This window comes from Gadus chalcogrammus, chromosome 8, assembly GCF_026213295.1.
Source record: "Gadus chalcogrammus isolate NIFS_2021 chromosome 8, NIFS_Gcha_1.0, whole genome shotgun sequence".
In the NCBI taxonomy this organism is placed as follows: Eukaryota; Metazoa; Chordata; class Actinopteri; order Gadiformes; family Gadidae; genus Gadus; species Gadus chalcogrammus.
This window is the reverse complement of record NC_079419.1, coordinates 23,931,093-24,003,181: the sequence shown is the minus strand read 5'-3', so window position 1 is coordinate 24,003,181 and position 72,089 is coordinate 23,931,093. Positions and strand designations below refer to the sequence as shown.

Here is a 72,089-nt window from a genome sequence, read left to right as displayed (position 1 = left end):
CCGTCCTAATTACTGGAGGAGTGAACAACGTTTCCGTTGCATGAGAACCCAACGGGCGTGTAATGGTGGTTCCGGGTATTAGTCAGACCCTCAGGCGTAACCAGGCAAACAAATGTATGTTTTGTGGAAAACTTTATATTCGGATTGTAAAACGCATGAAAATATAAATTAATGGTCTTAATTTGGTCACCGTTGGTAAGTGACCGTGGTATAAGCGGGATAATGCCCTTCGAGGTGTCCATTATCAGGAATTAATGGACTTCGCGGAGGCAACCGTCCTCCGCTTCGCGTCGGACGGTTCACGCCTCCACGTCGTCCATTAATTCCTGATAATGGACACCTCGTCGGGCATTATCCCTTACATATATATATATATTATAATTGGGAGGGTGTAAAATTGGACTTCCGCCACGGTAGGGGGCAGTGTGGTAAGGGAAGCTCAGGATCATGGCATCAGGGAATAGCCCAGGGGGTGTTGATGAAAACAGCTGTTTTGTAAATATCTATAGGTTGTGCACAAGGTGTGGGTATGTATGTATAAGGTGATTGTTTATTTAGTGTCATGTTTATTTTGTATTCACACAATGTACTTTCTGTTCAGTTATGTAGGATTGGTAGCTTTAGGTACAGAATATTCCCCCAACTAATGGCCTTGATTGGTCCACTTCATTTCCCTATTTAAGGGCTGCCTCATTTGGTGTTTGGGGGCTGAAGGTGGTGCTGGCTTGAAGGGAGGCCAGTACAAGAGACGTATGTTTTGGTTAGGCTATGCTATGTTATGCTATCTAAGGTTATGCTTGCTGACTGATGCAGTCATTTTCTTTTCTTTTGGAACGTTGCTTAATTTTTTTGTGAATGTTTTGGGGAAAATAAAACGTCACTTTTCTTTGTCCTGAGACAATTGCCCTAATTTTAGCCCAAAGTCTCAGAATCTGGTTGGCCGTGTCCCAGATACGTGGGGCGACCACGCCGGTCCCTCACAATCCCATTCAGCTCCTAACCCTCCTGGGCCTCGTTTCCCGAAAGCGTTGTTAGCCTAAGTGGATCGTGAAGTGCGTCGTAAGGGCATCGTAGAGTTTTCACCGCGTTTCCCGAAAGCATCGTTGGTAACGAACGTCGTGAAAACGCTCGTAACTAACGAGTACTCTTGGGGTACTCGTAGGTACTCGTAGGACGCTAAGAGCATCGTCACCATCGGACATTCCGTGTATTGGATGCGTTTTATTAAAACGCATTGCGCCTTTATGTTCTTAGTTTGGTGATTAATAAAGATTATTAATTAATTTATTAATAAAGATGTTAAAATGGCCAAAATAAAACGGGACAGTCCAGAAAATGTTTGCGCAGGCAGGGCACTAAAAATGTGTGAGAGAAAGTGGGGGGATTTGTGAAGACTGACATAGGCTACTCATAAAACATGGCCTAAAATAACCCAAAAAATTAAACAAAATAATGAATGAAAGAAATGAAAAAAAAATTAAAGGCAAAAGGCTGGGATATGGTGGTGATTGGTCACGTTGACGGGGATGTTTAGTGCCATGGGGGGGGGGGGGGGTTAAAAAAAAGCTGCGATCACTCTTCGGCGTGATTCCAAACCAGCAGCGTAATCCGGGAGGCCGTCCCGAAACAGATCTTCCTCGTCCTCATCCGGTTCACCCAACGCCACCCCAGCCTTGGCTGCAATGTTGTGCAACATTGCTGTCACGCAGATCACAGCGCACGACTTGGCTGGCGCAAACTGGAGCCCTCCGCCAGACTTGTGGAGGCATCGGAGGCGCAACTTCCACCTGCCGATCGTGCGCTCGACAATGCACCGGGCCAGACGGTGGGCTTCATTGTACTGTTCCTCGTGGACGTCTACCGGGTTAGCCACTGGGGTGAACAGGTGAGGCATAAGCGGATAGCCACTGTCTCCGAGGAGCCGCCACTCTCCCCTGGAGGCTGCAGCCAGCCGTCCGATGGAGGACTCGCGGAACACAAAGGAGTCGTGAGTGCTTCCAGGCCATCTCGCTACGACATCCAGGATGATGCCCTGATGGTCGCACACCACCTGGCATTTGACAGCGGCATATCCCTTCCGACAGATGTAGACGTGGCCATCAACGTGGGCCGTGAGAATTGGAATCAAAGTTCCATCCACGACTCTGGCCACTTGTGGGATGCGGAACGACCGAAAAAAGTTCTCTTGGGTCGCATCCATCTCGTCTCTGCTGTGGAAACGGACGTGTCGCGGTACGAGACGAAGGAGGCTGTATGTCACTGCCTGGACCGATCTGCACACTGACGCCTTGCACAGGCCCTGGTTCCGCATATAGGCCTATATAGTGCAAGGGACAATGCAGTACGTCAGTGCTGCATTGTCAACAAGTGAACCGGACGAGGACGAGGAAGATCTGGAGCGCTAGAGCTCTGGAGCGCTAGCTCGCGCTGCCTCCCAGCCATTATTTGCACTGACGTACTGCATTGTCCCTTGCACTATATAGGCCTATGTTCAGAGACTAATTAATCAAACCTGTCAACGATTGTTAATTTGATGCGTACAACAATCAAGGAAACTTTATGCGGAATCAGATTAAGTCGGCTCTCTTTGCTGCGCAAAGCATGTTTCAGAAATCAGCCCATTAAGATAAATGTAGTTGTCACACAAGATATTTTTAATTTTTTGTCATGGAATTATTTCAGGGGGGAAAATGCCGTGAAACGCACAGTGCATTCAGGATTAGGACTGATATATGTCGGCTTAAGCCTAATCAATTGTGTTTTAATGTCTTTAGCATTCATATAATTGCAGTCTATTTTTTTCGTAGGCTACTCTGCTGTTGTCCTTGATGGGGAGATATTTTAACCCTTTTTAACACAATTTTCCTGCGTCTCCCCCTCCTACGGAGCCCATTTCAGCACAGTGTCAGTAGACAGTTACAATCCTACGACGTCGTTAGCGCAGTGCACGCGCGTTCATTTCAAGAGGAGTTTCTAGAAACGCGACAAAGAAAAACACGATGGATCACAAGATCCATCGTGAGAATGATCGCACGACCAAAGATCCGTCGTTATCGGGAAACGGGGCACTGGATCTTAGGGGACACCAGCTTTCAATTTTAAATAGGCTAATTTAAATTGTAAATATTTTAATTACTGATAAGTAGTAGAAGCAAAATGTGCTGTCTTTGTAAATGATGAAAAGGCATACAAACAAAACAACATGACGCAAATAACTTCAGTCATAGCTTGTGCGCTCACTAGTGCGCTCACTCATGCGCTTTTCATTAATGATCGGGCTATAAAAAGACCACGTTGACTATGTTATCGCGGACAAAAGGGGACATTTCATAGTGGATTGTGAAAACCGGGACATTTTAGCGTCCCAACTTAACTTTAACGTCCCAGGCTTTTGCTCGGACTCGGGACACGCAACTCAAAATCGTGACTGTCCCGGTAAAATCGTGACTGTCCCGGTAAAACCGGGACGTCTGGTCACCCTAGGTTAAACGCGGAAACATGAAAGATAATTTCAAATTCTTACGAATTACCTTTTTCTCTGTGTGCCTGATGTTCATCCGCCAAAGCCCTGCTGTGCTTGATAACGTGGTGCACATTCTCTCATGACTTGAGCTGCACCTGGCAGTGGCAAGCTGCTACGCTGGTGGGATGGGAACAGCGATGCTAGCTGACTTTCCTTGTCCACACATGGCATTACAACATTCGGTTGCTGACCGATTGTTGTGGCATGAAACCATTCAAATAGTCTATAAGAGCTTTTCAGTTTGAGTGAAGGTGTTTCAGTTGTGTATGTAAAAGCTTTTACTTGTGTATGTGTGAGGTTTTCACTTTAGTATGTTAATGGTTTCATATGTGTGTGAGAGGACATTTTTTCAGCTGTGTATATGAGAACATTTTACTAGTATGTGTGAAAGCATTTCAGTAGTCCATGTAAAAGGTTTCACTAGGTTTTATGCAAGCTTTTCAGTTGTGTATGTGAGAGTATAATTTTTCAGTTGTCTATGTGAGTTCTTCAGTTGTGTATGTAAAAGCTTTTCACTTGTATGTGTGCGAGGTTTCAGTATAGTACGTGAATGAGTTTGGTTTCATATGTGTATGCGCTTGCTTATTCTGAATAATGTCCCATACGGCCCCTCATAGCATGCAGCTCACACACACGCACACAGTGCCCCTGAACGCATACATACACCGTACGCACGCACACACGCGCATGAACACGCACTCGCTTGCTGACGCAGACGTTTCAAGACAAAAGCAGCGCAGGACACCGCATACAAACACACCACAAATTATGTCTATAGAATCCACCACAAGACAAAATGTTGGTGCTAAAATGGAATATTACTCTCCTCCTTGAGCCTCCCGAAATGTCTTTACATTTTGTTGCTCAAACTTAACAATACTTACCGTTACCCCCTCCCACCCAGCTAAGGCACCAACATAATGGCACCCTCACTTTCACCACCGTCATGTAACCCCCCCCTTCCCCTCACCACTGGACACCGCTCTCAACCCCCCTCTTATGATCCCTCCTCAAACACCCAAGTGGACCCTCCTCCCTGCATTATTACTGCTGACCAGGTCAGAGGAAAACTGAGGAAGCTTCGCCCAAAGAAAGCAGCGGGCCCAGATAAGGTGTGCCGACGCCTATTGAAGACCTGCGCTGCTGAACTTCGGGAGCCGCTTCAGCACGTCTTCAACCTCAGCCTACAACTAGGGAGAGTGCCCACCCTCTGGAAGACATCTTGCATAGTTCCGGTTCCAAAGAAAACCCGACCTAGCGAGCTGAAGGACTTCAGAAATGCTACGGAATGATAGCGCTGCGGCACGGCGAGCCGCTCCTGGGACGCTGCTGAGGCGTTCCGTAGCCGCGCCCGGTGGTAATGGTGTCATTGATTAGAGTGGAACCTATCTGCTGCGGTGACCGCGGCCAAGCCGTGCCGCAGCCGTAATGCGTCCGGTGGAATCAGGCCTTGACTGTGCCCGCCCCCTTGCCCCTTGATGTGAGTGCCACCGGTCGGTGGCACTCACATCACATCTGATGAAGACCCTGGAGTGGCTCCTTCTCAGACACCTCAGGCCTAAGGTGCAGCACGCTCAGGACCCACTTCAGTTTGCCTACCGGACAGGGGTTGGTGTGGAGGATGCCATCCTGTATCTCCTACATCGGGCCCACTCACATCTGGACAAGGGGGCGGGCACAGTCGAGGCCTGATTCCACCGGAAGCATTACGGCTGCGGCACGGCTTGGCCACGGTCACCGCAGCAGATAGGTTCCACTCTAATCAATGAGACCATTTCCCCCGGGCGCGGCTGCGGAACGCCTCAGCAGCGTCCCAGGAGCGGCTCACCGTGCCGCAGCGCTATGTGGCATCCCGCCCCTGAAGCCTCGGCCTGAACGGGCCCGCGGAACCGTGAAGGACGGGGTGTACCACCCCCACCCACCAGCCGGCGACGGAGAGCACCGGGTCCTTCCCCCCAATCAGCGGGATGGGGGACACCTGGCGGCGGGGAGGAGAAAGGCCCGGAGCCACTACAAGAGAGGCAGAGACAAGCATGGACGGCAGAGGCAGAGAGACGCATGGACTGCAGAGGCTTGAGGCTCACGGAGACCCAAGCGCACCCTTATCCTCTTTGCTATTGAAATAAACGCCGAAAGTCGGCTTAAACCATCCGTTGCCACGTGTTTCACTTAATCCCGGCGCATTCCTCATCCCCGGATACCACATATGGTGGAGAATGCAGGCATCTTGAGCGTTCCCACTACTACTACCCCACCATGCAGAACCCGGACGGAGCCGCGGCGCTGGCTGCCCAGCAACACCAGCGGGAGACCACCGAGAGCCTCGCCCTGCTCCGCAAAGCTGTTCTGCGGCTGACTCAGCACGCCGTCCGTGCTGCGCCGACCGCCGCCCCGACCAGCCGCCTCACGAAGCTGGGACCGGAAGACGACGTGGAGGCTTACCTCGAGGTCTTCGAGCGGACCGCACAGAGGGAAGGCTGGCCAGAGGAGCAGTGGGCGCACATTGTGGCGCCGTTCCTCACCGGACCCGCCCAGCAGGCGAGCCAGGACCTGCCGGCGGACGTCGCCCGCCAGTACCCGGCGCTCAAACAGGCCATACTGGCCTACTACGGCCACAACCTCGCGGCGCGCGCGCAACGCGCGCAGGATTGGCGGTTTGACGCGCAGGGAGCTGTGCGCACCCAGATCGCCCAGCACAGCCGGCTGGTGAAGCGGTGGCTGACAGCGGGAGAGGGCCCCAGCCCGATCGACCGGGTGATCATTGACCACACCCTGCGGCGACTCCCGCCGGACGCCCGCCGCGTGCTGGCCCACCATCACCCTGCCACCGTGGACGACCTGGTCCTCCAGCTGGAGAACTGGCAGGTGGCCCAGCTCCTGAACGCCGGGTCCGCCCCAGCCCCACGGCGCGCCGTGACCGGCCAAGCCCCGAGGGGACCCCCCAGCGGCAACCCGGCTCCCGGCGTCACCCCCCTGAGCGGAGTACCGGAGAACCGGGAGGTGCGGCGCTGCTTCGGGTGCGGCCAGTACGGCCACATCGCTCGCTACTGCCCGAGGGGACGTGATGTGTCGATGCCGTCGGCGTACGCGGACCCGGGGGCGGACCCCACGTGCATGTTGGCGACCTGCTGGACGCAGGGAACCTCTGGGAGTCCGACCATCCCGGCGCGGGTAATGAACCAGGACACGCAGGCCCTCTTGGACACCGGCAGTGCGGTTACCCTCCTTCGCCCCGACCTGGCGGGCGGGAAGGCCGGGGATCCGATGGAGGTGGCCTGCGTCCACGGGGACACCCGGACATACCCCACATGCCACGTGGTAGTCCGCACCACCCATGGGGTATTCACGATCCGGGCGGGGATTGTCCCCCACCTTCCGGTCCCCGTGTTAATCGGAAGGGACTGCCCGATTTTCCACCGGCTGTGGGACCCGACGCGGGAGCTACGGAGCTGGAGAGGCCCTCCCCGCAGAGGGGCGCGGGGGGTTCGGCAGGCCTACGGGGCCACCCGGCGCCCATCGTCCCCGGGGGAGCTGACGGCGGAGGACGAGGGATCGGAGGGGAACGGACCTTCCCCACCGGGGACCCCGGCGCGCACGGCGAGAGGACCCGTCCGGAGCGAGACACCGGAACCTACCCCCGACACCCCGGAGACCCTCACAGCCTCCGAGCAACCAGACCCACCGGAAGACCCGGAGAGCTCCCCCCTTACTGAGTTCTCGGACTTCTTACCAGAGGGGGGGGGAGGCTCGTCCCGACCCGGCCAGTTCGCCACCGCACAGCTCCAGGATGAGGCCCTCAAGCACGCCTGGAGCCACGTCCTGGTTCATGACGGGCAGGCCCGAGACTCGGTGAGTCACACACCACACCCGCACTTCAGCACCAGGGGGGGTCTGTTATATCGGGTAGCCTCCGGGGAGGGGGGAGTGAGGGAACAGTTGGTGGTGCCCCGTTCCTACGTCAGTAAAGTGCTTTTTATGGCCCACACCCACCTCCTGGGGGCCCACCTGGGCATGGACAAGACCCGGGAGCGGGTCCTAGCCAGGTTCTATTGGCCGGGGGTTAAGCGGGATGTTGAGCGCCACTGCCAGGGATGCCCCGAGTGCCAGCGGGTAGCCCCCCGGGCCATCGCTAGACACCCCCTCATTCCCATGCCCATCATCGAGACCCCCTTCGAGCGTTTGGCCTTAGACATCGTGGGCCCCCTTCCCAAGACCAGCCGGGGCCACCGCTATATCCTGGTGCTAGTGGACTACGCCACCCGGTACCCCGAGGCCCTTCCCCTGCGCGCCGCCACCACCAAGGCGGTCGCCCGTGAACTTATGCTCCTCTTCAGCCGGGTGGGGATAGCAAAGGAGGTGCTCACCGATCAGGGGTCGTGCTTCATGTCACGGGTGATGAAGGAGGTCCTCAGGCTCCTGCAGGTGAAGCAGCTCCGGACCTCGGTGTACCACCCCCAGACGGACGGCCTGGTCGAGCGGTTCAACAAGACCCTTAAGCAGATGCTTAAGAAGACCATGCAGGCCGACGGGAAGAATTGGGACCAACTACTACCCCACGTACTGTTCGCGGTACGGGAGGTCCCCCAGGCGTCCACCGGGTTCTCCCCCTTCGAGCTGCTGTACGGGCGGAGGCCCCGCGGGATCCTGGACATCGCCAAGGAGGCCTGGGAGAGCCAGCCGTCCCCCCACCGCACCACCGTGGACCACGTGGAGCAGGTGCGTGACCGCATGGCCCGGGTGTGGCCCATCGTCCGGAGGCACCTCCAGCAAGCGCAGCAGGCCCAGGCGAGGGTCTATAATCGAGGAGCCCAGCTGAGGACCTTTCAGCCAGGGGAACTGGTCCTGGTCCTGGTCCCCACGGCGGAGTGCCGGTTCCTGGCAAAGTGGCAGGGACCCTACGAGGTGGTGGAACGCGTGGGCGAGGTGAACTACCGGGTCCGCCAGCCAGGGAGGCGGAAGCCGACGCAGCTATATCACATCAATCTCCTGAAGCAGTGGAGGGGGGGGGAGCCGACACCCGCCGACCCCGCTCCCTTGTCCCTGGCGGCCCGGCAGGAGATCCCGGAGGTCCCGGTGGGGGAGGACCTCAGCCCGGCCCAGAGACACGACCTGGACGAGATCGTCCTCCAGCACCGGGACGTGTTCTCCGACCTGCCGGGGAGGACTGCCGCCACCCACCACGACATCCGGACGGCACCAGGCATAAGGGTAAGGGTTCCGCCCTACAGGATCCCAGAGGCCCGGAGGGAGGCCATACGGGCCGAGGTGCGCCGAATGCTGCAGCTCGGCGTGATAGAGGAGTCACGCAGCGCCTGGTGCAGCCCGGTGGTCCTGGTGCCCAAGCCGGATGGAACCTTCAGGTTCTGTAATGACTTCAGGCGGCTGAACGAGGCGTCGGAGTTCGACGCCTACCCCATGCCCCGGGTCGACGAACTTATCGAGCGCCTGGGCCCGGCACGGTACCTGTCGACCCTGGACCTGACCAAGGGGTACTGGCAGGTGCCGTTGACCCGGGCGGCCCGGGAAAAGACGGCGTTCTCCACCCCGGGGGGACTGTACCAGTACACCGTCCTCCCCTTCGGGGTACACGGCGCCCCAGCCACATTCCAGCGGATGATGGACCAGCTCCTGAGGCCCCACCAGGATTACGCGGCGGCATACATCGATGACATCATCATCTACAGCCCCAGCTGGGATATCCACGTCCGCCAGCTAAGGGCCGTGCTGGGAGAGCTGCGGAGGGCGGGCCTCACCGCTAACCCGGCCAAATGTCGCCTCGGGAGAGAGGAGACGACGTACCTGGGGTACCGGGTCGGGAGAGGGACAGTGCGGCCGCAGGAAGGCAAGGTAGCCGCCATACGGGCCTGGCCGCAACCCAGGACCAAGAAGCAGGTGAAGGCGTTCTTGGGGCTGGTGGGCTACTACCAGCGCTTCATTCCCGGGTACGCCACGCTGGCCAGCCCCATGAACGACCTAACCCGTAAGGCCTTACCAGACCGGGTTACCTGGTCAGAGGCGGCGGACCGGGCGTTCAAGACGCTCCGGGAGGCTCTGTGCTCAGAACCGGTACTAATCACACCTGACTTTAACCTCCCTGTGATTGTTCACACAGACGCCTCGGAGGTGGGACTTGGGGGGGTCTTGTCCCAGGTCCGGGCCGGAGAGGAGCACCCGATAACCTACGTCAGCCGGAAGCTCCTCCCCAACGAGCGCAATTACTCCACCGTGGAGAAGGAGGCCCTGGCCATTAAATGGTGCCTGGAAAAGTTGCGATACTACCTCCTGGGGAGGGAGTTCACCTTGGTCACCGACCACGCCCCCCTGAAGTGGATGGCGGGGGCCAAGAACACCAACGCCCGGGTGACACGGTGGTTCCTGGCTCTCCAGGATTTCCGGTTCCGGGTGGACCACCGACCGGGCCGGGAGCATGCCAACGCCGACGCCCTGTCACGTCGGGATGCCTGTCTGGGCGGGTTCCCCGGAGACCAGGGGCTTGAGCAAACGGGGGGGGAGTGTGGCATCCCGCCCCTGAAGCCTCGGCCTGAACGGGCCCGCGGAACCGTGAAGGACGGGGTGTACCACCCCCACCCACCAGCCGGCGACGGAGAGCACCGGGTCCTTCCCCCCAATCAGCGGGATGGGGGACACCTGGCGGCGGGGAGGAGAAAGGCCCGGAGCCACTACAAGAGAGGCAGAGACAAGCATGGACGGCAGAGGCAGAGAGACGCATGGACTGCAGAGGCTTGAGGCTCACGGAGACCCAAGCGCACCCTTATCCTCTTTGCTATTGAAATAAACGCCGAAAGTCGGCTTAAACCATCCGTTGCCACGTGTTTCACTTAATCCCGGCGCATTCCTCATCCCCGGATACCACAGCTATCATTCCGTAGCATTTCTATTTTTGCCGCAAGCCGTTGCTGAACCGCATCAATTTCAACAGAGCAGATCGAGCAGGGCAGGAAGTGAAAAAGTAAAAGCCATAGAGCATCCGGTCAATTTCAAAATAAATCACAATACTCAGCTCATGTAGCACAACTTCACATCAACATTATTACGTCATGACCGGTGGTACCAGGTCAGCAGTCAATCAATCAAAGGGACTCAAATCATCCTTTTTATAAGGACAGTCAGAAAGGACAAAGCCTGGCAAATTGCAGTAGTTATGGGAGTGGAAGGTGAGTACATTAGGTTTAGGATTATTGCGTGATCTCGCGTGAATACGGCTGGCTCGCAAGGCAGCGCTGTGCTGCCGTAACGTGCCCGGTGGAAATGCAAGCAGGGCAGAGTCGCAGCCGTTCCGTGCCGCTGCCGTAACGCGTCCGGTGAAATCCCCACGTCAGGATTCTTTTCCTAGACTTCCCTAGTGCCTTCAACACAATCCAGCCCCTCATACTACAAAACAAACTGTCAGCTATGCAAGTGGACCCCCACCAGATAACTTGGATCACCAACTACCTCACAGACAGACCACAGATTTTTCGATTAAAGGACACCACATCGGACATCTTAATCAGCAGCACTGGGGCGCCTCAGGGGACTGCTGGCCTCTCTTCTCTTCACCTTATACACCTCAGACTTCAGCCATAACTCTGAATCGTGCCACATTCAGAAGTTTGCTGACGACACAGCCATCATGGGGTGTATAAGGGGGGACCAAGAGGAGGAGTACCGGACTCTAGTGAGAGACTTTGTCACCTGGAGCCATGCAAACAGCCTGCAGCTCAACAGATCAAAAACCAAAGAGCTGGGAAGTCAAGGCCACGCCCCAAAGCAGTGGACATCGATGGGGTAGAGGTGGAAACCGTGGGCAGCTACAAGTACCTGGGAGTGTGGCTTGACAAAAAACTGGACTGGGCAATCAATACCGACCACCTCTACAAGAAAGGCGAAAGCAGGCTGCAGTCTTTTAATATCTGTAGTAAACTTCTGTCAATCTTCTATCAGTCGGTGGTCGCCAGCATCTTTTTTTGCACTGTGGTGTGTTGGGGAGGCAGCACAACCAAGAGGGACTCCTCCAGGCTTGACAAGCTCATCAGGCGGGCCGGCTCTGTGGTCAGCTTCAAGCTGGATTGTTGTGATGACAGTGGCAGAGAAGAGAACCACAAAGAAGCTTCTAGCCATCTTGGATGACACCAGCCACCCTCTGCACACTGTCATCAGCAACCAAAGAATCTCCTTCAGCGACAGGCTGCTCCTCCCATGATGCCGCACCAACAGACTAAAAGGCTGTTTCTCAATTCCTAGCACGCGTACTACGGACTCGATGACTTGCAAGTACGTACTTGGCAAGTCCGTACTTCATGCACAGACTTGCGAGTACGTACCTGCAATTGGAACAGCAGCGGACTCGATGACGTCACCACCTCTGCTACGGCCTCATTTAGGCATTTACTACTGAACAATATAAACAAATGATATAAAACAAAATCCCAGCCTCTTTCATTTTCAAATAGTATGTAAATATTCTGAATGAATAAAAATTGAAAAGATATGCGTGTCCTGTCATGTGTATAAGCTATACACACACAACTTTATATATATATATATATATTTATATATTATCTTATATTATTATTATATTATATATTATATAAATTCATATATAAGTTAAGAGTAACTTAAGCTACAGTTGTGCGTCTTCTCCATATTGTCCGCCATCGTACTGCGGGACTCTCTAAATCGACGCCACTTCGACCTGGGCGGGACTTTACGTCCTACGTCACTCGCTATGGGTTTGCATGTGTGCGCGTAGCCGTTTGTCTCAGGGATTTGTGCACGAACTCCCTTGCACTACAGATTACGAGCGTCAGTGTCGTACGCGATGGAGGGTTAACATGACGAAACAACACGAACTAAGCTAACATTAGACTATAGCCATACCAGATAACGCCATACCAGCTTACCCTAACTATTTATATTAAACTCTGAACCATTTTGCAACAGGCAACTGTGTGTTGGTGCGTCTTAATGCTTCCCACGTCTGCGTCTGCATCTTTCCCACTCCTGGCTAATAGTTTCAGCTTTTGTACTGTATATCAGAAATGATCACCCTGTACCACACTGCTGACTTGTTGATGTTTTGTGAGCACTCACGCATTTCTCTAGGTATCATAAGTTTCCTACTGGAGTCATCAAAACTTTGGACTTTGTTATTGTAAGAAATATTGTGTTGCAAAAACACTTTGTGTCTTACCCTTAGCGTTACCCTAACCTTAACCCCAGTAACATTTCTTCATCATAAACTACAAGTTACGCAAAATGGCATACAAACATCCAGTCCAATATGAAAGAAAAAAGCTAGCTTCATTAAGGAATCGAACCCCTTATCCCCGCGTTAATGAGTTGTTCTCTGACCACTAACCCATCAGGTCTTAGTACATGAGATTCAAGAGTTAACCACTTGACAATCTTTCAACTTCGGTTGCCTAGAAATTGTAAAGACAGTGATGTGTGTACATTGTGCGAGTATCCGTCACTCGCGATGTGTGTGCAGTCCAAAATGAAAGAAAAAACCTTGCATCACTAGGGAATCGAACCCCCAATCATCAGTTGGTCGTTGCTAACTGTAAACAAAGAGATCGCATTTTGTTTAACTTCTAACTAACAAACGGGTTTATGCGTTCACTGAACAAAGATTATGGAAATAAGACCATTTACCTTTTCCATCAGAAAAATCATCAGAACCGTTATTACCAACCCATAGACACTAAAGCCAAAACCTTTCTCACATGCACACCCATCGCGAGTGACGGCTATGCGCACACATGCACACCCATAGCGAGTGACGTAGGACGTAAAGTCCCGCCCAGGTCGAAGTGGCGTCGATTTAGAGGCCGTTTCTCAATTCGCGTACTTGTGCGTGCTCGTGTGCTTGTGGACTCGTGAAACATCATCAGTCGTTGCCCGAGCACTGTTCCAATTCGAAGCACGCATCAAGCGAGTACTGTCGTAAAACCTGGAAGTGTTCTTGATGCGTGCTCGATCTCGTCGTTTCACCAAGCATGCATCGGAGGTGGCTCGTGTGTGCTTGCAATCGCTATAAATCCCAGGATGCATTTCGCACTCGCAGCAGTACGATGGCGGACAATATGGAGAAGACGCACAACTGTAGCTTAAGGCCCAATCTCAATACTTCCCCTTACCCCTTATCTTCCCCCTTACCCTTGAAGTTGCGCGTTCATGTGAGAGCTAGTGGTGTCTCAATACCCAATTTGATCAAGATTAAGGGATAAGATTGAGTGCTATGTACCCCTTATTTTTAAGATGATTTGAGAGCTCACTTGCTCCTCCAAGGGCTATCCCAGAGCACATAGCGAAACCGGGAATTTTCAAAAAAACATGGCTGCTTGAAGCGAGGAATATTTTACAGCTATCTACACAACTTTTTATATGTTTATAATGACTCGGTTTGATCTGAAATGTGCTACACGAATGATGCATAGTATTGTAGGTCTTAACTGAAGCTTTCAAACGGTAGTTTTAGGATACAATTAGCGCGTATACCACCACTCCATTGGCATATGGTAGCTTGCCAGCTAGATGCTACAGGCCTGCAGCGGATTCGAATTGTATCCGAATCCGTTCGGTTCGTTTACCACAGTTCGGAGCATTCTGGAGATCCGCGGATTTCGGTTTCATGAAGGCATTGCCTTATGTAGCGTATTTTGCCTACTGTAGCCTACGTCCGATACAAAAGGGTGTTTAGGACCCAGCGGAATGCATTCTCTCCAGTGCTGCCCGAGCCAATGAGACTTTTCCCGCCCCTCCCTTCAGCCTGTCAGCGTTCAAAACAAACTGGGCTTTAAACTTCGTTGCGCTCGTCGCCAGAGTTCTAAGCCTCGTCGGCCGTTATCCCTTACATGTTACACTCAGTGCACCATGTTTTCAAATGCATTTAGGGGAACATTTATTGCACAAAAAAGCCTTGCAAGTTGTCTGATTGCAGTCAATTAACACATTGCAAATAGCCTGTGGGTCTCATTCATTTTTGTGTTTCTCCCCCAAACCCTCCGTCAAAAAAAAGTCCGCCTTTTTACTATCACGGACATGATCCTAATCCGAACCGTATCCGAAACCGAGGCCCAAAACGGTTATCTGAACCGAACCGTGGACACACTGATCCGTTTCACCACACACACCCTCAACTCTTCAACGATGGCGGCAGCATCTAAGATATATATATCGCTCTTCTTCTCTGGCTTTTATTGGCGTTTCGGCGCTCTGGTGACGGGGCAGCCAGCTGGCGACGATGAATGATGACGTACCCGAAACCGAGTGGCGTCTCATTTCATAGGGGAAAGATCTCAGCCCTTGGCCCTTACACTTGCAAGTGCTAGGGTTAAGACAAAGACAAAGACAAAGCAAAAGGGGCAAGGGGAAGAATCGAGATTCGGCCTAAGTTACTCTTAACTTATATATATATTTATATAATATAATAATAATAATAATAATATAAGATAATATATAAATATATATAAAGTCGTGTGTATAGCTTATACACATGACAGGACACGCATATCTTTTCAATTTTTATTCATTCAGAATATTTACATACTATTTGAAAATGAAAGAGGCTGGGATTTTGTTTTATATCATTTGTTTATATTGTTCAGTAGTATATGCCTGAATGAGGCCGTAGCAGAGGTGGTGACGTCATCGAGTCGCAAGTATGTGCTTGAAGTACAGACTTGCCAAGTACGTGCTTGCAAGTCGTCGAGTCCGTAGTACGCGTGCTAGGAATTGAGAAACGGCCAGAGAGTCCCATCGTACTGCTGCGAGTGCGAAATGCATCCTGGGATTTATAGCGATTGCAAGCACATACGAGCCACCTCCGATGCATGCTCGGTGAAACGGGACTCTCTAAATCGACGCCACTTCGACCTGGGCGGGACTTTACGTCCTACGTCACTCGCTATGGGTGTGCATGTGTGCGCATAGCCGTCACTCGCGATGGGTGTGCATGTGAGAAAGGTTTTGGCTTTAGTGTCTATGGGTTGGTAATAACGGTTCTGATGATTTTTCTGATGGAAAAGTGGTCTTTTATTTCCATAATCTTAGTTCAGTGAACGCATAAACCCGTTTGTTAGTTAGCAGTTAAACAAAATGCGATCTCTTTGTTTACAGTTACCAACGACCAACTGATGATTGGGGGTTCGATTCCCTAGTGATGCAAGGTCTTTTCTTTCATTTTGGACTGCACACACATCGCGAGTGACGGATACTCGCACAATGTACACACATCACTGTCTTTACAATTTCTAGGCAACCGAAGTTTAAAGATTGTCAAGAGGTTAACTCTTGAATCGCATGTACTAAGACCTGATGGGTTAGTGGTCAGAGAACAACTCATTAATGCAGGGATAAGGGGTTCGATTCCTTAATGAAGCTAGCTTTTTTCTTTCATATTGGACTGGATGTTTGTATGCCATTTTGCGTAACTTGTAGTTTATGATGAAGAAATGTTACTGGGGTTAATGTTAGGGTAACGGGTAAGACACAAAGTGTTTTTGCAACACAATATTTCTTACAATAACAAAGTCCAAAGTTTTGATGACTCCAGTAGGAAACTTAAGATACCTAGAGAAATGCGTGAGTGCTCACAAAACATCAACAAGTCAGCAGTGTGGTACAGGGTGATCATTTCTGATATACAGTACAAAAGCTGAAACTATTAGCCAGGAGTGGGAAAGACGCAGACGCAGACGTGGGAAGCAATAAGACGCACCAACTCACAGTTGCCTGTTGCAAAATGGTTCAGAGTTTAATATAAATAGTTAGGGTTAGCTGGTATGGCGTTATCTGGTATGGCTATAGTCTAATGTTAGCTTAGTTTGTGTTGTTTCGTCATGTTAATCGCTAGTAATATTAAGTAATTTGTGGAAATATAGCCTATCATCACAGACTGTAGGAATGTCACCCACCCTCCATCGCGTACGACACTGACGCTTGTAATCTGTAGTGCAAGGGAGTTCGTGCACAGATCCCTGAGACAAACGGCTACGCGCACACATGCAAACCCATAGCGAGTGACGTAGGACGTAAAGTCCCGCCCAGGTCGAAGTGGCGTCGATTTAGAGAAGCCGTTTCTCAATTCGCGGACTTGTGCGTGCTCGTGTGCTCGTGGACTCGTGAAACGTCATCAGTCGTTGCCCGAGCACTGTTCCAATTCGAAGAACGCATCAAGCGAGTACTGTCGTAAAACCCGGAAGTGTTCTGGATGCGTGCTCGATATCGCCGTTTCACCGAGCATGCATCGGAGGTGGCTCGTGTGCATAGGCGTCGATTACGGGGGGGACGGGGGGGACATGTCCCACCCACTATTTGAAATACGAATTTTGTCCCCACCAGTTTTAAAAATGTGTAAAAAAATAAAAATAAAAATAAAAATCCCCACATACTCAACCGAAATCGTCGAGTCTAAAATCATGCGATAGGCGCGCTTGTAGACATCATTTATTAGATAGGCCTACCTAATAAACGGTTGGAACCATAGACATCTTATAGGTAGACGGAGCATCGAATGCTACCGCCTACTGGCGCTGACGAGACGCGGGGCCGCCATCTTGGAGTGGTCATCCGCTCCACTCAGTGTAATCCGTTTGGCTGGAGCAATGAACTGTCAGCGCATTTAATTAATCATACCTCACTGAATACCACTGATTTTCATGCGGTTTTTTGTCATACGTGTAGCTATGATAAAGGCCACATGGTTTGGCGTGTTTTATTATTCAATACTAATTATACCAATAGTACGGTAATGTTAAATCTTGCTTGTGAAAAGTAATCCCCTGATTCCTATTATGGATTGTCCGCCGATTTGAGCAGGAATACGCTGAACAACAGCCCGGCATCCTGTTTCTGCTGCTGTTGCGGCTCCCGGTTGACCACTCCAAGATGGCGGCCGTATTTCTCGCGTCCCAGCAGCCAATGCTCCGTCTATCTATAAGATGTCTATGGTTGGAACACACAAGACCGGAACCCATGGCAACGCCGGTAAACAAACCCCGACTCCCGAGAAGCCCAATCCCTATGAGCTCCCCGCGCTACGGCCATCCGGAGGCACACAGACCTTTTGGCCGTGATATTATATATACAATTATATTATATTATATTATATACTATTATATATAGAGCTCCGAGAGTCGCAAACGGCAACAATCACTTTCTCCTCCATGCTGCAGTACACCCCGGACTGCACTGCGCTGAGTTTGACGGTTGAACGCTGATTGGCTGTTACGTTACACATGCCACTCAGTGCCCAAACTGTTGAACGCTGATTGGCTGTCATCACGCGAAATTCGTGTCAAAGTTGAAATTTTTCGCGCCACAAATCCTCGTGAACGCGCTTGCCTGTGCACGGAGAAAGTGTGGCGCGATAAATCAAAAATATTCGCCCATACGCGTCTATACGTTCACTTTGTATGGGATCTTGTCGTCCCGTTGCATTTTGGGGTGAACGCACTGGAGAAGTTTCAAGACAGACAGCAAAAATTGACATTTTTATTCAGAAAATAGCCGGTCCTTTTGCTTCCTATAAAAAGCATGTTTGTGACACTGGATATCGATATGGATACGTCATCTAGCCTGCATGTGGAGGGCCACATAAGGTAAGAAATTGGTTTACGTAAACTTTGCTGCTGGTTCTGTTTGCTCGTGAATCGTGATGACTTGGCCAAAGGTTATAAACGGTCCTAAGCGATTGTGATCTGATTCTGGTTGGTGCTCCAGTTAGTATGCATTGTGTATATAGATTGCAGCTAGTAGCAGCTACACACGGTGCGATTGCTATGCCAATGTGGTTATAGTTGGTTTTGTCTGATTGAGATATGTGACGACTTGGAGCCTGGTAGGCCTATCCTGACATAAATATGTTCTCGCATAACCTGTGTGATTATCCTAAACTGAAGGGGATTTTATTTGCGGACAATTTTCTTATGATGTTGTAACGAGTGAAGTCTACATTGGTGCTTCGCAAGTGTTTACTGGTGGTCAGGATTTGGCAGATGCAATTCTCCTCTGGGTGCTTGTATTTTTCTTCTTTTTTTAATGCAGCATAACATATGCTACCAGCAGCCCTTGCTCGTCTTCAAAAGGCTGATGCTCAGTACCTCGTTTCATTTCGTACCCCCTTTACAGTCTGGCATTGTTTGTCTGGTAAACTCTGTTGATGTCAAGATAAGTGTTAAATTGCCAACACTGTTCTTTGTCCTGTGTGTATTAGTATTAGGCCTACATATCCCGAGCCAATACCCTGGTGTTTCCAACGCTGTTTTGCAAAACAAGCCAAAACACAAACTGTGGTTTTCAACTTTTATTGTTCGAATAGGATCTTCATACGGCTGGCCCGAATGCCATTTTTCAGGCTTCGAATACTCGTTGGTTTTTTCGAGCGAATATTCGAATACTCGTTCCAGAAAAAAACACCATCAAAAACAACATTAATAATCCTTATATACTCCCTGGCACCGATTTTGACAGTATCTGCATATTTTGTTGAAGATTTAATAGCTTTTGAACGTTAATTAGTAGGCCTAAGTAGGTTGAAGTTCCTTAGTTTTTCCCCTTGAAAGCGAACAGCTGTTGTTCCGTTCCAAATCAGCTGTTCTCTGCCATCTCAGCCCTTACGGGAGCTTTTCAATTCATCCTGGAACGTGCATATTTTCAGGGAATTTGTACAATAAATCCATAACAAATACCGAATATTGATTGTCTTATTTGTCCATATTATATCCATTATATTGACCGGGTATTCCCAAGACGCTCACGCTCTGCAGCAAGCCAGTCACAGTTGATTGGCGCGGCGCTGTACAGCGAACGTAAACAAACAACTAAGCAAAGGTTTTAAGTATTACTTTTCCTCCAGAGATCCCGCTAATGTTGTGTTATAAAGTAAAGGGAAACAAGATTTCTATTCTTCCTCCACCTCTCTCGCTTCTCTGCTTGGTGTTGCTGACGCTTATAGTTGGCCTCCCTCGCTCTGGTAAAGTCACCTACGTGGAAAAAAATAAATAACGAAGCTCCGAATACTGATTTAAGCTTCAAATACTAATTTTCCGAACCAGTATTCGAATATTCGAATAATTTCAATACCTGACAATACACTGTAGACTAGAGCATATTGTAATGCAGCGTTGAATGGATGAATAGCTTACATAAGGGTACCCAGCACTTTTCAGACCACACTCAAGCTTATGGTTATTGTCCCCACCACTTCTAAAAACAAACTGACGCCCTTGCTCGTGTGTGCTTGCTCCCGCTATAAATCCCAGGATGCATTTCGCACTCGCAGCAGTACGAGGGCGGTCAATATGGAGAAGACGCACAAGTTACAACTGTAGCTTAAGTTACTCTTACCTTATATATATATTTATATAATATATAATATATAGGCCTAATATAGTAACAATAATAATAATAATATATAAATATATATATGTAAGGTCGTGTGTGTATAGCTTATACACATGACAGGACACTCATATCTTTTCAATTGTTATTCATTCAGAATATTTACATACTATTTGAAAATGAAAGAGGCTGGGATTTTGTTTTATATCATTTGTTTATATTGTTCAGTAGTATATGCCTAAATGAGGCCGTAGCACAGTTAACGGACGAGCAGAGGTGGTGACGTCATCGAGTCTGCTGCTGTTCCAATTGCAGGTACGTACTCGCGTGCTCGCAAGTATGTGCTTGAAGTACAGACTTGCCAAGTACGTGCTAGCAAATCATCGAGTCCGTAGTACGCGTGCTACGAATTGAGAAACGGCCAGAGTCCCCGGTGAAACGGCGAGATCGAGCCATGGATCGAGCACGCATCAAGAACACTTCCGGGTTTTACGATAGTACTCGCGTGATGCGTGCTTCGAATTGGAACAGTGCTCGCTCGGGCAACGACTGGTGACGTTTCACGAGTCCACGAGCACACGAGCACGCACAAGTACGCGAATTGAGAAACGGCCATAGACTCCATCGTGCCATCGCACTCCACAACTCTGCACTTGGAGGGAGGAGGGGGGAGGCAGTAGGAGGAGTACAGTGGATGAAGAGAAACAGAAATAGGATAGACTGATCGATCGAGCTTGCATAATCTATTTATTTATTTATTGCTACACACTCCATTTATTATCCAAGAACGCAAATAAAATATCATAATTGCTGCTAAAATCTGCTGCTGCTGATTCTTTTTTAAATGTATTTGTCTTGATGCATTTTAGCTTGTTATTCTTGCTTGTTTATGTGTCTTGTCCGTACTACCGCTGCTGGTATTTTGAATTTCCCTGAAAGAGCATTCCCAAGGGATCAATAAAGTATCTATCTATCTATCTATCTATCTATCTATCTATCTATCTATCTATCTATCTATCTATCTATCTATCTATCTATCTATCTATCTATCTATCTATCTATCTATCTATCTATCTATCTATCTATCTATCTATCTATCTATCTATCTATCTATCTATCTATCTATCTATCTATCTATCTATCTATCTATCTATCTATCTATCTATCTATCTATCTATCTATCTATCTATCTATCTATCTATCTATCTATCTATCTATCTATCTATCTATCTATCTATCTATCTATCTATCTATCTATCTATCTATCTATCTATCTATCTATCTATCTATCTATCTATCTATCTATCTATCTATCTATCTATCTATCTATCTATCTATCTATCTATCTATCTATCTATCTATCTATCTATCTATCTATCTATCTATCTATCTATCTATCTATCTATCTATCTATCTATCTATCTATCTATCTATCTATCTATCTATCTATCTATCTATCTATCTATCTATCTATCTATCTATCTATCTATCTATCTATCTATCTATCTATCTATCTATCTATCTATCTATCTATCTATCTATCTATCTATCTATCTATCTATCTATCTATCTATCTATCTATCTATCTATCTATCTATCTATCTATCTATCTATCTATCTATCTATCTATCTATCTATCTATCTATCTATCTATCTATCTATCTATCTATCTATCTATCTATCTATCTATCTATCTATCTATCTATCTATCTATCTATCTATCTATCTATCTATCTATCTATCTATCTATCTATCTATCTATCTATCTATCTATCTATCTATCTATCTATCTATCTATCTATCTATCTATCTATCTCTCTCTCTCTCTCTCCTTGAGCCTCCCGAAATGTTTTGCGATTTTGATGTCCCCCCTCCCCCGTGCCGACTCTTTTAGTTGTTGTATTTTTCTAATGTTTTGTGTGTATGCCATGTGTGACTGTAGGTTACTGCTGCCTGTCTTGGCCAGGTCACTTGAAGAGATGTTTAATCTCAATGACATATTATTCTGGTAAATAAATAAATAATATAAACATCTTAAAATCTCACGTCAGTTGGCCAATGTACATCCAATGCAATTTGATATGCATGCATAGTATACTACACTTTCCACTGAACATTTACCCCTGTAACCTATTTGCTAATTTTATAATGTAATCAAATGCTCACACACTAGCTGCTTTCAGACACACATTTTGCGGATGCAACATAAAATATAATGCATAATTTTAGCAACATTGCGGTTCATTGATGATTGCGATGGTTCTTCCCGTTCTGCCTCCATTTTGTCTATGGTCAATCTGATGCTGCGGCTATGGGCGCATCCTTATTGGGGCTGCACCAATACATTTCTCTCGCATGCAGTCAATTAATCAGTTGCGGTAAAACTCAAAAAGTACATCAGGCGGCTGTAATTAAATAGAAACAAGCTCATAAAAAATCAGTCCTCAAATAAAAATTTGCCTCCCAACCCCTAACAGCCCTTGTGGATGTTGCCCTCACCCAAGACCATTATGACCCCTTCCAGCCCCTACCCATGCTTCACTGCTCCTGAGGTAGCACAAAGGAGCAAAGTCTGGACCGAGTCCTGGAGTTGATAATTGAACAGGAGGGACAGAAAGGGTTTAAGTCTGATAATGATATGATCATATCATTATCAATCAGTAATATGAAAATGCTGTTCTTAAAACAAAACTAAGTATTTAATCATTGGGCTGTTCTGCAGGCTTCACAACAGGGGGTTGCACTCATCTAATGTATCTCGATCATATCACCTTTACACAATGTTTTAGGCAACCTAGTTTGACTTGCAATAGTGTCATAAAATGTATCTGTGCCCCGACCCCTCCCCTGCACACAAATCAGCTTAAACAGTATCATGCTAGGATAGGTTCAAGGTTCAATATTGTTGTCTTAAAGGTTGGGTACGCGATTTGCGAAACGCCAGCAGATTTTGAAAATACACAACTCAAATGGTCCTACCCCCTCTCCTTCAACGCTGACTCTGACTCCACCCATTCCAAGTACCTGGACGCGCAATCATGCACGAGCGCGAACAGAGATGCGCGAGAGCGAGCCAGGCTAGCGTAGGTTTTCGTTTAACAACATGGCACTACATTCAGCTGTAAATTGCACCCAGTACCGCGGGAAGTAGGGGTTTTGGGGGTGCTGCAACACCCCCTGTCCGAGGCCCTGTCTTATCACAGAAAACGATCATTTCTAAAAACCAAAGTGGAGATTTCTGAAAACGCCGGTTATGTGTTGTCGTATCAACGGGGAGAAACGGGATTTTAGGTTCTGAAGCGTCACATTATGCACCAGGAAATGCTTAACGTCATGTGAGCGTCCGCTGTACCGTATTGGTCCGAATATAAACACAAACCCCATTGTAATACGACCTATATTTGGAAAAAAGATTTGAAGACCAGGGGCCGTATTCACAAAGCATTTTATCTTACCGCTAGGAGTGCTCCTAACTCGCGCTAAAACATTTTACGTAGGAGTTTTTTCTTAAAAGTTATTCACAAAGCCGCTGAGACCTACTCTTACTAAGGATAAATCACAAAGAGTGAACTAAGAGTGACGCGCCGTTGCTATGGATTACGTCAATTCTCGTGCACGAGTTTAGAAGCTGTCAGTTCGGTGATTGGTTGTTCAGACGAGCCAACTGAATCACCGAAAAACAAGGAAATAGCCTAGGCTAGAAATTAATTCCTATTAAGTAGTTATAGTGCAGTTAGCAGAATACACGCATGATGACAATTTTGTGCAGACCACGATAATGACGTTGTAGCCTGCACGTACAAGAGAGAGAGAAAGCAAACAATAAAAATACGTAAAATCTAAAAGAAAATAAATGTTACGAACTACCCAAGTGTTGACTGATTTGTGCCAAGGTGTTTACTTAAAATGTGTTTTCAAAGTGATCCCTAAATGCCTGTCCACTCGGTTCCACACGGCCAAATTCCTTGTAATGTTGATCGCCATCATCATCATCGTCTGGCTGTGGAATGTTCCTCCGCTTGCAGAGGTTGTGTAGAATGGCACATACAGTGATTACTGTGCTTGCCCTCTCTGGGGTGAGGCGTATTTCGCCGTGGAGGACATGAAACCGACGTTTCATCTGCCCAATTCCTCTCTCCACAACATTTCGTGTATGTTTGTGTGCTCGCAAAGAGCCAATACGATGTGTTTTACGCATAGGACTAAGCGTAATCTGCGTAATCACTTATATTTAACTGTGCTCCCGGTTGTGGATTGAGGTAGGGTGTCTAGAGCCACGTCTTGCATGGATAGTCACTGTCACCCAGCAAGTGACACCCAACTGGTACATCTCAAAAAGCTGCCTCAGACCGCTCACCATTAAAATGCGCGAATCATGGGTAGCTGAAGATCCAGGCCACTTTGCAACAACATCCAGTAGGCTATGTTAAAATTTGCATCAAAAACAACCTGCGTGTTGATGGAATGCACTTTCTTCCTATTGACGAACACGTCCTCGTCTTTTGATGGCGCAATTATTTTTTATTTTTTATAAGTTATATATATTTTTTTATAACTTATAATTTTTATAGCATTTTATTTCGGGACTAATCGGATTATTCCTGTTAGTCGGGGATGTTATTGCATCGCGCATTAACTCCACAATAAGTTGAATACCCTAACATTTCGTCTCGCAGGCATTTTAAGATTCTTTGTGAATAGGTCTTATGAGTTAGGAGTCCTCTTGAGGACTTTTAAGCTCTCCTAGACTTAGGTGCTACTTTGAGTCCAAAAATACTTTGTGAATTGCTCTTAGTGAAAAAAGTTAGGAGTCCTAAATTTAAGAGTGACACGCCCATTATTTTTAGGAGTTACTCCTAAATTCGCCAGTTAGGACCTACTTTTAGCCCTAAGATCCTTTGTGAATACGGCCCCAGATCTTGATTTCATGAATAAATAAATTGTATTAATTGAAATAATATACGAAAATAAAAAGGCATAGAATAAAACACTGCATTGCCACTAAACAGTAGTGCAAATAGGCCGTACTGATGTGTACACCAAAGACTTCCTGACACTCCTCTGCCCCGCTGTGTTCGCTCTGGCTGTGGTCGCTCCGAACTGTTTCGGCCCGTGGCAAAGCGAGTCATCCTCGCTGCTGTCCAAGGCATGTTGAGACGCAGCATTTATTTAATGCTCATATGTCCTAGTGCTGAAAAAAGGTTACATGAAAAAGTGTGAGGGTAGCGGTGGTGCGCTAAACTTGTTCTGTGAGCAGCTGGATGTGAACCATGGTGTGAAGGAAGTGAACACAACGATCGATTTTCAACTGTGCGCGCATGCACTGGTGTAATTGACCTTTCGCAAAACCCCGCCCCCAAACGGTCATTGTCCAATCATACATCCTAGCAACCGTTACTATGTAAACAAGGTCCGACAAACAAAGTCCGACAAGCAAAATGGTGAAGCGATGTGCCTATGGCGTATGTAAATCGGACAGTAGGTACCCCAAGAGTTTGGCTGGGGGAGTCGTGTTCTTTCCTTTTCCAAAGCCGAAAACACAACAGGAGCGATGCCTACGATGGATCAAACAGTGTGGAAGGCCCCACTCCCAGCTAAATGTCACGAAAATAAACAAGCATGCATACGTCTGCTCCAAGGTAAGGCTAGGCTAGACTAACGCCATAGTGATAGCTAGCTAATAATACTGGATATCAAAGTTATGGTTACTATTAGCAAATATTGTATACTACTAGTTAGTGGTGCAACGGTTCACGGATTTCCCGTGATCCGTACGGATCAACCCTCACGGTTCGGGACGCAAGTGATCCGCGGATCGGCTGATAATTTTTTTTTTTTATCAGCAGTCTTGTTATCTTTATTGTTGTTGTTGATCCGAAAATGATCCGACCCGTGACTCAAAAACCGTGACCCGATCCGAACCGTGAGATTTGTGATCGGTTGCACCCCTATTACTAGTATATCATTGCCAGAAAGTTACCCTCTAAGCTTAGCTAGCCCTAGCGTTACGTAACGTTATGTTTCGTCAGTTTACATCAAAGTTGAACATAGCGTCCCAACAGGCAATTTAAACTTATTTTGTTTTCATCTTTCATGTAGCATTTTGTGAATGGACAGCCCACCCCTGAGTATCCCGACCCTGTACTTGCTGTACAAGTGTCGAACCAGACTAGGGAGCAGCTCGGAGGCTGTCGAAAGCCACCCCAAAAACGGTAAGCCTAAATTACATGTCAATAATATTTGATTTGAAGTGCAGTATATAACTCTATATTTAACCTGTTAGTACATGTCATATAGCCTAACGTTACTGTTACTGTAAATAATAACATGTTATTGACTCGCTGGTTAAATAAAGGTTAATGATGATGATATACAATATAATAGAAACAAAGTACTGTAAATTCATGTCCCAATCTATACAGATGCAGATTAAGTGTGCAGGATGCCTCTGGCTCCACCTCCAGCACTGATGATGCAGACGAGACTCGACAGTATATTGTTGACAGTGGTGAGTGATAAGCCTTTTTCAAGTTAATACTGGCGTAACAGGAGTGGAATAGACTGCCCAATCCCATTACCTCTGTATTGTGTTGAATGATAGAATAGGCAGCAAGATGTTTCAGACAGTGAATAAGTTCCTTTATTGGCACTTTCATTCTCTGTTCAGAGGTCAAAACAAACAAGAAGAACAAAGAAACAAGAGAACAAAATAAGAGTCCATACATACATACAGTAAGACGATCACGGATTTATCTCACTGGTATGTAACATAGTAGTCAAAGAAAAATGCATCAAGCTTGCTCTTCATCTCTTCCCATTTTGCAACATCAAATTGTATTCTTTCTAGGTGGTAATCTTCCTCACATTTAACAAAAAAATCACACCATGACATACCCGTGAGCCCAAGCTGCCCCATTATTTGATAATGATGGGCATGACACTCTTTTAGTTTATAGCGTCCATCTGCCTGCTTGCAAAGGTAAGGACACTCTGTAAAGCTGTTCTTGGATGGGCACTTAATTTCTAAAAGCCCATAGCTTGGGCTTTCACTCCCTCCTCTCTCTATCACCTTACGGTCAGGTGAAGTACCAAGGTGTGGGGCATCAGGATTTACAACAAAACCACATGGATACACTAGATTACCTGTGAGCTTCGTGTACTGTGTTGCTGCTATGGGCTCTTGTTCTACACCTCTTTTCATGGCCTTAGTTTGTACTGATGCGGCACTCTTTAAGAAGAAGAAATTAGAAGAAGAAAACAACAACATGAAATTGAAATTGTCTTTAAAGGAAACTGAAATAGAAAGGCTGAAAGCACAAATTAGCACACTTAAAAAGAAAACTCTAACACCTGAACTACTTGAAAGCAGTGAAATCCCTAAAATGTTGGAATACAGTACTGGGTTTACATATGATCGATTCAACCAACTGTGCACAATATTTGGCATCCCAAATGATCCACACACCACTCAAATAAATGTGCCCTTAAACTACAAGCGCAATGATTGGCAAGTTGCTGAGATGCCCCTCCGTAGCCAGTTGCTGTTTGTTTTAATGAAACTCCGCAACAACGAAGACCTAAAGAACCTTGCCTTTAGATTTAATATAACCACGCAAACAGCAAGTACTATTTTCAATTCCTGGATTCATTATATGTTTGACGTATTAGGTGAATTACCAATTTGGCCTCACAGAGATGTCATTGCACAAAACATGCCAGAAACCTACAAAGCAGACTACCCATCCACATTTGCAATATTAGATTGTACAGAGCTGAAAATCGAAAGGCCAACGTCACTGGTGTTGCAAAGCCAGAGCTTTTCAAACTACAAAAGCACAAACACCCTAAAATCGCTAGTTGCCTGTGACCCCCGTGGTGCTGTGATTTTTTCATCTGCCCTCTTCACAGGATCCATGTCCGATAAGGAGATAGTCAGGCAATGTGGTATCATCCCGTTACTAGAGCAACTTATAGAGAGTGGCTATTTGCAAAGAGGGGATGGCATAATGGCTGATAAGGGCTTCTTGATCGAGGAAGAGATGCGAGCAGTCGGACTGCAGTTAAACCTGCCACCGTTTTCGAGATTTAAGAGGCAAATGCCCGCTGGAGATGTGCTGGTGACAAAGCGCATTGCAAAGCACAGGGTGCACGTAGAGAGGGCCATCGGTAAAATAAAAAAGTTCAAGATGGTGTCAGACAAAATTCCTAATACAAGGTTAGGGATTATAAATCACATCTGGTATGTGGTGAGCATGCTTTCAAACTTCCAGCCACACATACTTAAGTAAGGGACAGTCTGGGACAGTCGTAGCATCACATGGCAACAAATACAAAGTATTACTACATGACATTATTACTGCTTTAACCTGTTATTTTTACTCACCACTGTGGGGCATTTTGTCAGCCTGAGCTGTGGAAGGTGCTATAGAAATCCTTGTTTCATGTTTTTATGTGTAGGTGTATATAATATGTCAAATTTTAATGAAATGAATATGTCAAATTTTAATGAAACTTTAATAAAATCTCACCCGGTGGCTTAGACCGCACCCCACTGCATACTTCCTGCCTCCAACTTCTACCTCAGGTGCAGTTTCATCAGCAATGTAGCTTATAGGTGCATCTGACATCTCCCTCAGTAGACCATACACTGCTGTCCCTAACTCTTTCCTTTAACAAATACATTCAGAGTATTATTGTCTATCATGTTACACAGTACACAGGAATATGTTCAGAACAGTGTGACTGATGGTGTTGCTGTAGAGTACATGGAAAGTAAAATACTTACTTATTGTGGATATAGCTGGACATGATGGGTTTCCGCTTGCGGTTGACTTTGGCCTTGGCTACCACCACACTGCTCACAGGTTGTTATTTTTTTACCCCTGGCTTTGTGCCACTGCTGAGGCTGGCTTGTGGAGGAGATGTCATTATGTCTGGCACGGCACAGGTCCAGGGTGTACATAAGGCCCACAATGTGAGAGCAAAAACCTGGTGAACTGATTTAAGCCAGAAGTAGCATTAGGTGTTTGTTTTGGAAATGCTATTTGCAGTGACTATGAATTGCTTATGTCAACCAGCCTTATGACAATAATGTTACTAGCTAGTTACTGCAATATTAGAGTGCCTTGACATGTAACCTTACATCCATGTTGTAACAACATATTGTAACAAGCTAGACTCTGATGACGTTGCTTCTTGCTAGAAAGGATAGTTGAAAGGATGTTGACTAGCTATCTAACTAATTTAAATATTTCAGACAACATCCTCCTGAAGTATACAAGTGTCCTGAACTTACCCGGCAGTGCAAGAGCATAACTGGTCCAAAAGGCTGTGCTCGTTGCATGTGAGGTAGAGATCATGGGGTTTCTCCGATTTTGCCATTGACCGGTACGCTTTCGCCTCGACAGTCGTAGTGTCCCCTTCTTTGTTTATTTTAATGTTTTTAATGTATCCCTCCACCGCATACTGTAACCCCTTTTGCCTCGATCTGGAGGATATCGCACAAGTATTGCTCCAAAAAGAGTCACTGACACGCACCGCTATATTTTTCCCCGACATGACACTGTGTTGACACTCCGTCGGCGTCAAGAAGCTTGTCGGGCTAGCAACGGTAACTAAGGGGGGCGGGGCTTTTGCGAAAGGTCAATTGAGCTGCGCTGCTATATATCTTTTTTATCAATGTGACGAGTTGCGAGTCTAGTGCAGGCCGGGTTTTTTTTTCCAGCACCCCCTGCTGAGAATACGTTCTCGCGGCTATGGTTGCACCAGATGTTATAAACATTAAACGGTCACATAAATCATTACTATTTTTAGAAAATGTATCTTTGTTTCATATAATTGTATTGGAAGTCCTGGTTTTCACTAGGGTTGCCGCGGTGTGGACATTTTCACACCGAGTAATACACTCGTCTCAACACCGGTATTACCGAGTATAAACGGTATAAACTTTGAAACTAGGTCAACCGCCACACAAGCATCGGTTTTTAGACCCTTCTCGTCCTTCAGTTGCCGCCAACGTTCAAAAGCAGCGCCTAGGATTATTCTTGATTTCAGTTTTTCTCTTTCAGCGTTTTTATTATCAATTACTCTCTGAAAAAGAGTTTTCCTTCTCTTTGCGGTGGTGGTGGTGGTGGTGGGGATTGTGGCGTCTTGTCTGCCATGGAAATTGTCTTCTACTGCTAGGTCCAAATGTGGATTAACTAGTTCCAGTAGATACCGCAGGATAACAACAAACAGGAGCTTGCTCTGGGTCACGAGCTCTTGGTCACGAGTACTGCACGAAGGGGTCGGGCGCGGGGGAGGGGGGGAGGGGGAGTGCTCTACGACCGTTTGATTGACGTACTTACTGTCCAATGAAACTCGGTGGCAATGGAAATGATTGGCTGGAGTTTTTCGAGCCCTGCCCGTTCCACAGATGATTGACAAGTTTAATTTTCATGTCAGTACTTCTAACTCAGTGGCTGTAAGCGGGTTATGATAAGGATTTCAAGTAATTTTGCAAAAATGGCCAAAAAAGCGAATCACCTACGCAACCTTTAATTAACTTACATTATTTATAAAAGATTACAAAAGAACAACACTCAGCATAACAATTGTTTACTTTTTGTAATAAGAGAGTGAGTGAGTGAATGTGTCTGTATCAAGCAGCCTCCCAGGTTGGCAGCCAGATTTTCCCGCTGGGAAAAAAAATGGGGAAGAGATGGTTGGTGAGAAAGACAATCATGAATAATCACTTGACAATCAAAGCTGCAATGTTTACACTGTAACCTGTATTCCAATTTAATTAGGTATTCCAGTTTAGATTAACCATTGTCATAACATTGTAACGACCAATGAAATATCTGAATAATCCACAGTATGGAAATAAAAGGAGGACAAGGAGTCCCGCCGGGGAGGGGGGTCATTTTGCGATTGCTCATTTGCGTAATCGAGCAATTGCTCAAAAAATACATTTCAAAGTGGACCGGCCCACCGGGAGACCGCCCGATCCTCCCGATCCCCAGCCTCTGCTGCAGAGCGAATTAAAATCGGCGGCAGAACGGCCTGGGGGTCTAACATCATAATATATATAAACTATAAATGCATTTCACATTAATCGCAATTATTACACGGGTCTTCTCAATGCCATGGACCGCTCCGTTCACTTGCATCGGCCCTTCACAACTTCCGGCTGTGAATTATATTTGATAATTCACCGTTATCATTGAAAAATCTTGGGTTACCTGTCTCAGGTTCAACACCAGTCTCTGACCCCTCGTTGGTGGTGGTGGTAGGGGGTGGCTGGTCTCTGCAAAAGGTGTACACACATAGAATATTTACTATGATAATAATGTACTATAATAATAATAATATGCTGCTTAAGCACATTCTCACCAAAAAATATGAAAGATGACAAAGCATTGCTAACCACACCTTGTTGTTGCATTGGGTCTTCAACGGACTCGAAATCTAAAATGTAAATGGACTATCCTTGACCCTGTGGCAAATCAGTAGCTGTGTCTGATGGCACTTTCTTTCCTGAAAGCAACACAAAGAATTTAGAATTAGGTCATAATGTGAAAGGTAGGAGTGATGCAAAGTAAACATACATCTGTCATAATCCTTTTTTTGTACATTTGGTTATTTGATGTAATTACATTTTTACAGTCTCCTACATTTTTCAGAATTGGGGTTGTTTAGAAACGTTATAATAATAATAATAATAATACATAGGTTTTACATAGCGCTTTTCTCGGTACCCAAAGACGCTTTACAAAAACACAAAACAAAAAGGATACAAATGGACAGTACAATACATACATGCATACATACAAATACTCCAAAACAACAATACAGAGAAAGATAGGACAATAAGAAAGAGAGAGGGTGAAAAAAGATTTGTCAGGTGTTGTAAGTGATGTTGAAGAGATGGGTTTTGAGATGACTTTTGAAAGACGGCAGTGAATCAGAGTTACGGATGGCCAGAGCCCTGTTTCAGGTAGCTGGTTTTGAGGCAACCCCGAGTTTGTTCGCTCTGAGTTAGTGGAAACTCTGGGTTTTCCGTTTCAGGTAGCAGGTTCAGCGCAACCGAGAGTTAGTTGCTGCGGCAACATACGCCGTGGACCTAACCTGCTCGGGAGGTGGTTAGACCTACTCTGAGTTTGTTGTCTATAAGGCTGAAGGCAGCTCTCCGACAGAAGGAAGTGTTAGAAATGGCATGTCCTTTTCTACGAGAGCCTGTGGACGTAGAGGCTGCGATCCTCAGAAGGAATCTCCGTGAGGAACGATTATTAAGACCCCGGTTGGATATAGGCCTACTTTATTTTCCTGATAATTTTCTTCACGAGCGCTATCGTTTTTCAGCGCAATCTATCATTTATTTAGACCACCTTCTCAGCCCCCATGTTAACTGTCAAACGCACCGGGGGCATGCTTTAAGTTTATTTTTTTATTTTTTATCGCAATTAACGCATGTGCAGAATGATCCGTCCCGTGCATCCCACCCGCTCTGTACTACAGTCACTTCAACGTTGTGGCTTTCCCATGATCAGAGTAGCTGACTAACCACGGACCTATAACTGCTGCAAGTCAAGAAACTCATTTTAAGAATGCAAGGCAGAAAATACCCTGGTACAGCTTTTAACCAGATGCTGTTCTTCTCTACATGCACATGCTCAGCATAATCGTCTGCATTGTTCACTGAAGTAAAACCCTTTGAGTAAACTGTTCAACAAATAACTTGTCACACCACAGCCCGTGTTCTAATAAAGACAATCTACTTATTATGAGGATTTTTTTATTTCCTGAAAGCACAAAAAAAAAAATGTTTTTAGAGCAGGGAACAGTATCCCAGTTTGCACCTCACCCACTTATAACTTATGTTCCAAAATTTGGATCTCCAAAGCATCCTTTTGCATCTTTTGAATTGTTACAATTGCATGGAGGTTGGTGAGGGCATCTGGTTGAAGTAGGGCGATGACGCCATCAGTAACTGGAAGAAGATGATTAGACAGTGCAATTATTACTTGAGCCAGAATATTGCCCCATCTAATTTGCAACGAGCTTGGTTGCGTGTACATATTTAATTATTTTGAATAACCAACCTCTTATACTGTAAAGGCACTTCTATCCCGGGGGGTGGGGGGGATCAGAGGAGCTCCCCCCAGGGATGCCCTCAGCCACAGGACGCATACTCTGTTGGCTGAGGGCCATCTCCTCAGCCTCTGTGAGGGCTGCAGGTGGTGGACCCCCTCCAGTCTGCCGGACCTCTGCATTTTTTCGATTTGCTAACATGGAGGAAAATGTTTCCCTAATATTCAGTAAGCGCTATTTTGAAGACACATATATATTTATAATGCATTTTGCCTAGGTGTAGCCTTCTAATATATCTAAATCCTATTAAATATTGGCAGTGTTGGGGTGGCTGGGAAATGTACTACTTACATTTACTGCTTAAATATAGTATACAAATATATAATACATGTTGAACATAGCTGTTAAATTAGGTAGAGCAGGCAAAACAGCACAATTGATTTGATTTCAATTAAACATTAGTTTACCTGTTTAAACTATTTTTGTACTTCATTTGCTGCCAAGTCCTCGTGGGGCAACTCGGGGTTGCGTAAATTGACACACACACACACACACACACACACACAATTTACATATTGAATAAGTGGAAGATATTAAACTTTCCTCTTATTTTATTTTATTTTACTAATTTATTTGACTCACGCATTGACTTGTTCAGCTATTTCCTGCCAAGCTCTCTCTCGCTGCCGCGGCGGTATTGCTTTTTTTTGTTAAAATGGGTAACTGCTCGGCATACACGTTCATTAGAATTTCCAATTCCGTGGGGGAAAAGTAAGTGGATCTACGCTTTTGGTCCATGTTTGATCATGTTATCAGAGATCCATTGATGATGGCTCTTTATAGTCAACAGGCACGCCCCCAACCCAGAGTGAACATACTCAGAGTTGATTAACCCAACGCTGATCACCTGTTCTGAAACCGAAAACCCAGAGTTGCTTTTCAACCCTGAACTCTGAGTCAACCAACTCAGAGCGCAGGATTAAACTCAGAGTATGTTAAACCAGCTACCTGAAACAGGCCTCAGGGGGATGGAGTTCCAGAGGGTAGGGGCGGCAATGGCAAAGGTTATAATGCAAGTAAATGTGGAATTACCTTCAACAATTAAGCTGTAAATGTCCTTAATGTTATCGAAACATTTCCTTTCCCCGACACTTGAAATAAGCCCCTCTGGTAGGAGCATCTTTGCCTCCTTCTTCGGATATTCCAGAAGGAGGATGGGCCTCGAGCCCACTGAATTCAGCTTCTCGACCTGAAAAAAAAAGAACTTTAAAAACAATAATGAATTGTGCCAAAGATATATGGAGATATCAGTACTTTTCAATTGCAACTCAGAGGCACACTTTTACTTATAGAAGAGCTGATGTTGACGCCACATTCTGAACCTAACATTAGTACTATGGTAATGTTACTTACCAGAATGACAGCATCATCGAAAAGGTGTGAGGTGACATGGTTTCTTTTTATGTTGGCCACCCAGGTATCTTTTTCATGTCGAAACTTGGCTGTGAACATGGGGCGTACTTTGAAGCCATTATAAATGGGGGCCTGACATGCAGCGCATGCCTTCTTTAAACCTCCTCTTGCCATTGTTTTAGTTATGCTGTAAACATAAACAGGAAAAGCATAATTAGAATTACCCTTTTATAAAAATGACAAATTCCTTAATGGTTAAGCGAGATTTAACCATAAAACACTTTCAGTCTTTCAACTCCTAGGGAGTGCGTAGGGAACCAAGTACCTGAGGGGGGCACCAAAAATTTAGGTTTGTAATTTTTTTTATAATAATACATTAATGAATTAAAAAAATATGTAAATTAGTTATGAAGAGTCCTACCGTAGTTTGTTCTTAATTGTATAACATATCACTCAATTTCGGCAAATTAGATGTTTTTACCTAATATATAAAAAGGGGCTCTCCTCCTCCAGCTAGACCTGGAAAGTCAGATCTAGATCTAGCTACCATGAGACAACTGAGAAAAACTAGCCTACATATTTGCAACACCATAACAGATTGAAACTAACTTTCACGATGCACCCTAAATGATGCAAAAAAATAGTTAGGTAGGCTTATGACAACAACTTTGGTGTTTTGAAGAAATTAACATTGCACATTACACATGGTGTAGATACTTACTTACCGATCGTGTAACTGTGAAGCTGCAAAGTGGCGAAGTCACGCCACTTCCGGTAGAGCCCATCGGACCCAAGCCAAGCCCATGGCCAAGCCCCCAGAAACAGTGCAATTTTCCGGAATCCAACAGTGCAGGTGCAATACCAGGCCACGCCTGGTATTGCACCTGCTTCAGCGGGCTGTGGACGGGTCCGTCATTTCATGTGGCTCAGAAGTAGATATCGCCGTTCACACCAATACAAGTGGGGAACAGGAATGTGTCTCGGCAAAAAAATGTCTGGATATCAATCAAAGGCTCATAATAACCTTCATGCCATGTCCTAAAAATATAAATGGAATTTCTTCCATTTCTTGTGTTCAATGTTCAATGTGTTATATAGATGGTAGGGTAACAACCTTAAATAATACAGTCAATGTCCCGCTCAATATCATTTCATATGTCATTGTCTATTTTTCGAAAATAAAGATAGTTAAAAAAAAAAAAAGCCTCGTAAATGTGCAATGATAAACTGCTCCAACAGTGGAAACGGATCGTCCTTTTTTTCGTTTCCCAAGGACAGAATAAGGGAACCTTCTTGCTTGCTCCTGTATGAATGGTCCTAGGCTACCTAAGGCTGCACCTGGTAGGGAAAATTGCACTGGAGCCTGGGTAAAATCAAGTTAAGCGCTATAGACATTCTCTAAAGCAGGCTTCTCCAATCGGCGGACCGCGGTCCGGGTCCGGACCAAGTGACGGTCCTATCCGGACCCATGACCAATTTAAAAAAAGAAAACATTTTTTTTATGATTTCACTATACAAAGCATGATTATTTTAGTCAAATCATTTCTCACTGAAATACAAATTGAAAGGCAGAATAGTCTGTAGTACAGCATAAAAACAGCAAAAAGCAATGATCTTCACAGAGCGAACATCATGCACTCACCGAACTCCCCCCCTCCCTCCGTCTGTCACGGCATGTGCGTGATAGCGTCACTCAAAAAATAGCTAATCAAATTTTTTGTTTACCGGAAGAGCGATTTGGAATGAGAAAATGGCTTGCTCGAAAATAAGGAAATTTGACCCCTAAAACAGACATTTTAAAGATGAATGGACTGACCAATACATGTTCATTCTCCCGCAAGGCAGTACAAAACCTTTGTTGTGTATTTTATGTGTCGAAACAGTGGCGCTGATAAAAAGCAGGAATATTAAGCGGCATTACTGATCCAAACACGGATCCTTCGAGGAAAAGTATCCCCAGAAGTCAGAAAGATGAGCGTGGTAAATATCCGAGTTGAGAGCTCAGTATGAGAGGTCTACGAGTGTCTTCACACACTCATTTACAGGCCAGCAACGTGCAAATGAATGCTCACTTAAGATCGGATGGATTTTGGGGCAACATAAAAAAACTTTCAGTGACACGACTGTTGTGAAGGAGTGCTTGAATGCCGCTGCCGAGACGTTACCTTGAAGGTAAACAAAGGGATGAATTGTGTGAAAAAATAAAGCAAATCCCAATGTGAGCTGCAACGACAACCAGAAAATCTTGATAATTGATAAGTCTTCAGATGTAACGGATAATGCCCAGCTTTTGGTTTAAGTGTGATAGTTTTATCAAGACAAGAAAGAGATCTGTGCGGACCTGTAACACCACTTGAGACACTGTTTTGCATACTTGAAATGAAGGCCTAATGCTCTTTTTTTGTGTTTATTTGAAATGTAGGCCTGGTGTACCTGTTTTGCTTACTTGAAATGTAGGCCTAATGCACTTTGTGTTTATTTGAAGTGTAGGCCTAGTGTTCCTGTTCGTCTTACTTCACATGTAGGCCTTACCCGGGGATTCCACCGGACGCGTTACGGCAACATTACGGCTGCGGCACGTCTTGGCCGCGACTTTGCCCTGCTTGCATTTCCACCGGGTGCGTTACGGCAGCGCATCGTGCGTTGCGAGCCAGCCGTATTCACGCAAGATCACGAGATCACGCGATAATCCTAAACATAATGTACTCAACTTCCACTCCCAAAACGACTGCAATTAAATGCCACGCTTTGTCCTTCCGGCCATTGCCCTTATAAAAAGGATGATTTGGTACATAAATGACATTGTAATAGGCTACATGAGCTGAGTATTGTGTTTTATTTTGAAAATTGACCGGATGCTCTATGGCTTTTACTTTTTCACTTCCTGCCCTGCTCGATCTGCTCTGTTGAAATTGACGCGGTTCAGCAACGGCTTGCGGCAAAAATAGAAATGCTACGGAATGATAGCGCTGCGGCACGGCGAGCCGCTCCTGGGACGTTGCTGAGACGTTCCGCAGCCGCGCCCGGTGGAAATGGTCTCATTGATTAGAGTGGAACCTATCTCCTGGGGTCAAGACGTGCCGCAGCCGTAACGTTGCCGTAACGCGTCCGGTGGAATCAAGCCTTTATGCACTTTTTATGTTTACTTGAATTGTAGGCCTAATGTACCTGTTTTGTTTACTTTAAATGTTAATATGCGTTACTTTGTCTTACTAGTTTTTCATGGTTAAAAGTAAGCTATTTGGAAATTGAAAATAAATACATCTGAAATTATAAGGTAATATGCCGTTGATTGTAATTGACAAAAGAAGGCTATTAGGACGTGGTAGGTTCGGACCTTTCTTGGAAGGAATTGTTAGTAACTGGACCTTGTTCAATTTTAATTGAAGACCCCTGCTCTAAAGTGTTGAGACTCAAGCACTTAACTTACCTTAACCGATTGTTCCATACAAATTGTTTGTTAACGATTTATCAACTTCAACATCTGCTATTACTGTAGTTTTTTTTTGTAGGACTTACTAGGTCATGGGCTAATGACCTTGCACATAGGGAAAACCATCTACACCACTTGTCATTGATTTCTATGCATTCACTGATCTTTACAGATGGGTTTGCTTTAAGCCATCGAATTAATTTCTCTGCCCTGCAACCAGTGATGCGGGCCACTTTTTTCAGTAACAAGTAATTATGCGTTACTATTTCCAAACCAGTAATCAGATTAAAGTTACTCATCAAAGACAATCTGCGTTAAAAAAATTTAACCGGATCGCCGATTGGCGTTGAGAGCGATGGAGTGGTGTGTATGTGTGTGTGTCTGTCTGTCTGTCTGTTTGTGTGAGAGTGCGTGTGCGTTACGCTTCGTGCCCACTGCACCGTCAGTCAACGGACGTGGGAAGCAAGCCCCCAGGAACACTGCATACTTCCGCAATCCCCCAGTGCTCAGCGGCCAAGCCTGGTATTGCAGCTGTTTAAGCGGGCTGTGGACGGGTCCCTCAAATCATGGGACCCAGAAGTAGATATCTCCGTTCACACTCCCCCACGTTCACTTGGGGAACAGGAATGTGTCTCCGCAAAAAATGTCTGGATATCAATCAAAGGCTCATAATAACCTTCATGCCATGTCCTAAAAAAAATGTTTTTTCTTTTCAAAACGCCACCTCAAGCGTTTTATTAGCAGTTATCTCAAATTATTTTTTGCTGGGAAAGAGGGGTATGCAGCTGAAAGGAGTCGTAGTGAAACAAATGGCATCCGAGAGGGCCTAGTTCAGTGCTCCGTTAACGTGTCCGATTTTTGGACTGGTTCATCTGCTGCTCAATAACTCTCACGGTCCCCTGCTTGCGATCATTGTGATTCATCATGTATTGATCCATTTATTCAAAAGATCCAAAGACAAAGAACAGATGCATTACGGTATCATTTTATATTGTTGTTGGACCGGAGTGGGGGGATGGGCATGCGTTCTATATTTCTGCATCCGGTACGTCATGAAATAGGGCGTAGCCATAGACCCATGATGCGGAAGCATATCGCTCCTTGATGTTGCCCTGCGCCACTGAGCAGTTTACATAGGAATGAATAGGCGCCATTTTGGAATCCGTTGTCCATTCTATAATACGTCCATGGTGGGAAGGCGTGGCTGACGGATGGGGGAGTAGTCTTTGCAGAGGCATCCGTCAGCCAATCAAATCGCTTCCCGCTAACAACAACAAAGCCGGGTTCTTCCCGCTTCTTCCTGCTTGTTGTGTTGTCATTGCAAGATGGATCCCGTTGTAGCAAGGAGGGTGTTTGTTCAGGTTGCTGGTGCTTTGGTCCACCGACGTGGAAAGCATGTGCATCGGCGTTGGTGGTGTAGAATGTTGGTGTATTTTAGTGTCTCTCGATTGTTCACATTTCTAGTCTAGGAACAGGCAAGGGCCTCTCATACTGATACAAGGTGTTCTGCCATTGTTATGTTCAACAAGGTTGAACCGACCTGGTCCTCCGGGACATAGCCAGGGCCAGGGGCCTTATCAGTGCGAGAGTGCGTCTGTTCTCTTGTTATTCATATATCCCCTTTTTGTATAATACTCGCCCCAACCCTTTGGTTCGACGAGTAGAGGGTTTCGACAGCCAAGGAACAAGTCATCGACCACCGGGTCCACTATAGATTATTCAACCTAAGTCTGTATCTCGCTGTATTCCTGGAAAATAAACCATCTATTCAACCCTCTAATCCAACCTGTCAAGCTGCTTTGATTTCGACTTCAAGAATTACTACTACGACTGAAAATACGGTAAGGATACTTTTTTTTTTAATGATCACACGACTAGCGTTTCCATACAGCTCATTGGTGTGCACATACTGCTAGGCTATAGAAAAGGTGCCCATTTCCATCCACGGTGTTTGCATAAAATGACCTAATTAGGGAAGACATTTACCCATCTATAGCCATAGTAGTGTGCAGAGTGTTCCTGGTAAATCTCAGGTTTTGTGGTTGAGCTATTGTGGTAGAAATTAAGGAGTATATTCTATGGTAAACCATGATTATTATGAGGTCTGTGTGTCTAATAGTGGAGAAACACACGGGGCCTGGGTGTCTGGGTTCAGAACAGATGGTGGGGCCCCTAAAAGGAGCAGGAAGCGGGGTTAAGGCATGCTGTTAGCCTAGTGTCTTGGGCTATCTTTGTTGACCATTTGTTGACCATTTGCTGACTGTTCAGGTTAAGATGAATTTATGACTGAACAGAGGCAGACACCTCAAGGAGAAGCCGCTCAGTTTGTGTGTATAAAGAGAAGCTGGAATCGATGTTCAACCAGTACTCTATAGACCTACTCAGGCTGTTGTCGTTGTTGTTTTTCTGCACGATAAAGTCTTTTGTCAATTCTTGCTCCGGACCCCTCGTTTTCATTTTACTCTCTCTCTCTCTTGAATTAGTCTAAGTGTTATATATCTCAGTTAATCCACTACACTATCTGTAAACAATCTAGTCATATTAGTTGTGGATGTCACATGGATGTGACATGGGATTATTTATGTATCAATGAAGAGTGTTTCAGATGAATGTGTTCAGTCATAAAGCCTTTCTATGAACATGGTATGCATGCAACCATGTATGAATAATAAATATAACTAAGCTGTCATGACTCATGCCCTGTATATTTTAAAGTATATTTGAAGTATATTCTTTAATGCTTTCTTTGTTAGGTATCTTGCCAATGGCGATTCCTTTCACACGATTGGCTTCAGCTATCGTGTGGGCACTTCGTCAGTGTGTAGGAGGAGATGTCTGTTCCCACGAGGGCGGACTGGAGCACCATGGCCGAGCAGTTTGAGTGGCGCTGGAACTTCCCGAACTGCATCGGAGCGATTGATGGGAAGCATGTTGTGATACAAGCTCCAGTTAACTCTGGCACCTTGTATCACAATTACAAGGGCACCTTCTCCCTGGTCCTCCTCGCCATAGTGGACGCCGACTACCTGTTCCGGGTTGTGGATGTTGGAGGCTACGGCAGGACGAGTGACAGCGGCTCCCTCCGTAACTCCGCGTTTGGGGAAGCTCTTCGTGATGGCACCCTTGACCTCCCTCCCGCCCGTGTCCTCTCCGGCGCAGAGCAGCGGGGGCCACTTCCTCACGTGTTTGTGGGGGATGAGGCGTTCCCACTCATGACCCACCTGCTGCGGCCATTCCCTGGACAACATCACACTCTGGAGAAGCGAGTGTTTAACTACCGCCTCAGCCGGGCTCGTCTGGTAGTGGAATGTGCCTTCGGGATCTTGGCATCTAGGTGGCGCATGTACCGGCGCGTGATTGGCACCAGTCCTGAGGTAGCTGAGGTGTGAGTGAGGGCCACCTGTGTGCTGCACAACTTTCTTGAGAGGAAAAAGCTGCAGGGGAGAAGACACGGGGTGGAACCGAACATCGAGCCATCGACTGATCTTGAAGCCCTGCGTGATGCACCCAGGATGGGCTCCAACAACGCCACCAGACTGACCATCCAGATGCGATCCAGACCTACTGTGCGTTCTTCAACGAGGAGGGTGCAGTGCCATGGCAGCCAAGAGCCTAGCAACACAAAGGCTCTTCAACCAAACAGCTCTTTAAAGAGCTACCCATATCTTAAGAAAAGAAGCATATTCCAACTACACCTGCGTATACATTGTACATTTGCTCAAGGTTAAGTTTAAAAAGTAAATGTAATAATACCATAACAAATATAACCACTCACTCACTCACTCACTCACTGTCATTCTCTCGAACCTCCCTAACCTGTAGCGCCGCCATATCCGTCCTGGAAACAATTTGGTACACCTCGTACCGCACCATGGCTCTACTGGGACTGGAGAGCCTTCTCATAGCGGGGAGGGGTGACCTAAAAAAAATCTCGTCCTCAGAGGGGGGCTGTAGCTGCGGCTGTGGATGCGGCTGCGAGGCAAGTGTAGCCAGTGCCTCCATTAATGCAAGCATGCCCTGCTCAAAAGAGGACATCTCAGGCCTACGTCTCTTTCTACCCCTGCCCTCTTCTGGGGGCTGCACACGCCACTGGCTCCTACCCACAGGTCCGCTGCTGGGGCCGTGGCTGGGGCTGTGGCTGCCTCATCTACCATTGCTGCTAGTGCTGGGGGTGACAGCGCACCTGCCTCTTCATGTGAACCACTTCCATGCTCCTCTGTCACCGCCACCACCGACACGGGGATGGGTTCCGATGCTGGAGGTTGGAGGTGGTCCCTCTATCTTGGAGGAATGGCGCTAGGAAGCCCATCACCCCCATGTACCTCCATACAGGCTGCTTCTCACTGGCCCCTGCCCCACTCCTATGGGCTTCCTTCTCCTTCATCCTCTCCCTCCGATATCTGTCCCTGAGGGATCTCCACCTCTTCACACATTCAGGCACTATAAATAAATATATATATGAAATAGAATTATTGATCACATTACAATCTACCTCATTCTTTTCATTATTATTTTCTGTAAAGACTTGAACATTTATGTCTATGTACTCTTTATAATCTATGTAGCAGTAGCTATGCTGTAGCTGCTATGTTACGTTTTTGGATTCTGCATGCACAGTCCAAATCAAATTAATAAATACAGGGATATTGTTTCCAAAACGCATATGTATACAGAAAGTGCATGTTTAAACATGTGTCAGCAATTGCAACTATACATTCTAGGTAGCAGTTAATTTAATATTTTGGACGATGCTAATGCTGGACCATGCATGCTGTATTGCTAGCAGTCATTCACTGATTCATTTGAAAAGTAGTACATACATCGAAAATAATCAGAAAAGAAATACATATTACCTGTTTCCCCCACCTCCAATGACGCATCTTCCCATGCCCGATCTTTGAGTGTGGTGTCCCTGTAGGTGTACATGGACTGGTCGTATAAAATGGGGCGAGAACAACGGCGATATGAGTTTGTCCTCCATTTTTTAATTAACTTCCCCGCCGCTTTCTCGCTTTCCAGGATCGTCAGAGCCCGAGTCGCGTCACGGTGCTTAAATTTGCATACGCGATCTGATTGGATGACGGATCCGTCGTTGCCACGAGGCGTAACCCTACATGCCCACTGCACCGTCAGTCAATGGACGTGGGAAGGCGTCTTTGCAGAGGCATCCGTCAGCCAATCAAATCGCTTCGCCGGGTTCTTCCCGCTTCTTCCTGCTTGTTGCGATGCAAGATGACCCGCTTTCCTGCTTTCCAGTATCGTCAGAGCCCGAGTCGCATCACAGTGCTTTTTTTGCATACGCGAACTCATTGGATGACGGACGGATCCACAATGCATTGCGCGTCCGTCCCCATTCAAAGTCAATGGGGATCAGTCAACGGACGGAGGTAGTGGGCACGAGGCGTTAGTCCCGACGCCCCGCCCTCAAGGGTAAAACCATCCGTTTGTCGATGGCCATGCGAATGACCATGTGTTTTTCCATGCATATGATTTGTTTACAATCATGTTAATTGTGATGTGCCTTTCCCAGGACGTGATTGGTTGCTGCATCGGAAAGCCGAGGATCCAGGAAGACAAATGACGGGCGAGCTCAACATTCGCGGCAGCTTGTCTCGGATTTGAATCTTGCCATTTAGGTCTTCAAATGCATAGTTTGTTACTTGATTGAGGCTCTTGTTAGCTACCAGGGAACTGGGCCAGGGTAAGGTTGTTGGAGGTTATCGAAAACCGACACGCAGTTACACCTTTGTTGAGAAAAACTAGGCACTGGGTTGCTGCTCCACTCGTGTATTTTGGGAGCTTCTCTTTGGTTACATTCATTCCTTTGATTTGGACAGCACCAAATGGTTATTTTCCTTTAGTAGTTTTGTTCACTCTGTTAGTGTCTAATTGATAACCCCACGCTCCGGGTTAAATAAAAAACTTAAGTTAGCCAACGACATCTGGTTTTATGTTGCCACCCTAGCGGGGGACGTAACAGTCTCCAAAGACTTCAATCTATCAGAGGCGAGTGTCGACCTTGACTCTCCAGAGTCCGTGCCACCAGTTGTTATTGGCGGCGGAATTAGTCCTGCGGTGCTGCGTGTGTGTGTTGTGCTGGAGTGACGGCAGCAGAGAGAGCGTGTGGGAGCCTCTACGTTATCACCAGAGAACTAAACCCACGGGGAGGTCCGAGCAGCTCGAGCGCTAGAACGCGCTGTTTACGTCACACACGTGGAGATGCGTCCGGTGATCGCCCCATAAAGCGCGCGTTGATATTTTGTCTACGCATTAAAAGTTGGCGAAAGCGGTTGAAAGCTGTGTGTCAGTGTGTGCACCCCAGGGCCATAGCACCAAATTCTAGGCCCTGTATACAAGAGGTACTGATGCCCCCTCCCGAATCCCCCCTACCAGGAGGGAGGGGCAAAAAGTTAGTTTTGGCAAAACCGGTTGTAATTTTTTTTTTTGAGGCGGCAGGGGTTGTTTTCGCAGCTAAATGTAACTAATAAAGTAACTTGTAATCTAACTTAGTTACTTTTAAATTCAAGTAATCAGTAAAGTAACTAAGTTACTATTTTAAGGAGCAACTAGTAATCAGTAATCAGATTACTTTTTCTAGGTAACTGTGGCAACACTGCCTGCAACACATTATAAGCTACACATGTTTGTTAAATGAGACACATGGTCTAGGTCTCATTGAAACAGTAATTATACAAACATTATACCAACATTGCAACAGGCAAGTTTATTCAAATAAGTAATAATATAATAAGAACAGTATAACTAGAACAGTAGAACAGTAACTAATAGTAAATAAACTAAAATATGAGAAATGATTTAACAACACTGAACATACTGAACAGAGGCAGGGAAAAAGGACAGAGGAAGAAGACGTTGTCACAGCATCAAGGTCCAACTGTAGAGATCAAGAAAGGAAGAGGCATGAGGAGGAGTACAACCAAACACTGTGCTCTCTAGGACATTGTTTACTGATGTAAACTAAGTTAATGCAGTCTTACAATTATGATTCAAATCCAGGTTCGTATTACAGGAGAAAGATAGATAATCAGCCGACAGCCAGCAGCCAGCCAGCTGATAGCAGCTAGCACTAAATAGAAATCAATAGCGATGTCGTTACTTAAAATAAAGCTTTATCATCGGCACTTGTGAGGATTAAAAAAAGCACTCTCTGAAAGTAGCATATGTAACAGTGTAAATAATAACTTGGCTTTAATGTTAAATTCCTGTCAAACTTGGGACTGCAGCAAAAGTTTTTTTTTGTGTATTTTGTTTTCTAAGTCCCCAGCGGAAGTTTGTTTCACGCTTAATTCTGGGCATTCAGCATTTTACTTATTTTGCTCAGAAGTAAAATGCTGTAACGCTGTGGGTAAGTTGCTGTTCTGTTCGCTCGGACATGAAGTCAGTTATAAATGAAAACTACGGTTCATATGATGTGTAAACTATCAGCATTTGTTGTATAACATGCTTGACTAATGAGTTATTTGTAAAACCAGTAATTTTGTTGCTTTGTGATGAATTGTTGCCGTAGTGTGGGCTGTGTGGGCTAGCTGCCAACATGTGCGAGGAATGTTTTAGCTAGTGTAGCCCTTTTACCCCTATAATAAAGAGGGCAGGGCCCTAGGTTCTTCTATCAATCTTAACAAGACTAGTTTTGATTTCCTATATTTAGTAACCATATAACAAGAGCATCCTTAATAAATATTGAACACTGAACATACACAATATCAACACTGAATTAGTAAGCAGCCAACAAAAAGGTAAGTAGTTGAACGTTTACTTATTTTAGAACAAAATATAAATACATGTGCATGTCACAGATACCATATCACAATAATCAATAACAAAATATCACAATACAGGCTATAAGTAATAATAACATCACTAAACTAAGCCGGCATAATATATAAAAGAAAACAATCCTGCACAAAAAGAAAACCTGTGGACCTCCGCATCTGGTGCGGAGGTCCACGGGAAAATCCCTTGTAGTAGCATCGCTAGCTGCGCTAGTTAGCAGGCCACTACTGTTCAGCTACTTGTCTTAATTAACTGACCGGGTCGTTAATGTGGACTGGTCCGGTGGAGCTTTCAATAAAGTTTGTGTTGAACTTTATCTTGAATTTTCAGAGTTGCTGATATGTCATCAACAGACTGTACTCCATCGAAAAACATGTGCTCCATCCAACGAACGTCTTTCCTCCTTTCTTCCCAACTCCAGCACGTCTTCCCTTTTACTCTCTTTCCCGCCTTCCCCACATTCACCCACAAACACCTCATCGCGCCCCCTCCTGGCTGGATGGCCATATCACAGTTCAATTAAGCAAAGGATGTATAAAACATTTACAAAGATTCCAACCATTACACAAACGTCAAAAACATTATGAAAAATAATAAACTTATATAATGTTTATTCTTATGAATAATTAGAACCCAAATCCCAACTGGGTTACACCCTCCCCCTTCTAAAAAGGTCTGTATGTCCTCATGCAACACTAAAAGACTCAAACTAAGGGAAATGGAGTTACAAATGTTGCTTTAAGTATGTCCAATCTTAATGGCAATACCTCTGTGTACAATGGTCAAAGGCTGATCTCTGGATCTACCCGGCTGATATATGTAAGCCTGACTGGTGGCTTTATTGGTCTCTTTGGCCTAGGCTCAGATCTTAGCCTCCCATTATCTTTGGACACATTGAAAGTCTCTTGCTCAGGGCCAGACTCTGAATCAGTATCACTGGTGTCACCAGGAGCTAACTCTCGCTCAGACTCTTGGTCTCTCAACCTATGGTGCTCTGGCTCTGCGTCATCATCAGAGGATATAGCATCAGCACCAATTCCATCTGCCTGATGGTTCTCTTCTTGAGCAGCAATTGTGTGTCTAACATTGTCTAGAGCTCTGTGAAACAACTCTATCGGGTAAGTTCTGCAAGGTGAATAAAACTCGGGGTCAGATGACGAATCAGACATTTCCTGCAACTCCCTTTGTACTTTTTGCGTTTCAGGTGAGGATATTTCCCTCCTCCGGTGAGTCACAGACCTGGTTTTTGGTCTGACAGGTAAATCAATTACCGGGTCTGTGTTTGGGATTCTCACAAACTGCCCGATGGGAAGGAGATTGTCTCTGTGAATGGTCTTGGTGCCAGTTCCTCCATTCTCACGTTTTATCTTGAACACCGGAAGATTAGGCATCTTACCCACCACCACATAAGGATCAGGGCTCCATCGGCCTTCTAACTTGTGTTTCCCTCTCAGGCCCCAGTTCTTGAGCAGCACTCTGTCGCCAACCTCCAAAGACTGTATTCCGACTCCTTGGTCGTAAGCCTTCTTGTTTCTCTGGTGCCTTTTATCTGCAGCCGTAGATGCTAGCTTGGAGGCTTCTTTCAGGTCTTCTTTTAGCTTTGCTACATAGCGGGAATGACAACCCTCCTCAATGCCATCTGGAGAGGTTCCAAAACACACACCAGCAGGGAGTCTGGCCTCTCTGCCGAACATCAGGGGATATGGCGAATATCCAGTGGCGTCAGACTTTGTGCTATTGTAAGCGTGGACCAGAGTCCCTAGCATGGACAATAGGGTTTGGTTGAACCTCTCTGGCTGAGGGTCTCCCTGAGGATGGTAGGGAGTCGTCCGCGATTTGCGAATCCCCATCAAGGTCAGGAGCTCTTTTTCAGTCGGCTTTCGAAATCTCTTCCTTGATCCGAATGGATCCTCGCTGGTAGTCCATAATGTAGGAAATACTTTTCCACTAGGACCTTTGCTACAACTTGAGCTTTCTGGTTTCTTGTTGGGAAAGCCTGCTCATAGCGTGTGAAATGGTCGGTGATCACCAACACATTGCTGATGCCTTTCGAATCGGGTTCCATCGAGAGAAATTCAATGCACACCAGGTCCATCGGACCTTTGCTCACGATCTGGTGCAAGGGGAAGCTCGCTGAAGAAGAGATCTGTGGGTGACACACTCACCACAATTCTTAATATACTGCTCAACCTCTAGAGACATCTTTGGCCAGAAGTATCTGCTCCTCAGCTGGTCAACGGTTCTCTCAACCCCCAGGTGTCCTAGGTCATCGTGCATTGACCTCAGAACCATCTCTCGATATTCCTTAGGCAGGACTAACTGACTGACAATTTCCCGAGAAGATCGTTTGCTCAAACGATGCAGCAGTCCATCCTTCATGCTCAACTTCCCCACCTCTCGCTTTAACTGGGAGAGTTCTGGACTGGCATGTTTCTCTACAGGCCATTTTCCATCTTTGATAGCCTGTATGGCGGGTCCTATTGCTGAGTCCCCTTCCTGTGTCCCCTTAAGTTCCTGCCTTGACATCAGTTTCAAGGTATCTGAGGCCAAGAAGGTTGAATGAGCATAAACATCTGGAATGCACCGAGGAGATGCTCCCAACTGATCTACACACCGCAGGGGATGGGTAGGAGTCTCAAGGGTGCAGACACGCTGGCATATGGCCCTCACACCAGTCTGTGATAAAGTCACCCATTCTTCTGAGCTCTCTTCGTCTGGTGCCAATCTTGATAATAGATCAGCATCTATGTTGTGACGGCCAGGACGATACTGTAAATCAAACTCGTACATTGACAAAGCAGCTAGCCATCTGTGCCCTACTGCGTTGAGCATTGCAGTGGAGAGCACGTACGTAAGACGGTTGTTATCTGTACGTACTGTTAATCTGGCCCCATACAGATAATCATGAAGTCTGTCAACTACAGCCCACTTTAAAGCTAAAAACTCCAACTGGTGGACAGGGTAGTTTTTCTCTGACGGTTTCAGTTTTCTACTTGCAAAGGCCACTGGTCGCAAACCCTCCGTGTACTCTTGGTAGAGTACTGCACCAAGTCCCTTCAAGCTTGCATCCACGTGCAGGATGTAAGGCTATGGGGATTTGCAAATGCCAAGACAGGTGCGTGCGTCAGGCAGTGAATGATCTGTTGGAATGAATTTGTGCAAGACTGATCCCATCTGTCAACGAATGGTGCTGACTCTTTCAGATAGATCTTACTCCTGGCATGAGCAGTTTTCTTGCTCTTTTGGGTTGGAGCGTAACCTTTTGTGAGCTCTGTCAGGGGTTGAACAATGGCTGCATAATTGGCTATGAATCTTCGATAATAGCCGCAGAATCCTATAAAGGACTGTAAGGTCCTTTATAGGACTGTAAAGTTTGTTGGTTGAGGCCAGGTTGTGACTGCTTAGATTTTTTTCGGGATCAGGAGCAACACCATCAGCGGACACTATGTGTCCAAGGTATTTCACGCTCGGGAAGCAGACTTGGCATTTGTCAACAGACAGTTTCAGTCCAACCTCTCCAAGATGATCCAGCACCTTAAGTAGTCTTTCCTCGTGCTCCTCAAGACTTCCGAAAACTATCAAGTCGTCGAGGTAGACCAACACCTGCAGCAAGTTCATGTCGCCTACTGCCTTCTCCATTAACCTCTGAAAGGTCGCCCGAGCTCCACTTATGCCCTGTGGCATTCGCTCGAACTGGTAGAAGCCTAACGGACAGAGGAATGCCATTTTTTCCTTGTCCTCTTCAGTCATTGCTATCTGGTAATAGCCGCTTCTGAGGTCCAGGACGGAGAACCATTGGCTTACTGTCAAGGCGTTCAGCGCATCGTCAATACAAGGTGTTGTGTATTGATCTGGGATAGTATGACTGTTTAGAAGCCTGTAATCAATGCACATCCTAATGGTTCCATTTTTCTTCCTAACGACAACTATAGGGGAAGCATAGGGACTTCGGGACTCTGATATGATACCGGCCTTCAGAAGTTCTTGAAGGTGCTTGCGCACATCTTCGATGTCTGCCGGTGCCAACCGACGTGAACGCTCACGGAACAGTAGTGCGTCGGATAGTCGGATATGGTGTTCTACCCCTTTGGCTAGGCCGACATCCCACTCTTCCGTTGAGAAGATCTTTGTGACAGCTTCTCACAAAGTCAGGTCTTCCATTCTGCCGAGATTGGTGAGTCTCCGAAGTTGATCAAATTTGCATCAAACTCTGATGAAGTTGTTTCTTTGGGAGGGATGGTAGCAATTGATTCAACCAGGGGTATGTGGCCAATCACTATTCCCATTGGTATGGCTGTCCCTCTCAAAGAGTCATTATTTATCCATACTCTGAAACTATTGATGTCCAATGCCTGACTGCACACAACCATGGGCTGAAATGTCACACCAGCTGGAAGTGGGGTTGGGGGAGGAATCCACCATCAAGATTTCCTGGTCAACAGCATGTGTGAGATCGATTTTGCAAACAGCCTGCACATCACCACCAGGGGGTATAGTCAAAGGACCGGGTCCTTGCCACCTCACACAGCCAACCTCATCTCTTCCCTCCTCTAGCACTTCTGGAGGAGCCTCGTCGCCTGTTTCATATGCTTTGATGCCCAGGGTCTGAGTTACATCAATTCCAGTGTCCCTGCATTGCTTCACTAAGCGTCTAACATGACTGGTATTTGTTCCAACAATGACAGAGCTGCAGGATACTCCAGGTCTACCACTACGTAGCCACGGTAGGGATAGCTGCCGCTGGATTCACCTAAACCCCAAAGGGCTAAACCGGAGACAGGTTGAATGGGTATATCTGACAAGTACTTTTGGTACCAGGGCTCAAATATAATCGTCACCTGAGACCCACTGTCTAATAGGGCGGTGCAGGGTTGACCACTAACTTTCAACTTGACGAGACTAGGTTGCCCAACCAAACCGTCAGGGATAGTTGTACTCTGCACGGACACTGCACTCTTCTTCACCCCACAGTTCACATCATCAGCTGCAACATATCTTGTCTGTTGCTTGTCTTTTGACACTCTGAGGGCTTGAATCAGTCTCTTGATAACCTTAACCTGGTTTTCAGAGTTTTGACACTTTCCTGCATAATGCCCACTCTCCCCACAACGGAACAGTCACACTCCTCGACCATAAACTGTGCTTGCTCTAGCCAGTGTTCAAACTGCTCTTCACCTGCTGGAGTTGGCAGTGTTCCAGAGAAAACACGTAAGCGGCGATAGCTTCCATTATCAATAGTAGGCTTTGTCTTATCGAGCAAATCACCAAGTGCACGCAGAATGGACTTAGTTTGGCTACTGGGGGAAACTGGATTAGGGCAGGGCCCTAGGTTCTTCTATCAATCTTAACAAGACTAGTTTTGATTTCCTATATTTGCTAACCATATAACAAGAGCATCCTTAATAAATATTAAACACTGAACATACACAATATCAACACTGAATTAGTAAGCAGCAGTGGTGGGCAGAGCTAAAAAATGTACTCAAGTAACAGTACTGTTACTTTAAGATTATAATTACTCAAGTAGAAGTAAAAGTACTCAAGTAAGAGTAAAAAAGTATGCAGTGAAAAGACTACTCAAGTACTCAAGAGTACAAGTACTGATTTTCTCCGATTTATTTTTTAAATAAACAGAGCAACACAAACGGTACAAAATAGACACCAACAAAATATAAAACGGCAATGTTCAAATAAAGATAATGTAATTAACATCCTTTTAAATAAAATAAATAAGGTCTTTAAAAATAAAATGTAGAACCCTTGAACTAAAACAATAACAAATTAAATCTTTGCAAAATTAAATACATCAACCTTTAAAAAAAATTAGGTTTATCCAAAATTATATTAATTAAAACCAATACCCGTATAACTGTTAACTATATAATAACTAGTAATAATAATTGTTGCAATTATTTTGCACATAAACATTTAAACCAATTCCTTGAGATTGTCTGATTGTGAGTGTGTGTGTTTGTGTCTGCGTGATTGTCAGTGTGTGTGAGTTAATGTCTGTGTGATTGTTTGTGTAAGTTTGTGTCTGTGTGAGTTTCTGTGTGTGTGAGTGTGTTAGTGTGCGAAAAGTTGTGATTTGTCTCTTACAGTCAGGGGCGGCCCCAGCACATTTGGCGCCCTAGGCGAGCTTCACTCCTGGCGCTCCCCCCCCCCTCCGCCAAAAAAAAAAAAAAAAATAGTTTGTTAATTCCCCACAAAAACTGAATTGCAACCTTGAAAAACTGTTTTGCCCTGTAACTGCATTTCTTTCACATAAACACAACAACGATCGCAACGATGAACAAACATGAATTCAAGAATAAAATCCACGGAGGAAAAAATTGCGCCCCGGATGGCTTTTGCCTCTTCATTTTCTTGATTTCGTTCTTGATTCTCGATTCTTGAAAACACTCTAACCAAACGCCTTATAGTACTAGCATGTTCTGACGAAACCAAGGAGGTAGGTTCCCCTTCCGTTTTCGATTTTTGGCTCATTTTACCCTAATGTTAGATTTATTTATTTTAATGTCAAAATATTGGTTGGAGATATAGAAGGGGCGCAAAAATATGCGCCAGGAGGGAAAAAATATATAATTGTGGTTTTTTGGGGTTTTTTTTCGGGCGCATTATTTTGCGCTCCCCCTCTAGATGGCGCTCTAGGCGGCCGCCTAACCCGCCTGTAGGGAAGGCCGCCCCTGCTTACAGTTTTTGAGAGTGTGCTTGTGAGTGTGACAGTTTGAGTGTGCTTGTGAGTGTGTGATTGTAGGTTTATGTGAGGGCTTGCTAGTGTGTTTTTGCATCTTCCTTCCCAAAGAATCACTCTCTGAAGTGACTGTTAAACTTCAACAGCAGTTGAAGTTTTTCTCTAATCACTTCTCGACTAAAATGTTTAAAAAATGCGCGACACTGTTGAGCCCTATGACAACACTTGTCATGTGACTCAAGTGGCTGCATTTGATTGGCAAAATAATTTGGTCATGTTTTTATTGGTTAAAATATTCATCTCATCTCATCTCATCTTCGTCCGCTTATCCGGGGTCGGGTCGCGGGGGGAGCAGCTCAAGCAGGGGGCCCCAGACTTCCCTTTCCCGGGCCACATTGACCAGCTCTGACGGGGGGATCCCGAGGCGTTCCCAGGCCAGTGTTGAGATATAATCTCTCCACCTAGTCGGGTCTGCCCCGAGGTCTCCTCCCCACTGGACGTGCCTGAAACACCTCCCAAGGGAGGCGCCCAGTGGGCATCCTTGCCAGATGCCCGAACCACCTCAGCTGACTCCTTTCTAAGTAAAGGAGCAGCGGCTCTAATCCGAGTTCCTCATGGATGGCTGAGCTTCTCACCCTATCCCTAAAGCCCAGTTCAGACCAAAGATTCACCTTGCAACGGCTTGCAACCCGCAACTCCTTGCGACTCCTTGCGACGAGACGGGCTGCGACGTTCTAAAACTGGGCAGTTCACACTGGCTGCAACGCGCTACAACGGGCTGCGACGCTAAGTGGTTGCCCTAGCAACTGTGAACGCTCTGGCACAGCTGAGAGCCGCAACAGCATTATTTGCGTAGGTTAGGTTAGATTAGTTAGGTTTGCGATTAGTTAGGTTTGCAATTAGTTTTATTTTTATTTTGCTTGAGAGTAGGCTAGAGTTACTGTGTCTTGTCATTCTCCGGATATCGGATATTTCAATCTGATATTTTTATGCTGGCACGGACAGTACGGTACCGGGAAGGAGTAAGGCCGTGATGTACAAGTTGTTCTGTGCTATGATTGGCTGAAGAGAAATAGTTAAATCATCGCGTTCTAAAACTGGACCTTGCGATTTGACATGTTCAATCTCTGGCGACTCCTTGCGACTCCTTGCAACTCCTTGCAACGACCCGTTCACACCGCCCCTGGGACGTTCTAAAACTGTCTCGGTGCAAGCCGTTGCAAGGTGAATCTTTGGTCTGAACTGGGCTTAATAAGGGAGACGCCAGCCACCCTTCTGAGAAAACTCATCTCGGCCGCTTGTACCCGCGATCTCGTCCTTTCGGTCATCACCCAACCCTCATCATGACCATAGGTGAGGATAGGAACGAAGATCGATTGGTAGATCGAGAGCTTTGCCTTGCGACTCAGCTCACTTTTCGCAACAACGGTGCGGTAAAGCGAACGTAATACCGCCCCCGCTGCTCCGATTCACCGGCCAATCTCACACTCCATAGTACCCTCACTCGCGAACAAGACCCCGAGATACTTGAACTCCTTCACTTGGGCTAAGGAATATTCACGTGATAGAAATAGATCTTGCATGTAATAAAAGAAAAGATCTAAAAAAACAAAGTAACGACCGTCACGTAGCCAAATGGAACGGCGTAAAAGTACCATTCTTTCTTCAAATATTTACTCAAGTAAAAGTATGTTGCAATAAAACTACTCCTAAGATTACAATTTATCCAAAAAGTTACTCAAGTAAATGTAGCGCGTTCCTACCCACCTCTGGTAAGCAGCCAACAAAAAGGTAAGTAGTTTAAAGTTTTTTAGAACAAAATATAAATGCATGTGCATGTCACAGATACCATATCACAATAAACAATAACACAATATCACAATACAGGCTATAAGTAATAATAACATCACTAAACTAAGCCGGCATAATATATAAAAGAAAACATAAGAAAACAATCCCGTACAAAACAAAACCCTGTTGCAGGCCTGTTGATGAATATTAGTCCTCTTCGCTCCTCCGAGCTGCTGAGTTCTTCAAGGAAAGTGGTCGAATCCAAAGAATAGCTTTTAAGAGACTTTATTTGGTATCTCGTATTTTCGGTATGGTAAACTGAGACTATGAAGCAATGGAAGGTTAAGCGTATCTAAGCACGTGCGAGCGTCTCCTAGCTGATCAAAAGACCTTAACCCTGTCCAATAGCTGCCGGAAGATTCTGGAGATCTCTCCCCCGTGTTCCTGGTGTTATCGTCTGGTCCGCAAGACCCGGAAGGAGTGGGAGTTGCTCCCCTTGTGGCTATGTATAGTATTTACGGCTTATATGTTTGGTCCTACTTCCTAGTGGTTAAGTGAGGGAAATACAGCTTGTGTTCTTAAATACGTAACAATCCTTGGTCATCTCAGATGACCATACAATAATATTTTAAATCATAAACACCATTTACCACACCGAAAACATAGTCAAAGTAGGATAAATCATCAACACCATCAACCGTGTGGGAAAAACTCCATTAATAGAGAAAAACCACTACGCGTCCCCATAATACTGAAACGGCATTCACCTTGGTGGGTCTCATAGGAAATACAGGTCATTATTAACAATAAAACAATGAACATATATCTTGTTATCATACAATCATATGGTCAAACAACACACAAACAAAAGTATCCATAGAAATCCTAAGCTAATACTTTTTGGTTATGTGCTACAAGGTCATACACTTTTCAACATGTGCAAAAGTAAAGTAAAAAATTAGTAGTCATAATAAAATTTAAAAAATTCAAGATTATTGATAGGCTAGCATGGATTTGGATGGTTCAGGTGATCTTTGTGTATTGGTGCGCTGTTGCATGTGGGTGGTTTTGGACGTTGTTATTATCGCAGCCATTGTTTCTTCTGTCGCCGTCGGGGCCTGTAATTCATGAACCCAAGACTCGTCCCTCCTTGTCAAGGGCTCAGCTCACTGAGAGGTTACTTTTACATCATGGGAGCCTCCAAACAGCTTCTCCATCGTCGTCGTGTCAGCAACAGGTGGCCTGTAAACAACCGTCTCAAAGAAGATCAACAGTACCATTATCAATGCAGCGATACAGAAATAACGGTTGCTTGGTTGCACTCGCAACCAAGCAACACTACACAATAACAAACATAGCCTGGTATGGTTGTTTAAAAATGTGTTATTCAAGTAAATCCGGGATATTGATTATCTTATATACAGGCGCTTCTACTAGAATAGTATAGGTGTTGACTATTCTACATATTACAGCTGGATAGGGTCGGGCCCCTCAGGTGATGTATCGTTCACTTTCATCGGATCATATCTGATCCCCATGTAAGCCTGAATGGCACTTGGCGCTTCTGTAGCGCCCACTGCTGTGGTGATCCGCAGATGCAGTAGCCCTCGTGCACAGGGAATACAACGGCAGCCGGTGACAATTAACACGGTCTCTGCGTTTATTCCTGCGACGGGCACTTACTGGATCATGCCTTTCCACCTCCCAAACATATTCCCCATCCATCCTGTGAAAGGGTCATTAATGCCGGAGTTCTCTGCCAATTCGAACCTGAGGGATTGTAATCATGCCAGCGCCCTGGTCACCAGACACATCTGGAGCTGTGTTATTGGGGATAAAAGTACAACATGTTGTGCCTATCATCGCATTTACCCCTCCTTGCTCTGTCAATAACATATCCATATCTATATATATTCCTTTTAACCTTATCTGGTAAACTGTACGAACTGTTGCTGATTATGATACATGTAATTTATCCAAACAATATATATAAACTTTTTTTTTTTTTATATATATATGGTGGACAACCAAAACAGAACCGATTCAAATCCTGCCGTTATTTGATTTCCTCATGCGACTGTTATTCCTTGCTCGGCGGACGTAGTTTGTAGGCTCCGGGTGTGTCTGCATCTGGTTCTGGAACTTTTGTTTCTATTGTAGAAATACAAACTCATGTACAGCAGTTAGTTGTTCAAAAACATATTTCCTTTAATTCTATTTTTAATTGTTCTAATGGAAGTCCATTATGGGACCCTTGAAATGTAAGTGTAAGCATGAATCTAACCGTAAGCATTACGTGCAAAGTTAGCTGTGTCACAGACAGTGATACACGGTACTCATCTTGCTTCTGGAAACATTGGACCTGAAAATTGTATGCGTTTCAAATATGTCTGTATTATAATTGATAATGCCTCATTTGTCTTCCTTCATCTAACCAATTCTATTTAGTGCTTGTACAGATTTTAAATTTTAGTTTTGAGTGTCCCATTCCTTATTCTGAGCTGATTTCAACCTTCAACCTTGATTTAATATTCACACTACATCCCTCCTTGCGCATGGCTTCAGCCATGCGCATTAAATTAACCAATCCTAACAACGGTGTAGTGCAACCAAGTTGAAGTTCCTTTCCTTCATCATCTTTACATAAACCAATTTATTGTGAAGACAAATGAAGACCAGTACATACAAAACCAAAGGTCGATAGTGGTGGCTCTATGCAGCCGTCTTTAGACCACGCTGTTCTTAAAGGCAGTAAACCGTAAATGTTTCATGAGTCATTAACCTGTGTGCCGTAACTTATCAGAGTAAAAAAAAATATCAGACTATGAAACGTTGACTTGTATCAAAGCGTTACGTATCTGGTTCTAACAGTTACCTTCATTATACTACCCGATTGTCCCACACTAACTATGTATATTGGATGAGCTAATCTTCATTTATTCTACCTATTGTTCGCGTTTGATGTTGTCCACACTTTGATTCACTCCTATGTACATTGCATACCACATCAAACGTGTATACACCTTATTCTCTGCCTTTTGCATACCACATCAAACGTGCATATGCTTTAGCAAAGTGAAGTAAAGTAAAACGCAGTTTTATCTTTACTTATTTATAGCTATACATGTCCCGGACACGTCCATTACTATTTAAAAAACAGTTTTTTTAGCTACGCAGGTCCCAGACCTAACTATACCATTTCATGAACAGTATTTATTATGATAATTATCTAGTTTTTTGTTGGTCAACATCAAATCGATACATTAATTCAACCTTTTAATCCTGACCCACTTGAATTCTCCCCGAAGGAGCCCGTGATTGCGAACTCTCCCGGAGCCTCCCCATGAGCTCCACCGTCACCACTCCAGAACCCGCAGGAACGATCAGTCAGTCGACGTGGGCTTGGAGGCTCCCAAGGAGTGCCACAATCCAACGTCTGACACCAAGTCTATGGGGGAATTTTGAGCCAGGGCAATTAAAACTGTCTAAACTAGGTAGAATAAGAGTCATCCGAACTCACAACAATTATGCACATCTGGGTATTAAAAATAGGGTGATATTCTAAAACAAAACAAAAACTGAACCTAAAAGAAAAATTCAGAAGTTATTGGTTGAACCAAATGTTATTGCAAGTTAATTATAATGAACCAATTTCTAATTATCTTATAGTTTTAAATGTGGTATGCTTTATGGCATATGGCATAAGGTACCTTATGGCATAAGGCTACCACTTAACCGCATTTTTACGCTCTCAGTACACTCTTTCTCCGCGCTGTGTGTACATGTATATATACATAGATAGTCCTATGTGATCCTCGGATGAAAAGGGGAACTACAAACAGAAGTTATTGTTGGTTTTAAACAGCCACAGAGAGAGAGAGAGAGAGAGAGAGAGAGGTGCCGTGGGAGGGGTGGGGGTTGGTCTTTACGTGGAGGTTCAGGCGGGAGGAAAAGACACGAATGGGGATCGGAGGGAGGGGAGAGGGGGGGTTTGATTCACTACCAAGAACTACAAATATGGCGGCTGGGCAAACTACATACGTATCAGCCGACTACAGAAACTTCTCAGAGTTCTATCTGTCCGGCTGAAAACTGCGGCTGAAAACCTTATAGCATAAGGCTACCACTTAACCGTAATTTGTGTTCTCAGTACACTCTGTTTCTGCGCTGTGTGTACATTTATATATACACAGATAGTCCTATGAGATCCTCGGATGAAAAGGGGAACTACAAATAGAAGTTATCGTTGTTAAAAATAGTGTCAGAGAGAGAGATATGTGTCGTGGGAAAGGCTGGGGGTTGGTCTTTACGAGTAGGTTTGGTAACACTTTATAATAACTATCCGTTATAACTAGTTAATAGATCATAAGTAAACTGTTAATTAATGAGTTATTAATGACTTGTTATTAACAAGTTTATTAAGGATTTATAATGATGCCTTGTAGATAGTTAATATATCATTAATAAACTGTTAGTTAATGAGTTATAAATGACTTGTTAAGTATCAGTTAATAGTTTATATTTATTAACTGTTAGTAAATGATGAATAGTTGCAACTTTAGAATAACGTCCCAATAACATACATAAGCTATTAACTAATACTTAACTAATATATTAACTCACACTTTACAGATCAGTTAATAGTTTGTTAACCATCTACTAATACCAGTGAAACTTTGTAGAACAGCAAATGGGTGGAACAAGTTCAAGGCACAGAAATTTGATGTGATATTTAAAATATCTAATTTTTGTACCTCAACCTTGTTCCACCCATAGGCTTTTCTGTGTACTATATTTGACCAAAGAAACACCACAGATGAAATGTTGAACATTGTGTTTAATGTATAGAAACACATATACTGAGCCATCACATGGCAGAAAACAAAATAAATCAAAATCAAGCCATTGGCATTATTGATATGAACTTGGAGCACAACTTGGAGCCTCTATACTTAGTGAACCAGACCTGGGCCCCGTTTCCAGAAAGCATCTTTAGCCTAAGTGGATCGCAGAGTGGGTCGTACGAGCATCGTACAGTTTTCACACCGTTTCCCGAAAGCATCTTTGGTAACAAACCTCTTAAAAAAGCTCACGAGTCACGAGTAGCTAACGAGTGCTCCAGGGTACTCGTAGGACGCTAAGAGCCTCGTTAGCCTACTATAGCCTCAGTGGAGTAGCCAGCGGACATTCCTAGTATTGAATGCGTTTTATTATAACACATTGGTAATGGTGTATCACGTGCGTCTGAGCCTAATGTGGGCCATTATGTTCTTAGTTTGAGAGAGACAGTCCAGGAAATGTTTGAGCAGGCAGGGCACTTAAAATGTGTGAGAGAAAATGGGGGGGATTTGTGCAGACTGACATAGGCTACTCATAAAACGTTGCATAAAATAATGTAAAAAAAATAAAAAAATAAAAATTACAAATATTAATTATAAAAAAATTAAAAAAAATGCAAAGGAGCAGGCAAAAGACTGGGATATGGTGGGGATTGGTCACGTTGACGGGAATGTTTAGTGACATGTGGGAGGTCGGAGGGGGTTCAAATAAAGTCTCAATCACTCTTCGACATGCATGAAAACCAGCCGCGTAGTTATGAGGGAGGCCGTCCTCACACCGATCTCCTTGTCGTCAATGTCCTCCGGTTCAACCAAAGCTACCCCAGCCTTAGCTGCAATTTTGTGCAACATAGCTGTCACACATATCACAGCGCATGACTTGGCCGGCGAAAACTGGAGCCCTCCGCTGGACTTGTGAAGGCATCTAAAGCGCAACTTCTACCTCCCGATCGTGCGCTCAGGATTAGGACTGATATATATGTCGGCCTAGGCTTAATCAATTGTGTTTTAATATCTTTAGCATTCATAATATTGCAATCTATTCTTTTCGTAGGCTACTCTGCGGTTGGCCTTGATGGGGAGATATTTTAACCCTTTTTAACCCCATCTCCTCCGACATTCCTGCGTCTCCCCCTGCGTCATAGCCCGTTTCAGCACCATGTCAGTGGACAGGTACAATCCTACGATCGTCGTGAGTGCAGCGAATGCGCGTTCACGTTAAGAGGAGTTTCGGGAAACGCTCCAAAGAAATTATCGATGGTTCGAAAGATCCGTCTTTCGAACCATCTTACGAGCGAAGATCCATCGATATCGGGAAACGGGGCCCTGAGCTACAACCAAACTGCTCTAGGGCACCATCCCACAGTGACACAAACACCTGAGCTTTCTTAGACAGTGGAATCAGTTTTCCCTTTTTCTTTTGATGCTCAACATTCCTCAAAAGGTTTGGATCATTAATCAACACTTCCAGACATTTTTTTGCAAAGTCCTGCAGTCGTTGCTGTGGTGTATAAGTAACCAGCAACTCCTTGTATTTCTTCGGGGCCACAACAGCCAGCTCACAGATCGGGGCATTGGCGACGACAGTGTTTCGGTCCACACCGACCTTTCGATATGCCACACTCAGCTTTCTTCCTTTCTTGTACGCTTTAAGGACTTTCCTGTATCTCTTGATGACCTCCTCAGGATGACGTGCTGAAAACAGATAGAAATGTAGTTAAGTATAAAAAACATAGGAGTAGTGAAGTAGTGAATCGACACAGGGAAACACACACATAGATGCAAAGTGGTTGCAAAAAGTAATGAAGATTACATGGGCACAGAGCAATTATTGGAGGGTCCAAGATAATATACCCACCAGGAAGTTCATTTTGGAAAATGAGAGAGAGAGAGAGAGAGAGAGAGAGAGAGAGAGAGAGAGAGAGAGAGAGAGAGAGAGAGAGAGAGAGAGAGAGAGAGAGAGAGACACATTGTGATGTCTACATGCCTGACACACCAACCCGGTCTCACGAAAAGACGTGACACTGTCACGTTATTTAATCTATTGAAACGTGATCAGGATCACGTATTTTCAAATTTTTCGTGTTTACAAGCACAAATTTCAAACCCATGTATTTCAATTGGAAGTATTTGTCGTGTCACCAGCACGACTTCCAAACTAAGGTTCTGTGCGGGACAGTTCTCCCTAATGTCCCTTAAGGAGCTCCGTACAGTACATTTATTGTTAAAAATTGTGAACAATATGACAGCTTTAGGCCACCCGTTTCTACTTTCACCTTTGATTCTGAGAAATTGTGACAATTCACGGATATAGGCTATTAAATGCAGGTGCGCTGCTCAGGCAAACCGCGAAAGAAAAAAGGGTAGTTGCTTCATCTGTTCTTTTTAGAATTGTATGTCTTGATGTTTTGATCTAGCCATAGATCTATTGTCTTGTTTTTGGCTTTGTGAATGGAAGTCCGCGTCGATGCCTCGCAAGTCCAGTGTCGCGAGCGGACGTGACATCTAGAAGTCATACCGTATAATAATGGGTTATCATTAATATTGATGCGTAGGGGTTGATTATAACTCTTGTTTATTGTTTATACCACAGTCTGGGGGAATACTCGTATTCTGATTGGCTGCAGGGTGTGTATTATCTCCTGATATAGGCCTACCAGACCCCTGCTAAGTAGTTCCAGTCAGTGTTTAGATTCTCTGCCCGAGCCCGACCCGACCCGACCCGACCCGACCCGCGGGCCGGGTCGGGTCGATATTTCCCATCACTATCCTCGGGCCGGGCCTTTGATCGAGCGTTTTTACTTTTATTTTATCATTATCATAAATTAGCCTAATCTGAGGAGAAATCTATGCCATAAACAGAAATATTATGGGTCTTTATTACACGGGTCTTCTCAATGCCGTGGAACGCTCCGTTCACTTGCATGGGTCCGGGGATATCTCGGGATTGGTTTCTTTATTAATCGAATGGGAAATGCAATAGGCCTATTTTAGGACCAAATCACTGTTGAACTTGTTTCTAATAACATTTCTAGCGAGAAATATACTTTTTGCTTGCATAATCTTTAGTCAGTGATTACGTATGATCTTTAGTTTTACAGTTATTAGGAAGATTTTATCGGCTCGCTCGCATGTTTCAATGACGTCAGGTTGCTAAGGACGCTGCTTTCGCTAAACTAGCACACACACACACACACACACACACACACACACACACACACACACACACACAATGCATTTCGCTGCAGATATTCCCTCAATTATTATTACTTTCAAAACGTTGGCCAAGGTGGAATATCATTTTTATTTGGGCTGCTTCTAGGACATTTTGGGTGGATTTTGAACGGTATGTGGGCGGGACGTTTTTTGCAGGACCTGGCAACCCTGCGCTGTGGCCCGGGGTGCTGAAATGCTCCGGAACAGATCTGGATCCACTATGGCCAAAAGACTTGTATGCCCCCCCCCCCCCCCCCCCCCCTTAAATAAATGCTATGGCAGAATAAAGAATAAATTCATGCATTATCATTCAACTTGAACATGTGTTTTTACAGTATCCACAAGTTTCCTGGGGCGGTTGCTGGGGAAACGTTTGTGGGCCACACTTCCGGTCGCCCACTACGCGTCGCGCCACAGCTGTGTTTTTACCTGATCAGCTGGCAGGCTATTCACATCACTCGCTCTGTCACTGAATAAACTGATGGCTTTAAAAAGCTCGGGAACAACGTGTGCCGTTCGAGGATGTACTAACAACCAGACGAAACTAAATAATTGGTTGAAATGAGTGTTTTGACCACAAGCCGAAAAATAAAGCAGAGTGTTCGTGCCCGAAATGGTACAGCTTCCATCGACTGCCCAATGATGAAGAGGCTAAAAGAAATTGGCTGAAGAACCTGAACTTAAAACAACCTCCGAAATGTTGTTATGTCTGTTCGTTTCATTTTGTGGACAAAGCGCCAACGGAAGAAAACCCTTACCCAATGCTTTATCTGGGTTATGAGAAGCCACCTGAGAAGAAACGCCGAAGAGTCGTCAGGATGAGTGTTGACAGTCAAGTCGCAACAACAACAGGTATGCTAAATTTGATATCGATGCATTATTTTTTTTATGTAACATTACGGTAGCATACAGTATACTCTATTTGCGTTGGTTAAGTCAATGGTGTATCCTCACTTTCATCCTTAATTTAGAAATGATCATAGGTCAGTTTCCTGTTAAAACCTTGTCTAGATCTATTCTGTACACCAATGCATGTTTAGACCCTCATCCAATTATCTCCATCTATGTTTCCATATTATTATTACCTGCAGACCAAGCTGTGATGGTGTTCGAGCAGCCTCAAACCTTCAAGGATGCCCAAACACAGTGGATGGATCCAGCTGAGGAGGACCATACCTACTCTAAAGGATCCATCCTTATATGTGACATGGTCATCACACCTGCCCCTGAGATCTCAATGTCCATTGCAGAGGTTACACTGAAAGGTGATAAAGACTGTCTGCTGTACACAGGGATTCCTCCTGTCTACAAGGTTTTGTGCGCCAGTCATCAACAATGCCAGCTCAAGATGAAGTTTTGTTAACACTCATGAAGCTCAGACATAACTTTGCTGTAGCTGATTTAGCGAGGCGCTTTAAAGGATCAGCCAGTCAGGTCAGTAAAACACTTACGCATTGGGTTGATATCCTTGCTGAGCACACCAGGGACCTCATTCCATGGCTGCCCCGTGACACTATAAAAGCAACTATGCCAAAGGTTTTTCTGCCACATTTCTCTGATTTAACTTGCATCATTGACTGCACAGAGAGTGTTCTGCAAAAAGCCAAAAACTTAGACTCGCGCTCAGAGTCTTACAGCCATTACTATGCAAGTAACACTGTTAAGTACCTTGTTGCCATTGCTCCATCAGGGATGCTGATGTTTATTTCAGAGGCTTTTGGTGGGAAGTGTAGTGACAGGTATATTACACAGAACTCAGGGTTTCTTGATTTTGTACGTCCTGGTGATGTGGTGATGGGGGACCGTGGTTTCACAATTAGAGATCTTGTTGAGGAGAGGAGGGTAAGGCTAGTCATACCTGCGTTTACACGCAAACGCAGCCAGCTAACCAATGAGCAAGTGACTCAGATGAGACGGATAGCAAATGTACGCATTCATGTGGAACGGGCTATAAGGCGTCTCAAAGTGTTCAAGATCCTGTCACAAACCGTGCCAATAAGCTTAGTTCCTAAAATTGATAAAATACTTAAGATTTGCGCAGCTCTCATAAATCTGAGAGGAGAGCTTATCTCCAGCAATTAATATCTTACATATTACTAAACAACATCTTGTATATTTATGATATTTTTTTTTTTTTTTTTTTTTTATACATACACATTTATTTATAGAGCGAAACATACATACATAGATGCATATATATATATATTGTACAGAGATATATGCAGAGAGATACACACACAGATTCATACACAGTATTAAGATGGATACAGAGAACAGTGTAGATACTTTATAAATTCAGAAAAAATAGACAGGATAATTCTAGAGATAATTACATATATACAAAGATGAAAAAGGTCACTTCTGAATCACATTCATCACATTGTTGAAATGGGGTTAATGTCATATTTAGGGGTCCAAGCCAACAGGTTGGATCCCTATTGTTTTTGTAAGGATTATTATTAGGGGTCCAAGCCAACAGGTTGGATCCCTATTGTTTTTGTAAGGATTTTTATTATACTTCCCGCGGTGAAAGTGGGACTACAGCCCAAACCGTAAATGGTGCACACGCGCCAATTACATGACTAGAACCAGGTCCGGCACCGCTACTCAGATAACCAAATCCGGACATGCCGGCCACTAGGTGGCGCTATACCAAGGAATACGGGTTTGGGGCTGTAACTCCCACACCGAACCTCCCAGAGTCCAAAAACGTGTACACACAGATGCACTGGAGTCTGCTGCATCTTTTGGCCTAGGCCACGCCCATTTGCGTCTATGAATATTTTTCGCTAAATCGCGAAAACCGCAAAACTGTATTTTCGCTACTCCTCCCACATTTCTTGACCAATCGATACCAAACTTTGCACACGACATCGTCAGACTCACCAAAAAAATAAATTCGAACACTTTTTTGATCCGACCTTCGACGACGAAACGGTAGCGTTTGGAATATTAGTTTATGAGCAAAATTTGACGTGGAAAATCCAAAAAAATAAAAACCAGACATCGGATCGAGTCCAAATTGTACACACATGTTGGTGCTAACCTTACTGTCGTTCGATAAAAAAATCGGAAAATTTCGCCATTAGGGGGCGCAATAAACGAGGAAATTGTATATCTTCTACAAAATGTCTCCGCAAAAACGCTACACTGACTTCTCGCTACTCCTACCACAGTCGAATACTTTGTATCCACAGGTTCAGGGTAGCGCTTTGAACACATGCTTCGCGTTGTGCCGGCGAAATGCACATTTCTTGTCGCGTTGTGCCGGCGAAATGCACACTTCTTGGACCCCTTCATAACTGCTTGCAGTTCTAATCTTTTTTTCTTTTTACAATAGAACACAAAAAATGTACTTGTACATATATTATATGAAGTTTTATTTATACTACAAATGTAAATAGTAACACAATAACAATTTATTTATACATATATATATATATATTAAGTTTTATTTATACTTCAAATGTATTTGAACCATTGTTTTGTTATTTGTGCATCTCACAGAGTGAGACTTATTGCCAACTGATGTCGTTTAATTACAAAACTGTTCGAGGTACTTGGGGCAGAGATGTAGTTTATTTTCTCCAAAATCATCAGCCAACCTGGGAAGCATATGTAGAAAATAAAAATGTTCCAGTTGCTCTACTTGTTTGTCAGTGTAATCTTTGTCAAATGGAATTTCCAATTCTAAATGTTCCTTTTGTGTCCAGATAACCAATGTGCAACTCTGTAGACCAAGGCACATCATAGCCACCTGTGTCTAAAATAATAGAAAATACATTAAATTGGCACCAAATAATGAATATTAGTTCACATTATATTGTTTATCTCTTGTAATCGGCTAATGCAGCTAGTATTTCTTGCCATTAAAAACAACCCTGCTTACCTGAAGGTAGTATCCAGCTCTTCCATTTGGCAAAACGAGGTACTTTCCATCATCCAAGATTTTGATGTCACCGTTTGGCCGGGTGAGAAATTCTTCGAGAGACATCAGACTCTTGAAGGGGCACTTGATCTCAAGAAGTTTTGTCCCATCAAGGATCCCATCTGGACTGGCTGCCAACCAGGGGTGGTCAGGATGCACCACAAGTCCTTTGTTGTGCACATCATGCCCTCTGCTCTCAAGGAGTGTGATGACCCTTACTTCATTGTCAGAGCCATATTTCGTGGCTGTGTTCCCGGTGAAGGTGGGGTACACGTGCTCATTGAGAAACTTTTGGGGGTCTGTGGTGTGTCGTTTGGGGACTCGTTTCACTGTGCTTGCAGTGAGACGCAGTCTCCTAGCGTCATGCCAAACCTGTGACCTACTCTGGGTCTTTGTGTCCATTTCCAATGTGGATATTTGATTGGGGGACAAAGCAATGTATGATTGGTAAAACACTGAACACTTCCTACATGTCAGATGTGTGCTATGATCAGTATGGTTCTCAATTTGTAATTCTGAATCTTGGTTTGGCCCTGTGCTAGGTTCTACATCTGCTCTGTAAGCAAGCTGGATAATACCATGATTTTGAAGCTGATAGAGTGGAGCCATGATTGAGGAGTTGATGTGTGTTTTGAAATCCTCATGGTTACTGAAGAGTCGGGGAGAGGGTGTGGAATTGTTTTGTTCTGGCCTTGATGGATGGGGATATGTGTCCTGGCGTCTGTGGCGCCTAAAATTAATATGCTTTGCCTTTACCAGACCAACATTCCTCTTTGCACCAGTATTCCACTTCCTTTGCACATCAGTACATGCTGTCCCTGTCACACCTTGCCTGACTGCATTCTCAACCTACAAGAAGGAATGGTTTCACATTTTCTTATTATCACATGCTGAAACCGACTTATATGCTTAAAGGTTGTATCGGCGATTCTTGGGTGACGTCCGGTGACGTTCTGTTGGTATTTGAAGCAAGATCCCAAACAAACAGAGCCAGCTCCCCCCTCCCTTCCGTGTTTCATGCATCCAGCAAAACTATCATGAACGCAGCGCAAAAAAACCACAACACCCACCCCTGGTCAGTGATTGGTTGGAATACTATTTATTTCGGTTTTGAGTGGTTGTTTTAGTACCATGTTTTTGTGTACGATCTCGGAGCATAGGCTGCAGAGACGCGTTTTTTTGATGGCCTGCTTATGGGGCGGTTAGATAATGGATCGTGAGGATAGATCAGATGAATGTGATAATTTATGTTTCGGCCTAGAATCCCTGATACAACCTTAAGTAGTCTTTGAGCTAGTGTCTCAAAATCATGTATTTCACCAAAAGATCTTAGTTCTTGTCATGGCACATAATATGTGGTGTTGCAATACCTTCCACAATATTGCTGCTGCATGACTACAGGAGCGTCCTGCTCCTGCTATACACGAACAGCCTGCTGTCTGTATCACTCCTGTCGTTGATACCAATACCCAGGCCTTAAGATGGGTTTTATTAAGACTCTGGCTTGGCTCTATATCACTTTCAAGTAGACTAGGTCATCTGTGACCTCCTTTAACCACACTCGCCCGACTTTCTCGCTGTGTAAATACTGGTAAGCTTCGGAGCTTTTTAGGTTCATCATTGCCTTACCATCGCAAGACACAGACTCAATAAAGTAAGAGAAAATGCTGCTGTACGTTATCCTCGGCCATTTTTTAACTTCGTCTTCCCATGCAGTAACTGCAGAGGGCAAAGGAATAATTATGTTGCCGTTTTTTAACTCGGTGAGGTTGTGTTCCAACATTGTAATTGATGAATGACAGCTGGTGATTGTTTACGTCGAACTCGTAGTAACCGCCGGTTACTAACCGGAAGTGGAGCCCACAATTCATGCTAAGCATCATGGGGCGTTGGAAACTTGTGGATAGCGTGGTGGAGGGCTGACGTATGTTGCCCAACCCGGAAGTGAGCGTCGCCCTGGTTTCCCTTGACAAAAAGCCAACGGGTTTTTCCATTGGATTTTGGATTATTGCAGAAAAATTAGCATCTTTGAAGCTCCTCCTCAAAAACTGAAAATAAATAAATAAATAAAAATCTAATCTGTGCTCCAAAGAACGAAATGTAAACCAATGCATTCTGAATAATAATAATAATAATAATACATTTAATTTAGAGGCGCCTTTCAAGACACCCAAGGTCACTTTACAGAGCATATAGTCATCATTCAAAACTATGTAAAACAGACTAGGAATAAAAGAAAAACAGAGGTTAAACATGAATAATAATAATAATTAATAACACTCAAAGATGCCTACAGTGAAGGGGGGACCTCACTAACCACCACCAATGAGTAGCACCCACTTGGGTGATGAATGGGAGTGTTTCTCCGATTTTTCCATGCTACACAGAACGAAATGTAAACCCATGCAAATAAAGACTTCATGTTCATAATCATTTAAATATCATTAATCTCCTGAGTGTGTCGAGTGGTATTCTATTTTTTTCAACGGGGCTGCATCCAGTCACTTGACCGTCATGGTTGCTATGGTGGTTGCTATCGACCGCCCCCTCTAATCCTTACATGGTTCTAAAAACCACGCGGCAAAGGAGCTGCCGTCCATTGTGTTGTTTTTGTCGTAAACTAGGGTCAGATGGTTAAAAAATAGACAGATATTCCAAGGTATCCTTAAAAGGCAGCTTGGATGTTTTTATTTTGTGCAGTTTAGACTTCTTCTATAACCTATTTTTGAAAGCAAAACACCCCCCCCCCCTCCCCATATGGATTTGGAGAATTGCTGCCACGTCCCGGTGGTGGAGGTATCATATATATGAAAGAGGGCATTCAATTATACTACAATGATCAATTAGGAGGCCGAAGCCCTAAAGGAAGTGATGCAATAGGTGACTGAGTCGACAACATTTAAGTAAGCCTTGGGGTCTCTTATATATCAAAGGGGGTCTCAAAGGACGCATATACGCTTCAACCTGTGGCTTACAGGAAATGACTCAGGAAGTGCTCCATCTTGTTGCACCCACCCAGCGGCTCGCTTGCAAGATTTTGGCCTGAAGTTCTTCCCAGACCTACACCGTAGCCATCCAACCTGCATATCGGAGAATCAGGCCTCTCTTTAATAATGACAAAAAGTTATGAGAGGAATACACATAAACTTTTGTTGTCTCATAAGCGGCGTGGTGTCGGCTGCTTTTGACCTTTTGACCCCAGACTTCTGAGGGAATAGCTGAATCAATTCATTAGTCAATCAGAAGTATGTAAATATCTTCCCGGTGTCGTAAGAGGGCGAACAAGGTGTCCTTCAACATCTACGCTTCCAGGCGATTGCAATGGTGCCACACATGAGCATATTCGAAGTAATGGTAGTAATTAGCTGTCGAAATTGGAGGCCTTAATCAATAATGAGCAGCTATTGATTTACTTTCCGATAGAAATTTGTGACAAATGACATATTATTTAGCATCTACACGTTGAGCTGAGTCCAATGACACCAAGCATGACACTCTAGCAAATGTATTTTACATGGTACATATGGTCTAGGACATGATCTCGGTGTGGCAAGAGGGCAAGCTTGATCTCATTGGACTCAGCTTAACGTGTAGATGCTAAATAACATGTAATTTGTCAAGAATCTCCATCGGGAAGCAAATCTATAGCTGGTCATTATTGATAAAGGCCCCCAAAATCGACAGCTAATTACTACCCCGAAACATATTCAAATATGATCATGTGTGGCACTGTTGCAATCGCCTCGAAACGTAGATGTCAATGGACACCTTGTTTGCCCCCTTACGCCTCCGGGAAGATATTTTCATACTTCTAATGGATTGATTCATATTTTAAGGTTCTCGGAATGAGACTTTAGGCGGCTGCAGCAGAAGTGTTGAGACGAAAGATGATATCAAGACATTTATAGAATATTCCGATTCACATTATGATTCTTCGTCATAACTATCCGACCAAACATCCTTCACATTCACCGAGCGAAGATTATGAAAGTCCAGGCCCCCCTCCATCTCGTTGCACCTGCACCCAGCGGCTCGCTTGTATGATTTTGGCCTGAAGTTCTTCCCAGACCTACACCCTAGCCATCCAACATGCATATCTTAGAATCAGGCCTCTCTTTAATAGTGACAAAAAGTTATGAGAGAAATACACATGAACTTTTTGTTACCTCATAAGCGGCGTGGTGCCGGCTCCTTTTGACCTTTTGACCCCAGACTTCAAAAACGTGGCCACAGGCCAGCTGTGTCTACACACCTTAAGCCACAAATGTACACATCCATCCCACAAAAAATGGGGACTAGAAACTAACCTCTGTCTTATGTGCATTTACTGTACTGTTGGAGGTCACGCCCCTTTTCCGGCCTTTTCGAGATAGCTAGGGATACTGAAATGTTTACACACATTTCCCGGGGCCCAGAGAACGACATATCGATTTGGAATTGTAGCCCTTAGAGAAAAAAAGTTTTCCCAAATGGACTGTCATTTGGACAAAGCCCCTCAGAAGTGTTGCCTGCAAGACCTAATGGTCCAGAATGTGGTGGAAAAACAGTTTTTGAGATAGGAAGGTCGTATTGCCCTGAAATTTGAATACCTTATTCTAGGGCCTAACTGGGACCCCCGCACCGAAACTTGGCCCGGTCGGACCCGGAGGGCCCTTCCTGCCCGAAACTTGGCCCAGTCGGAACCCGAGTGCAGGAAGGGGGGGCCTGGACTTTCATAATCTTCGCTCAGTGAATGTGAAGGATGTTTGGACGGATAGTTATGACGAAGAATCATAATGTGAATCGGAATATTCGGAATATAGAAGAATCATAATGTGAATCGGAATATTCGGAATATAGATAGCAAATCTATAGCTGGTCATTATTGATAAAGGCCCCCAAAATCGACAGCTAATTACTACCCCGAAACATATTCAAATATGATCATGTGTGGCACTGTTGCAATCGCCTCGATAAATGTCTTGATATCATCTTTCGTCTTAACACTTCTGCTGCAGCCGCCTAAAGTCTCACTCCGAGAACCTTAAAATATGAATCAATCCATTAGAAGTATGAAAATATCTTCCCGGAGGCGTAAGGGGGAAAACAAGGTGTCCTTTGACATCTACGTTTCGAGGCGATTGCAACAGTGTCACACATGATCATATTTGAATATGTTTCGGGGTAGTAATTAGCTGTCGATTTTGTGGGCCTTTATCAATAATGAACAGCTATAGATTTGCTTCCCGATGGAGATTCTTGACAATTTACATGTTATTTAGCATCTACACGTTAAGCTGAATCCAATGAGATCAAGCTTGCCCTCTTGCCACACCGAGATCATGTCCTAGACCATATGTACCATGTAAAATACATGTGCTAGAGTGTCATGCTTGGTGTCATTGGACTCAGCTCAACGTGTAGATGCTAAATAATATGTCATTTGTCACAAATTTCTATCGGAAAGTAAATCAATAGCAGCTCATTATTGATTAAGACCTCCAATTTCGACAGCTAATTACTATCATTAAACATGTTCGAATATGCTCATGTGTGGCACCATTGCAATCGCCTGGAAGCGTAGATGTTGAAGGACACCTTGTTCGCCCTCTTACGACACCGGGAAGATATTTACATACTTCTGATTGACTAATGAATTGATTCAGCTATTCCCTCAGAAGTCTGGGGTCAAAAGGTCAAAAGCAGCCGACACCACGCCGCTTATGAGACAACAAAAGTTTATGTGTATTCCTCTCATAACTTTTTGTCATTATTAAAGAGAGGCCTGATTCTCCGATATGCAGGTTGGATGGCTACGGTGTAGGTCTGGGAAGAACTTCAGGCCAAAATCTTGCAAGCGAGCCGCTGGGTGGGTGCAACAAGATGGAGCACTTGCTGAGTAATTTCCTGTAAGCCACAAGTTGAAGCGTATATGCGTCCTTTGAGACCCCCTTTGATATATAAGAGACCCCAAGGCTTACTTAAATGTTGTCGACTCAATTGTCACCTATTGCATCACTTCCTTTAGGGCTTCGGCCTCCTAATTGATCATTGTAGTATAA

General features: G+C 45.0%; 2 protein-coding genes across 3 annotated transcripts; both read left to right on the top strand.

Annotated features, from left to right (window-relative positions):
* Nucleotides 1-23,522: 23,522 nt before the first annotated feature.
* On the top strand, nucleotides 23,523-45,864 carry LOC130387783 (uncharacterized). 2 transcript variants are annotated; one of them, XM_056597046.1, is made up of 4 exons: nucleotides 23,523-25,509; nucleotides 25,970-26,082; nucleotides 26,293-26,378; nucleotides 43,318-45,864. In XM_056597046.1, the coding sequence occupies exons 1-4, from the start codon at nucleotides 25,309-25,311 to the stop codon at nucleotides 43,407-43,409; spliced, it is 492 nt and encodes a 163-aa protein (XP_056453021.1). In that variant the 5' UTR covers nucleotides 23,523-25,308; the 3' UTR covers nucleotides 43,410-45,864. The 2 variants fall into 2 exon arrangements, with proteins under 2 accessions (XP_056453021.1, XP_056453020.1); XM_056597045.1 differs by lacking the exon at nucleotides 43,318-45,864 and having other exon boundaries at nucleotides 26,293-29,671.
* A 16,603-nt stretch (nucleotides 45,865-62,467) lies between these two features.
* Nucleotides 62,468-64,203, top strand: LOC130388163 (uncharacterized). The gene is made up of 2 exons (XM_056597531.1): nucleotides 62,468-62,972; nucleotides 63,212-64,203. Exon 2 carries the CDS (start codon nucleotides 63,456-63,458, stop codon nucleotides 64,200-64,202), a length of 747 nt encoding a protein of 248 aa, XP_056453506.1. The 5' UTR covers nucleotides 62,468-62,972; nucleotides 63,212-63,455; the 3' UTR covers nucleotide 64,203.
* Nucleotides 64,204-72,089: the final 7,886 nt, after the last annotated feature.

Coding starts and splice junctions, on each gene's coding strand:
- LOC130388163 (XM_056597531.1), top strand. CDS start 63,456: ATGCCAGCTCAAGATGAAGTTTTGTTAACACTCATGAAGCTCAGACAT.
- LOC130387783 (XM_056597045.1), top strand. CDS start 27,043: ATGGGCTCTTGTTCTACACCTCTTTTCATGGCCTTAGTTTGTACTGAT.